Raw genomic sequence first — 72,089 nt, forward strand, 5'->3', positions numbered from 1 at the left:
TTTCCCCCTCTTCCTCTGGAGAGCGAATCGCAGAGATGGCCTCTTCATTGTGGAGAAATTCGTGAGATCCACAGCACTTTTCCATACCTCCCCATCTCCCAGCTCCCACATTCTTTGTGTCCTTTATTTTGGGGATGCTCCCCTAGTCTTGGGGATGTTTTACAAGCAGTTTGCTAATTCAAGGGAAATCAAGAGTCTATTATGCAAACATTCCAACACTTTTATTTTAACTGAGAATTTCCTAGGTCTCTCTAAATGTCCTTCTTGCAGTTAAGGTCTTTTTATTGGTCCACACAGAGGAATTTGGCGAGTCTCTTTGTGCCAAGACATGTATCAGTTTCTAGATGAACGTAGGAAAGAGCAAACTGCCTTTCAGTGTCCTGTGGGTTATCCTTAACTCACACATTTTTAAATCAGGGAGAGAAACCTGAAACTTGGCACAAAGGCCGAATCATTCTAAAATGTTTATAATACGCTTCTATGTTTTAAAAAGAGCGTTTCAGTTAAACATCAGCTTATATTTTAGCCTTAATGCCATTAGACAGAAGGATAATTATTCAATAGATTCAAGAATAAGCTGAGTTGGATCCAGTGTGAAATCCTTGAGGAAAACTGTCTTGGCCTGAGTTAGGCATGTATTTAATCCGGTGTCTCAGATATCACTGAGTCCCACCTCAGAAAAGCATGCTGAAATAAAGCAAAACCCCCATTCAAGGTTTAGCTTTTTCTGGTTCTGCTACCCACAGTCAAATGCGTTTTCGAGACACTCCAGAGAAAACGACAGGATTATAAACTGACCTTTTTATTGTCTAATAATCGAATCAGTTCTAATACTGGAGTTGGAATTTGTGTGCAAATCAAGCACCGGATTACCATCTGGTGCGGTATGTATAAAAGGACAGTATTTTAACAGCTTTGTGACTTGTCCCCGTTTAATGGGCTTCCCTTGGACTCCACGAGGTGATAATATTCTGATGGAGGTCTGAAACAAGCAAACCCCTTTTTTCATACGCAAGCACTTTAGTTGTGGGGTGGCAAAATTACCCTGCAAATAGCTGTGTTAATTTTAGATGCAGAAAACTCCTTGAAGATGTATAAATGGCAATTTGGGCATAAACGTCTAACCAACTTCAGGACGGCCATTTTCCTTCTGGGAGTCGGGGCCAATTTGTATGGTGATTTGCATTAAGCAGACACTGTTAAGACCCTGCCTTAGAACCATATGTGTGACTGTGAGTGATGCATTTCCTGACTCCCAACAGGAGGCAAACATCTGGAGAAGGCAAGGCCACAGCGTGCTCTCCCACAGGTCCTTGCTGGAGCCTCCCAGCCACCACGGGTCTCATTCCTAAGGTATAATCTCTTTTCTTGGTCTGTAGGGACCGGAAGAAGGGGAGGAGTATTGCCAATCCTCCTTGGCTGTTCTCTGAAACAGCAGCATTCCTGCAGCCTGGGAGAACGCACAGAACAAGCCTTTCTACAGAAATGAAGGACATGGAGACGTTTCCATCCCAACTGCACCATTCCTTAAAATCTGGACCACTTGTGTTGGTTTCTAGTGGCTACTACAGTGAATGACTGCATCCACTGGTTTAGGACAATACAAATGCTCTCTTAACAGAACGAGAGCAGTGTTCACAGCCTTCCCAGTGTAAGCCGTTTTAATACAGCGCCTCCCATGATGGCCCACAGCCGTATTATTGTCACTATTTCATAACTATAACTTAGCTGTTATAAACTGTGAATATCTGATACGTGAACAAAGGGGTCATGGCCCACAGGTTGCTAGCTCTGAAATGAAGGCGTCAACAAGGCTGGGATACTTCCAGAAGCACCAGGGGAGTTACCTTTTCTAGCTTCTTCAACCCTTTTGAATTCTTTGGCATTTCATCTTTAATAGCATCAGCAAAGTGTCTTCTAACTTCCTGCTCTCCTCTCTTCTCCCTCCCCTCTAACTCTCCAACCTTCTTCTTTCCCAAGCAGGATGGCAAGCTGTCCACAGGGAGATCTACAGAAGTCAGGAGGTTAAAGCCAGAAAGCATAGAAGCTTATTTTTAACTCCAAAGAATAGAAAAACAAGGTCAGGTCTAGGAACCTCTCCTCCTATGTACTGGCCGTGTGGAAGAGATGAAGGTATAGGGAAACAGTGGGTGGGGCTACAGATATTATGAGTGAAACTGGAAGCAAGGTCACCTGCAAAATGTAAGACAGGAATCATAACTACCACCCAGGTCCCTGGCGTGGCCAACACCTTTGGGTGAGCAGGCTTGGTGAGACGTGGTAAGCTGGATCATTCACGGTTAAGGAAGCCAATGACCTGAGTGTGTGAGCTGAGACCAGAAAGATTATCGCCATGTAGATTATGCTGTGATAAACAGTAAGAAACGTGATGATAGCACACATCACATCACAGAGTGATAGCCGAACTTCGCTGTCATGCGTGGCCACCAACATAACACACTAGTGGTCGGGGATGTCACTTCTCAGCTTGAAGTTGCTCACATCAAATTCAAATGACTTTACCTCCCGCAAAGGCTACCTCCACCAAGCGATCCTGTGAGGCTACAGGGACCTGCTTCCTTCACGCAGACAGAAAGAAGAACGTGCATGAAAACATCATTCATACGTGGTGGTTATTTTATTATCATATATCACTGTTTACACTTTCTTTGGCATTTAAGGACATTATAAATCATACTTTACACAACAATCTATGCATAGCGTATGTCAGCAATAATGAAGCCATGTAAACCTAAAATCTATCCACACTGAAACCAGATAGCTTGTGCATAGTGACAATTGAAAGGCTAATACAATGGCATACTGGCAAGTGTTCGGGTGTGTAGGAACTCCAGTCACACGTCCACACAGCCTTAGGTGTGAATTTCACTGAGACATTAACCCCTCAGTCCAGCTCTGCTTTAAACACTCCTTCTGTTTGGCATTTAGCAATACAGACAAATGCTCATTCAGTTTAATGGGATTTTATTATTCTCAGATGTTTGAGTTATTTTAAATGGGTAAACATACACAATATTGCTTTGACAACTTTCCGTTTTATAAGTGTGTAATTAAATGCCACCATGCTTACAATGTCCAAAGTATTGTTTAACTGACCGTTTGTTAACATGTTGAAGAGACTGACAAAATGGTTTCTATGACAACTTTTAATAAAAAATTTAAACATGAAAATGGAATATTAATCTAGATCACTGGTCTACATCCTTAGTGATAGCCCATGCTTGAAGCAAATTGTGAAATGTTTCAGATGGTTGTTTGTCAATGCTTAATCCTAAGATTCAGAGATTTGGCTGAAAATGCATAGAATTGAGGCATCACTTTTTGCCTGAAGCCATGTTTACATGCATTAATTTTCTAAAGGAAAAAATCAGAGCTCCTGTATTTTAGCGGTTCTCAACCTTCCTAATTCTGTGACCTAATTCAGTTCCTCATGTTGTGGTGACCTCCCCAACCATAAATTTATTTATTTTAATCCATAAATTTATTTTCCTTGCTGCTTCATAACTGTAATCTTGCTCCTGTTATGAATCACAATGCAAGTATCTGTGTTTTCTGATGGTCTTTGGCGATGCCTGTGAAAGAGTTGTCTGACCCCAGAGAGGTCGAGCCCTGGAGACTGGGGACCACTGCTGGATTTTAATAGCACACCTAAGTTTGGGATCTCATCATACTTTTATACAATACGTGAAAAATGGGTCCATGTCCTTATATATTATTATAGCTAAGTAAATGACAAAAACAAGGACAGACATTAGCATTTTTCTTTTCTTTAACCCAACTGACAACAGTTGGGTTATTTGGTAGCAGGATGAATCTGTCATATTGGGAGCAAAGGTTACACCATATAAACAATGCATGGAGGCGAGCAAATTATCTTTATCTCAACACCAGCTCAGAAGCCTCAGTTCATCATTTGATGTCTTAACACGATACACTGAAGAATATGCGTATGAGGTAAGGACTAGTCTTCAATGAAAACTGAAAATATTTTACAGAATATTTGTTCGTTACATTTATACAATGCACCATTTCATTTCATTCATTAAAACACCTTGCACCAAACATGGTATCTTCAACCTTAACACTCCTCAAATATGAGAAAAACTAATACCTTTCACTAGTGTAAGAAGTGAAAATTTATAAAGTCGATATAACAAAAAGGACTGCAGACCCAACATAGCTTTTAAAGACAACTTATAAGTCATGAAATGAGTGCTTTACTTAATTTAACAAAGGAGCTAGACAAATTCCGCTTCCCTTCGGGGCAGCCTAGGGAGTGCGGCTGTCATGAGCATTTCACACGGTGGCATTTTCTTATCTTTACAGAGGTTTCCGTGAAAGCCAACGGTAGCATTCTCAGAATGCCACGCCTCGGAAAACACTGTTAACATGTAAGTGCTACCGTCTCAACATTTACGTAATAATTAAATAAGTTTGGTAACATGTTATTTTCAAATCTTGCAACATAAGGCACAGAGAAACATCAAAAGTCCAGAAGCAAGTATATTACATAATAAATAGTCATCTCTCAGTCATCATTGCCCTTCATCTGAAGAAAGGGCACAAGTAGTGCAGCAAACACATGCCTGAATTAATAAAAAAGGATGGGCTTTAAGAAATGCCGGTAATATTTGTGCGCAGAAAGAATAGTAATTCAAAAAAAGATCAAGAATATTTTGTATAAAATACACACCCTACTGTGTTACAGGTAGACAGAAAAACATGTGAGGCACTTATATTAACAGTGTAGAAGGAAAACATTGAGATTTTTCTTTTGATAAAAGCACCAAACCATTTATTTTAACATCCAAGACAAAAACAGAGGTTAAAAATATAGAAAATCAATCAGTCTTGTAACTCAGTATTTGGTGTACTAACAAGAATCCTGAAGTCCAAAGCTCAAAGTACCCGCTGTTTTTCTGGCTGAAGTCATTGAGCAGAGAAGTCCAACTTTCCAGAACCCTGAAGTTCTCTGCGGTGAGCACTGTGCACCCTGAGGTGTTAAAGCTTTGTAAATGCATGGGGTCTCTTCCTAGACTCCCTCGGAGCTTCCCATTTTATAGGTGACTGATAACGTTTTTTAAACTCCTTTTCTAAACACAGAGATTAAAACCTGCTTTGGAAAAAAGAGTGCTGAAGCCCAATGTGGACTGTTCCAGTATCTTGTTCCTGGGCTTGAAGCTATAGGAATCCACTGGGGGTGACATCAGGGAAAGACCTGGAGTCTGCTGGGTGCTGAAGATGAGGAGCGGGCTGGGTGTGACCGATGCTGTTTAGTTCGGACGGGTAGGTCTCATTTAACACTCCCTGATTCTGAAACTGAGAACAAAAACAGCAGAGCCACTTGTTACAAGCCTCTAAACACCTTAAAAACATATTCTAGACCCTTCCATCTGTGTGTCGTTACACTTACAGCCCTTTTACTGATGCTCGGGGCCTAACCCTTCACCGTTCAAGTCATACAGAGAAATGCTCACACACACTGAGAAAATCAGGTTTCCCCCTTAATCCTATGAGTTAAGATAAAGACAGCACAGAGACTGTAACAATGGTTCGCTTCGTCTGCCTTGGGACCTGAATGGAATCCTGTGACAGGGTACCAGAGGGCTATTCTGTCCTGCCGTCCCTCCAATCAGGGACCCGGAGTCAGCGAGCTGATGATATCCAGAACTTCTCCACTGCATTTCAGAGACCAGGACTCTTGCTCAGTTCTGGGTTTCTAAATGTCTCTTGCTGTTCCTATACTGTTACACTATGGGTATGATTTTAATGACTTCATTTGTAATACATGTTTAATTAGTTTTTCTGCGAGTTACAAAATGGAAAATGCTCGCTTGCTGTGTTGGCTAGTTTTGCATCAGCTTGATACAAGTTAGACACATCAGAAAGGAGGAAACCTCAATTGAGAAAATGACCCCGAAAGATAGGACAGCAGGCCAGCTAGAGCTGAGAATTAGATGTGATTAAGAAGAGATCAGTATGGTTGAGTTGACTCTTCTGGGAAGTGCTTCCTGAGAGCACAGAGAAGCTGTGTTCCAGAGGCAGCCAAGGGTGCACCTTGTGCTGACAGCCAAACCTCGTAGGCTAGGTTCTGGGTCTGAAGGCATGAAGGGGTCATGGGAAGCAGCGGAGGCTTGGCACCATGAAGAGAGTCCACGAAAGGCTACGCTGACAGTGCAGCCCAGCTGCATCAGAGGACCCCAGCACCGTGGAGATGCCAGTAGCATGGGATGGCTTCCAAGGACAGCAGCAGCTATGGAGAGGAACTTGCTGGATCTTAGAGGAAAAACTGCTACGCTGCCAAGGATGGAGCCGGAGAAGTGATCGGGCCCCAGACATTGGGCACTGCGCTATTTATAGAGCTGGAGTTTGGTTTTGCTTTGATGCTGCTGTGGCAGAGCCCTGGCATTTCTCTCTTGAGGTCGGAAGGTATTTAATGTTATTTTGATTTTTATAGGACCCCACAGTTTAATGACTTTGAACTTTTAAAAGAGATTTTAGATTTTTAAAAGACACTGGATATTTTAAAGAAACTGAACTTTTAATGTGTTCAAATTTGTAAAGATCGTGGGACTTTTAAAGTCATTTATGTTTTATATTGTGATGTTGATATTAACATGGCATTTTGGGAATAGATGAGAAAGGTTCTAATCGAAAAGTGATGCTTTGTGTATCAGGCTGACAGAGTTGGTTGTGCTGATGAGTGTGATGTCAACTTGACTCGGTTAAAGTTACTGGAGAGGAGAAAGCCTTGACTGAGAAGATGCCTCCATGAGATCGGGCTGTCGGCAGAAGCCTACAGGGGATTTTCTTAGTGATTGATGTGGGAGGGCCCAGCCCAGTGTGTGGGTGCTATAAGAAAGTAGGCTGAGCAAGCCATGGGAAGCAAGCTGGTAAGAAGTGCCCCTCCATGATCTCTGCATGAGCTCCGGCCTCCAGCTTTCTGCCCTACGTGAGTACGTGCCCCTCCTGTTTTTCATGGTGAGCTGTGATACGGACCTGTGTGTGAGATCAACCATTTTCTCCTCACCGTGTTATTGTTCATGGCATTTCATCCCAGCAAGAGCAACCTTAACTAAGACGCCCGCACTCTTACACCCAAACTAGTCTCCTTTTCAGAACTGCTAAAAAAGGGATGGGCAAATATGAGAGTGGGCAGTCTACAGATGTACTAACATTCTAGAAGAAGCAGTCAGGACTGAGAATCAAGCCGCACTCAACAGCAAACTGGGTAAGGAACTTAATGTTAGTCAAGAGATTCTTAGAAGTGAACCAGTACATTTTCAAACAAACTAACATTCTCTAACAGAAACTTATTAGTGTGAGCATGATATACCCTTGTGTGGCAACGGAGAGCAGCTACTAAATTATGCTAACATCAACCTATTTTTAAGAAAAGTATTCAAAATAATTTATTTGTAATATGTTAAGCAAATTATAATGAAGTTAGTTACGTGAATGTAACTATAGTAAAAGCAGTTCTGAAACTACTTGCGTAGAAGGCTTCTGACAATATGTGTAAATGTAACAGGCAACATGGAGACACTTAGTCCTGACAGGTCTACGCAGCTCTAAGCGCCCTTACCTTGTTTATAAATGCCTGGGAGCCTGGAACTGCGGAGCTGTACTGCATCTGGTCCCCAGGGGTGTGCTGAGTCCCAGGCTGGCACTGGTACATGGACATGGCCCCGGCGTAGTACGCCTGAGGGGTGACCATGGCTGACTGTGGATTGATCCCAGGCCTTTGGTTTTCGGGAACTTGTAAACAAGTGAGAAAATCCTCTAAACTAGTTGTAGTGGGGTGCAGGGACGGTTCAAAACCCTTCCCCGGAAAGTCCAAGGGTGCACAGTCGGAATGCGATGGTAACAGAGTCTGATTACAGGGAGCAAAGTTCTGTGTGTAAGGCATACCGTCCACCTCAGGTTTGTAGCAGAACTCATCCACAGTCGCTGGCAAGTCTGGAAAGACATTATAATGCTTTAATTCCTGCTGAGGACGGCTGAGAGGCACAGGCGGGGCAGAGTTCCAACTTGCAAACATGCCATTGACTTGCATGTGCTTGGCTTTCTGACCCAGCTCTTGCTGGGGGAGTGCCACGGGACCCAGCTGGTGACATAGCTGCTGCTGGGGCTCTATCTGCTCCAGCTGATGCTGGGGCTCCATGGCCTGAGCTTGGTGCTGCTGCTGCTGCTGCTGCAGCTGCTGCTGCTCTAGATGCAGGCGCTCCTGCAGCATACAGCTTAGGTGCTGAGTCGCAGGCTGCTGCTGGCTAGCTGAATTCAGCAAGGTTGACTTGTTTAGAGAATCTTGCACATAGGTCAGGATTTCGTCTGTTATGTCGAAGTCTCTGACGTCAGCCTCACTGGAGAGGTCGGCCCTGAAGAACTCATCACTCTGCATGCGCCGGATGTCGTCAAAGTCGATCCCTAGGTTTCTCATGATGCTGTACAAGTCGTCGTTGTTTTTATGATCTGGAAAGATATCCGGGGGTTCTCCAGAGAGTGCGGGGTTCATGTCCTGAGCATGTCCGATCTGCTCATGTTTAAACACAGACTCACTTCCTATGGCTGCGATGCCGTCTTGCCAGCCACCGCACTCGCTCGTAGAGTCGCTGAGAAAGTGGCTGTCTAGCGGGAGGGTACTCGAAGCAGGACAGAGATAGATGGACTCATCCTGTTGGATCATGGCATTCATAAGGGAGCTGGGGTGGAGGGAATCCTTACTCAGGGTTGACTGCAGAGCCCAGTCTTTCGCATCAGTGCTACTTTTGGTACGTATTGGTAAGGGGTCCATCATGGGAGGGAAAGGGCTGGAGATCTCGTACAATACGGCCTCGCCGGTAGCAAACATGAAGGGCAGCGTCATGTTCCTCTTCTGCAAATGCTCTCTTCCTTCCTCATCCCTAGAAGGGAGCGCAGGAAGGTCTGCAGGCGTTAGTTTTATCATACATGTTTTAAGGAAAATATTTTTAAAAGGAGAAGAAAAATAAGTAAAATGTTCTAGGTAGCACAGGGCACGGACTTTATCTCATGACTGGTGTTATGTAAATATAGCTAAAGCTACACAGGAAAAATAGATAAACACTGAAAAACCACAAATAAAATAATAACCAGGAGACATAAATAGAAAACAAAACAACAGAAAAATCAAAAAATGAAAGGCTTGAGCCTGGAAGAGACTAATGAAGACAGAGGTCCGCTTGTTACATGGGTGTGTGAAGAAGACATCCATGTACTCTTATGGGTAATATAAACATTCACTATGGCATGGGTTGATGACTACCTATGTACAGATGTTAATTCTTCCCCCAAAGAGCTATGCTTTCAAAATCCCAACAGTTTCGCTGTTGTTGCTGTTGTTGGGAATTTACAGTGAATTCTGAAGTGCATGTGGAAACATAAAGAACAAAGAAGAGCCTAGACAATCGTGGATGAGAACAAAATAGACACACAAGCAAAGACATGCCTTCACAGCTCAAAACTGCTAACAACGACAGTACAACTAAGGTGCTGTGGTGACAGAGACAGACAAAGAAGCTGGACCAGCAACTCTAGGAACAGGACTGTAGAGCCCTCTAGCTCCAAGACGTTGTCTCTTTAATAAATTCTATTGGTCAAAGGATTCCTACCTCTGGCTATACCTAGAAAAGCAATTCTCATGTGAGAAAAGTCCTTGCAGTGCAAATACTTCGCCAAACATTCCTCTCTGGAATATGTAAGAAACTCCCAGATTACTGGGTGCACACCATAGCATACTGAGTGCACACCATAGCACACTGGCTACACACCACAGTGTACTGGGTGCACACCACAGCGTTCCCAGGTCACTGGGAGCACACCATAAAGTTTTCAGGTTTTTCTTTTAAATATGTCATGGTCGGGGGCTGGAGAGATGGCTCAGTGGTTAAGAGCATTGCCTGCTCTTCCAAAGGTCCTGAGTTCAATTCCCAGCAACCACATGGTGGCTCACAACCATCTGTAATGGGGTCTGGTGCCCTCTTCTGGCCTGAAGGCATACACACAGACAGAATATTGTATACATAATAAATAATAAATAAATAAAAAAAATATGTCATGGACTTTTCATCTCCCCCTAAATTGGAAGATGCGTAGGATTCTTTTAGCTTTATCTACTAACTCTCAATGAAGTTTGTCACTTCTGTTTTTCCAACATTTCTCACCTTTGCCCTGTTCTTTCTAGATATATTCTTTTACCTTTTAATTTTTAGTTATAGGTTCAATTGCCTTAGATTGTTTATAAATTTTCTGGTAAGATTCATGAAAACACAAAACCATTAGCTTACGTGAGCGGTCTCTGAGTTGCGATGATATAATCCGGTCTTCCATTTCTATAAATCAAGCGTGCATTAGACTGGACCCACCGCCATCGACTGTGTTTTGCCAGAAGCCTGAACACTGTCATGCCGCTTTCTCCAGTCTTAATCACTAAAAGTAGGCATTTAAAACAAAGTTAAGCCCTATATCAGTATAGTACAGAAAACCCCCGCCACAAAGCCCCTCTTCAGGGCTGAAGAAATGGCTCATTGGTTAAGGGCACTTGCTGCTATTGCAGAGAACTTGAATTTGGTCTCCAGCGGCCTCACTGGCGCCCTCTTCTGGCATCTGAGTTCATCTACACCCATGTGCACATACTCCCACACAGCAAACACACAATTTAAACATAAAGCAAAAAATTTAAAAAGCCATGCTGACCTATTTCTTTAACTAGCAATGATGATAATATCTTGAAAACATTTTAACACAGTAAACATTTTGAGAAGCACAGAAACACTTCTCCAGAGCTGTGCTTTCCCATTTCAGGTGAAGCTTAGCATGGGCAAGGGAAAAAGGGTAATGCCAAGAGTAGGCCAGACGGTTTTAGTAAACACACAAGAAGAGCTTCACTTGGGAGAAAAGTAAAGATTACAACTTTTCAGGCTCAGGGAGCAATATGTTCAGTGTTTTCTGACTTTATATTAACATATATGTATGAGTCAATGGTGCCATTAAAGATTTTCTGAGCAAAGCTTCATTGCCAAATAGTTATTTTCATAATCATTATGACGCTATGTTACTGCATGACAGCTGTGAAGGATTTAGGAAGTAAAAGGTAGAGCTGGTTAACCAACATGACAGGATGCCACCCAGGAGGAATCCTAACAGTTCTGTGAGGAAGTTGTCATTCATAACAACTGAAACCCGCCCGTATGAGGGCTGGGGGTGCCTCAGTGGGTAGAGCGCTTGCCACCAAGCCTGACTATTTGAGCTTGGGCCTAGGGATCTACAAAGTGGCAGAGAATGACTCCTACAAGTTGTCCTTGCCCACCTCACGAGCACGCGTGCACGCGCGCGCACACACACACACACACACACACGCGCAAAGAATGACTCCTACAAGTTATCCCTGCTCACCTCATGCACGTGTGCGCGTGCGTACACACACACACACACACAAACACGAAACAGGAAACATTTTAACAAGCTAACACGGTCTAGTACTCACTGCGGATGTGGGAATCTGCGCAGTAGAGCATGTCGGCAGCGTGGACGAACTGATAGCCCGAGCCTCTGGTGCACAGCTCTACCTCCGTGTAGCCCAGGATGAGCTGCCCTCTGTTTCAGAAAAGTATCACGTTGTAAGAGAACCGCCACACGTTCACGGGGTGTTCACTATTTCTACAAACACTGCAGGGGACTTCCAAAGTTTTCTTATTAAAACATAGGAAACATCCCTTTGAATTTTAATCTTTTTTATTTTCTTACTTCTGGCTGTGAAGTCTCAGAGTTAGCCTGTTTTCTTCTTTTGAGTAAGGTCATTAAAATTAGGACGGCCAAAAATGAACGGAGAGAGTCGACGATAAAATAAAACAAATTCTAAAACATGTAGTACTCAGAGTGAGTTCAGAGACAAGGCCTAAGTCACGTCACTGCATGCTCCCATATGAAAGGAGAAAAAAACTAAAATGCTTTGGTATAAATTATTGTTAACTAATTAACTTTGATACTTATTTAATTTCTAAAGCTAAAAAATAAATAATATTTTTATAAAACGTAAAATTAACCAATATCTTAAGAATAATTCTTACAAGTATGGTAAATAATATAAAATAAGATTGTTTGTCAGACTGATAAAATTACCTTATTTTAGTAGGCAATACTGAAACAGAATGATTAATTGCTAATATAGCAGTGAACAATATCACATCCTAAGGCAAACATCCCACACAATACATCAAGCACATGTTTAGTGAAATGGGAGTGAAAGGCTCCCTTACTTGGCATCACAACCAATAGGTGTGAAGTCTAGTTTGTGTTTGGTCCTGAAGATGAAGTTTTTGGTTCGAATTTCCAGGATGGACGGTGGCTGAAGCGGGGTGGCGATTGCGAACAAGGCCAGCTGAGGGGGGAGCAGTGCCCCGTCCTTTCCTTTCTTGTTCTGTCCGTGCAGGTACTTAAGCCTCCCTTGGAAATTCATGGCCTAGGGAAAGTCAGTAAAAGAAACAGAGTGTCACAGTTTCATTTCCAGAGTTGCCATCCTGGCTCTCCTGGGGTTCTCGGGACTGGAGGACAGTTCCTTGCCCCTAGCATCATGGCAGGAGAGCCCTATCCTTTCTGTGCCCCAAACCACCTGGCCATTTCCACCCTCCACGGCTGGCCCTTTGCACACCAGACACTCAATACACATCTTCAAGGAAAGAGTGGCAGTTAAGTCACTGTATTAACTTTCAAACACGTGTGACCTATATGACACAGAATGCCATAATCTTTCCTGAGAAAAACATACAACTTCATTAAAACAGTAAAAGGAACCTTATAAAACTATATAAGGAATGCAGGGATCCAAGATAAAGGGTGATTTTAGGAGACAAATGAAAATTTAAACATGGCTGTGATAAACTTAGCTGATCTCAGAGCCTGTGGGACTCTGATGCGCACCTGATACAGCACAAAGTAGAAGAAACTCTTTGCACACAGAAATCCGACCTAACTCTGCTAGTCGATCTTAGACAGCGGTTCTAGGAAAGACACCTCAATACACAGCTTGAATACCAGGCCAACAAAACAACTGTAAAACATAACACTAACAAAACGCACTGCTTGGTGCGGCTTAAGATGCAGCCCCTCTTGGCCTGTGACTCCCCAGGGTCACCTCTTGCCACAGCACTCCCGTCAGACGTTAACCCTGTAGCCACAAATAGTGGCACTGTATTTGCACTTATCCCAGACAGACACATCATGCTTTTCCTGTATGCACAGCATACAACTCCCAAGTGCCAGGCCTCCTACTGAAGAACGGTCGCTAATTCTTAGACTTAAACATTCTTTCAGAATACTCAAAGTACAGGAGCCATGCTACGACACTGAATATCTACAACTTCAGCTTAAATGATAGGCTTTTACGAGCTGTGGAAGACTCCCAAACCCCGAGATACTCATTTTTGTGTACGTGTGTGTGAGTGCGTGTCTGTGGTGCTGGGTATAACCTTCCATGATTCTCCAGTTTTCTCCCTTCATCTACTGAGTTATAGGTGCAGATCACCACACCAGGCTTTTACATGGGTCCCTGGGGTCCAAATCAGGTCCCCATTCTTGCAAGGCAAACATTTTACCAACTGAGCCGTCTTATTAGCCCTGAAATGTTAATTTCTCCAGGCTATTTCTTTTATCACATTTAGTCACTTCAAGAGCTGGGATTTTAAGATTTTTCCACCATACCAGAAAGCCAGACGAATTGTCCAGCAGACACCGCAGCCGGCATATGAAGCACCGCTCCAGGAAAGACGCGTTCTCTGGAGGAAGCTGGTCCGGGCTGAAGTAGACTGCAGGCGGCTGTGGGAGGCCATGAGCATCTGTGAAAACAAAACAGCAGGCTACTCCCATTTTCTGTAGAAACTGAGGCTTTGCATAGTTTAAACTGGAGCCTGCATTCGGAATTTAAAATACCATTTCAAAATTAATCCAAAATTAAGCCCAAGCTTATTAGCAAATCTGTGCTGTAGAACTTGACATCTGTTGCTTGTACCTCTGAGCCGCTGCTGCCAACTATGTCTGTGTTTCTAGCTGTAGTTTTCTTGTCTTAGCAGCTTCACTGGAAACAATGCTTACGCCAGGAAAAGCCTTTTGATTCTTGCACATGCTACTGTACGTATCTGTGGGTACGTTTTGCTATCAGCGGCTGCACTGTGCAGTTGCTACCCTGTACACTCCTCCCGTCTTTCACAGTGGCGCCACGAGCAATTCTATAAAACACAGCGCTGCTTTGGGCGTGGGCCCTAGCTCAGCTGGCTAAGCGCTTACCATGTAGACACGACATTGAGTTTGATCCCTAGAACCCGTATCAAGAAAAGCCAAGGATGCAGGCTCATGCTTGCAATCCCAGGGTTGGGAGGTGCAGACAGCAGGATCCCTGTGGCTCTCATCAGCCCAGACTTCTTGGGGGATCTCCAAGCCAATGAAAGGTGTTATTTAAAAAAAGTAAGATGGAGGGTGGGCAAAGAATGACACCCAAGGTTGGTGACCTTTGGCCTCAACACATGTACCCACCAGTGGGCACAGACACGTATATATTCACATGGTTGACAGTGCCACTCCTCTGATGTATGGTGTCCTTCATGGCTCTCATCTGCTGAACTTTCCTCAGCTCTCACAGTCCGGCTCTATCTGAGGCCAGAGACTAAACACCACCTGACTCGTGCCCTGTCTTCAGCATGGAGCTCCATGCCCCCCGGACTTCTCAGCCCCCTTCCACAGAATATTCCGAAAGCATCACCGTGGCCTTCTGGTAAACCTCCTTACCATCTGCTGCCTGTGCGGAGTCTGTGCACTGTGTGGGGTTTAGACCCCAGTGCAGCTGGCGCTGGAACTCGGCTCGGTCTTCTGTGTGGATGAGCTCATAGACACTCTGATGGATGACGTCAGACTAAGGAAAAGGAGCGAGAGGAAATAAAGCAGTGATAAGAAATGATCAACTTTAGCAAAGCGGTTTCAAAACACATCAATATCAGTGGGCATGGGATAGCGACGGTGAACTCAACGCAGATGACGGCCTGCGGAATCCCAGTCATTTGCGGTAGGAAAACTAGACCAGCGCTGTAACTGACTGAACGAGTTAGCGGCCATCACTTCCCGACATGAACACTCTGGTTCACAAGGCATCTTTCTGCTCCTCTGATGTGCCATATTAAGGACTGGTCATAGTCCTTGTCCACTTCACACCAGCTGATGCCACGACAGACCAGTGGTTCTCAAGACCATACCGGATATCGACATTACAACTCATAACAGCACCAAACTAAAGTTATGAAGTAGCAACAAGACAATTTTGTGGTTGGGGTCACCACAATAGAGGAACTGTATTAAAGGGCCACAGCACTGAGAAGCCTAAGGACCACTGCTCTAGACCCTCTGACCCGCGAATCCCCTACCGGCATCTTATTCTGCCGTCTCTAACCTCAACGGCATCTCATTTGGATCTCCTTCAGTTTCATGTGTGTTTTCTTTATAGGGACTTTCTTTTCAAAGAGACTTCAGACTCCACAGCAAGAGATAAAGCCTTTATGGTACCCGCCCCATCCCTCCTCCCCATGCCTCTCAGCCTTGACTGCAATGCTGAATTCTTAAGTCTTCGGTAGAATTTGTTTTTCTTTTTTTCTTTTCCCCTGAAACTCAGAGCACATAGCACATTTTCTCCCCATTCCACGCAAACATATACGTGCAGGAAAGTCCCATGTAGCCTCTTTATTTGGGACGATACCCAAAATTATCATTTTACTACTGCAGGTTAAGCACTGAAGTAGAAAGTTTGATCCTTTATCCACTATATCACCTGAATCATTTCCCACGAATATGTCGCAACTTGCCGTTTTCAAAACTGAAATCTTAATCCCACGCATAAAGAATGTACAAAGTACGCATACGAATGAGAGAAGTAAGTGGGAACATAGCGCATGGCTCAGTTACTTTTCCACTTTTGTTTGGTTTGACTTCGAGACAGAGTCTCACTATACAGCATGGATGTTCTGGAACTCACTAGGTAGAGCCGGCTGGGCTTGAACTCACAGAGATCCGCCTGCCTCTGCTCCCAAGTGCTTGGATTTAAAGTCATCCGGATTTCTTTTACTTGAGCTTTTTTAACTGATAGAAACCATGGCATCATTATCAAAACCTTAAGTGATCCATTATGTTTCCAATAGGCTTTCTACAGACAATACACTGCTTAAACCCTGTTTAACAGTGGCCAGGTTCCATCCCTTTGATAATATGCATATATATTTTTCTAAATGTTATATATTACATATATAATAAACTACAGTCCATATACGTGTTAAAACAGTCTGTGGTACGTAGACCAGCAACCTTGTGTGACTGGCAGACATGCAAAGTCATGGGCCACACTATGACCTACTGAAATGGAATATCTGGGAATAGAGCCCAGAGATCGTATCAAGTGTTTCAGGTGACGCCTCTGGCATTACAGTGTGAGAGCCAGATTTGTGAGAGGAGGAGCAAGCATCCAAGTGTGCTCACTTGGGTCTGTTCCCAGATCAGACCAGGTGTTCCAGTCCCTCTCACACACCAACGTCTCACAATTGTACCAGCGCAGGGTCCTGCTGATTTCCTACAGCATCTCACAATTGTACCAGCGCACGGTCCGCTGGCTTTCTACAGTGTCTCACAATTGTACCAGCGCACGGTCCGCTGGCTTTCTACAGAATCTCACAATTGTACCAGCGCACGGTCCGCTGGCTTTCTACAGAAACACACAATAGTACCAGCGCACGGTCCGCTGGCTTTCTACAGTGTCTCACAATTGTACCAGCGCACGGTCCGCTGGTTTTCTACTGCTGCCCACAGCACACCATCCCTTCAAGGATGCCGACACACAGCAGACACTCCCCCTCCCCGGATGTCTTGTCTGCTGCTGACGGCCCTCTACCTTCCCCTGTGTCCTCATCAACCATCTGTGCGCTCTTCATACTTCAGCTCAGCCTCGAGACACTTTCCGGGTTAATGCTCATACTCCAGATGCACCAGAACTAGCAGTATAGGCCGCAATCTTTCACACGGGCCTTCTCATGTGTCTCATTAATTCTGCAACTGTTTTATGCTGTAGCCCATGCGTAAATCTAATGGCAAATTTTCTGTCTGCTTCAAAACCCGATCTGCCTTAAAGTTTCTTTCTCTGCCCCCCTCCTGCCATGCTAAGGATTGAACCCAGCATAGCAGATACTATGTAACACAGACCTTCATCAGCAGGGTCCTGAAAGTTTCATGTATGTGTATATATGATATCATTAATGGATGCAAAAGAAACATAATAACCATGAAACAAAGGAAAGCATCAGTGCTACACATTACCAATACTGAAAAAATGCAACAGCCTAAAACATATTTTAAATTCTGGTAAGAGCACACATTTTAGTCAAGACTTTCTATGTATAAATGGCCAACTTTGAGCTTACATTTTAAAATAGACAAGACAGTATAAGGCTCATTTTCTAACAACAACCATCCTAAATGATGAAAGAGAAGTGTATTTACTTGCTGGAAGCCCAGGTAGTCTTGGATAGTAGAGGAAGCGTAGAAGACCAAGGCGTCTGCTGTGACAACCAGGACAAAGCCATTCAGCGCCTGCAGAAGGAAAGGTGGGAGACCGTCACTGGGAAGTGCCAACTGCTAGGTAACTACCGCTTCTCTTCATCACGAACAGTCTCAAAATGACTCCCCAAACGCAGGCACACATGTGGACTGAGGCAAACCTACCCACGCCTCGGACTTGGCTGAGGGAAACATACTAAATTTAAAGTCCAACCACGTATGCGAATAAGATACCAGGTTTTCTGTTTCCCTTATGCTCCAGATTTCTTCTTTTAAAGGCATTGCATCTAACGTTTGAGGAAATGAATGGCAGAGCACACATTCACTATAATTAATGCCTTTCTTCTTTAGGGAGGACAGCTGTCGGGGGTGAGGGGTGCGGGATGGGATGGGATGACGGGACAGGATGACGGGACGGGATGACGGGACGGGATGACGGGACGGGATGACGGGACGGGATGACGGGATGGGATGACGGGATGGGACGGGATCACGGGACGGGTCTCCTTATTGGATTTCTAAGTGAAGAAACCTAGACAGAAGACAACACGGCTTCCAGCAGAAATGCCTCCAGCACTGATTGAAATTTAGACGCTTTCAAAGACTTATAAAGAATTGAAAACTTCTACTGGAAAGCACAATGCATGTAAAATGTAACACTCAAAAAATTAAATATAATTCTCGGCTATAAAACACATACATTAATTAGCAGCTTAATCGAACTGTATTTTCACATTTAAACGCATTACCTCGTGTGTTCTCCTTATTTCTATTGGCTCTAGCTCCTCCGTGTCCCTCTCTCCCTCAGCCTGTGCCACTACCACATGTATTACTATTATGATTAACCCAATACCCAGCTACAGTTCCCATGAGAGGCACAGGGACTCTCCAAAGGACCACCCACAGAGGCCGCCCTACTGTGCTACCGGAAGGGACTGTGTGACAAGAATTACCTGTAGTAAGAACTCTCCTTCCTGCAGGAGCAGCCCATCTCTGACTTCTGCTCTGCACTGATCCTGGCCTCCATTCCGGTCGGCAGGGGAGGATTTTAACGCCACTGTAGGGGGATAAAAGAGGAAGAAGTAAGGGCACAAACGGCATGTATTAAACATGTCATATTAAAAGACTATAATAAAAACCGTCAAAGAGAGGATATGAAACACCGTGTGCAGGGTCCTGAGAGGTGATACAACCCGACAGAACCACTGTGACTTCAGCTTTTCAGGGTGCACCGTTGTCTCCTGTGGAAACACATGGCTGATGTCCCTGGCCCAGGCAGATGCAAGCCTTAGCTCTTCCACTTACTAACCCTACCAGCTCTCGAGCCTGCGGTAACTAATATGTAAAAGGGCGGTTACAAAGGAAAACGTCCATCCTGCAAAGGTGTGACGCTGTGTCGAAGAGTAACGCTGGTGTACAGGAGGGCACCGCAGAGCAGAGCGACACTCTAATAAACAGTCGCTCTAGTCGGGGTGTTTGCAAGACTTTAAGGACTGCCTTATTAGAAAGAATACTCTCCTAAACACCTGTGTTCCTACCTCCCCTGATCCCTTTCTAACCTGTGGTGTTTAAGTGCTGACTCAGCAGGCCTCGGGAATTGCTTTGTTAGATTTTTAGGTCCCACCGCTCAGGGAAAGCTTTCTTAGAAGCAAAGCATGGCGTGAACCGTTCTCACGTTTGTACTTCCTGGTAAATCATCAGCGTGTGTGTTGCGCCTGGGATTGGAGGCCAAGCTGCCATTTGCCTTTGCAGAAGCTGAAAGATCTCTCTGTGAGAAGAGGCCAGGGGTTGGCCTCTGTGTATAAAAATTCCCAAAGGCCAGAGAACAGACTTCCTCGGGCCAAAAAATAGTGTAAGGTAAAGAGAGCTGACTGTTAATCAAGATGAAAAGGAAATGCCTAAATGCTTCTCACTGAAACATAGAGCAGACCACGGCCTTTTCCTCCTTCTGGCCTGGGCATTAGCAGCTGCTGCGGCTGCTTACTTCAGTGGGAAACTCCACTGCGAAGCCCCGGTTGCCCCCCAATGCCGAAGAGGAATCAGGGCTCCACTACTTTGCCAAGAGTTTCCACGGAATGAACAAGTTAGGAATTTTACCGAGAAAGACCCACCATTGAAAAGATGGGGTCAAAGCCACACCCAAACCCCACATTCCCACGAAATAAGCAGCCCAAAACCGGCAGATACAGTGCCAGACAGAAAGACCTCAAATATCATCTGGAGTCTCTTCACGTTAATTTTGTAGTCAACAGAATTCATGTGGGTGCCAACTAAAGTCACCCGAATCACCCGAGCAGTGAAGAAGGACCCTAAGGGTTTGTCTCGGTAATGTACCACCTGTTGGTGGGCTTGTGTTGAGGTTGGCCACGAAGGTAACCAGACTTAGCCAGTCTTTAAGGACGATGTACAAGCTACAGAAATAAAGAACCAGAAGAGAATGTCAATAGGAATCAGGCATCAGAACAGCTTTTCAAGGCCTTACAGAAAGTGTGGCGAGGCTAAGACTATGAGCAGGCTCTTCGCAAGGCCTAAGTCTTGGAGTTTTATATGTTGGAAGCACAATACTTGATATGTACGGTGAACAGATTCCTGGGAACGGTCACTGGAGGGTTCTACTCCAAACAGAGCAGAGATATTTCTGTTGTTTAGCCCCCAGTGAAGGACTAAAGCCAACACTGCACAAACACGAGTTTAGAGACAGTGTGTACACTCCCTTCCCAAGGTCCCCCGCAAACCCTTCTCTGCTGCTCCAGAAAGCTTAGGTTATGCCCACACTTCCAAGCCAGGCTAAGCTGTTTCAACCTTTCATGACATTTCCCCATGAAGTTTTAGTCTCCTAACTATTGCCTCTTTCTAAACAGCTAGGCTCTATATTAACACTCTTTCTTCTCATGTTCATGTTGCCTAACTTAAGAAATCAAGGGAAGAAAGCAATGCTTCCTACCATTTGAGTGGCTCTAATTACCAAATAATGACGCATGATCTTGGGGATAATCTATGCCCGGCACTATGATGACCCATTTAATTTCCCTAACAACCTTATGAGGGTAATATTGTTTGTTTAAGATGATATGGAACTAAGACACAAGATGAAGAGACTTTCTCGGAGTTCCCAGACTCGAGGCAGTGAAGCCTGGGTGAAAATCCCAGCAGCCTGCTCCCTGTGGGCAGGTGATGGGCGTCCTGCTCCTCCTACAGTTCACACACTCCACTGTGTGCATTAACAGTTCCCAGGCAACACGGCAAACCACATGCCTCTCTCTGAAGACCAATGACAGAATATCGGAATGAGGGGACAGTTTGTAAATCCTCTAGGGTCTCATGTTTTCTAAGATGACCACAGGCTTAGCACGTACATTTACTAGTATGGACATTCCGAGATAACTCCGACAACTTCACTTTGAAACTGACACACGGGGTGGATCCATGAACACACTATCCATGGCTCATGCCCCCCCCCCTGCCCCAAACAAGCAACAGCTCTCTTCCCTGGGAGCATCTAGACCTGAGCCACGAGCCATTTAAAACATGGACAAGCAATGACCACCTACTCCCCTGAGAGACTGTAAAGAGCTCATCAGCCAATTCCCTCCTGAGCTAAAGGGCCGCACCTCTTCAACATGGGAGCTCTTAGGTGACATTAACACCGGGTCCCTAAAGGTTCCTAGGCATATGCAATCACAACAAGGAGTTCTCCAAAATCTATTATTGTGCGAATGGGTGTATTTACATTTCCAAACAGTAAGAAGAAAGTGATTATATTATAATCTATGCCACCATATGTGATCTGCCTTTTTGTTTTAATTTTACAGGGGGTTACGGTTCAAATATTAGCTTGAGTCTCAGAAGAGACTTTGGACTTTTAAATAGTGCTGAGATTGTGAAATACTATGGGGACTTTTGAAGTTGGACTGAATGCATTTTGGATTATGGCATGGCCACAGGCTTATGGGGTTAGGGAGCAGAACGAGAGGGTTTGAATGAGAATGGACCCATAGGTTCATATATCTGAATGCTTAGTTCTCAGTTAGTGGAACTGTTAGGGAAGGATCAGGAGGCATGGCCTTTTGGAGCAGGTGTGCCACTGAAGGTGGGCTTGTAGGTTTCAAAAGCCCACACCAGGTCCTCTTGCTTTCTCTGTCTGCAACTTGTGGACCAGGTGTTAGCGCTCTGCCATGGCTGCCTGCCTTCTGCCATGTTGATCATGGACTCACCCCTGAAACTGTAAGCAATCTCCCAGTTAAATGTCTTCTTTTATAAGTTGTCTTGGTCATGTAGTTTCATCACGTAAATAGTGGCCATAAGACAATGTCTAAATGTAGACCAATTTGAATAAATTACACCCTGAAAATTTCAATATTTAGTAAAAAATGTCATTCAAAATTTAAATGCCAATATTATTCTTCTTAAAAATCAATTGTTAGCTGGGAGTGGCAGTGTACACACCTTTCATCAGCACTCAGGAGGCAGAGGCAGGCAGATCTCTGAGTTTTAGAGGCCAGCCTGGTCTACGGAGTGAATTCCAGGACAGCCAGAGCTACGTAGAGAAACCCTGCTTTATAAAAACTAACCAACTAAGTAACTAAGTAACTAACTAACTAAATACTAATTGCTACCCCCTAATGAGGTTGGTCATCAAGAACCATAGTATCTTTTGTTTGATAACCATGTAAGAGACATGATTCAGGAGAAACACCTTCTGTAAACATTGGTCAATTCCAAGACCTAGGTGCAGCCACCAAAATCCTAGGCTCCAAAACTAAACTCCTACTGATCATAGTCATTGAACTTTGTGAATACCTTTCTGCATCAGATGTAACAGATAGCAGTTTCAAATAAACTATTTCAAACTTCACCCTACCTACACTATGACTAAGCAGCACCAAATACTTAAGAAGTTAATTTCTGAGATGTTCCAACTAATTAGGACTGGATAAACATTAATGTTTACCTAACACTTGGCTGGGCTTTTCAGAGAATAGTAACAGCTTAGTCACGGCTCCCAAGTTTAAGAAGATCAATTCAAGCCGTATTATTTGAGCCTGCAATAAATAGATGTATTTTCTTGGAAAAATATCTATTGTTGTAGTAAAACTTGAGTTTCCTTTTGAGCCAGATTGTATGATTACTCGTTTATATTGTTCTTTCCGCAGGAACCTACACACCCCCTGTTTGCATCCTGTTATTCATTGTGAGCTTCCCTTCACTTCCTTACACTGCTTCCTAATAGAGGGACGGTGAGACCGACTGTGGACAGGCACCCTTGGGGCTGTCGGGAGCGGAGCGCCACATCACCCGGTTTGCTCTGTGCATGTGGGTCCTAGGCTCTGCTCTGACACACTGCGGGCCCACTGATGGTCCAGAGAAGATGGGTGGTCATTTTGGTTTTAACTGATTTTTATCCCCTCAATTTCCATTTAACTCTGTGCTCCTTTATGGAACAGCTCAAGGTACTGCTCAAAGTGAATACACACCATTAACCCTGTCACACACACACACACACACACACACACACACACACACACACACCACTCTATAGTCTTCCTGAAATTGTCTATTTGGGTTTTTACTTTCATAGGCAAAGCAAACAACTTTTAAAAACTAGCTCTGGGCACAGTGGAGGCCAAACTAAGACATGTCACAACTTTTGTAACACATTTGCTCAAATATTGATTCCTTAGTTAAAGTGACCGAACCAGCACAGGGCAGGCATTCTTTAGAAGGTATCTTTTAACAAAATCTCCAGCTACATTTCGTGTACACTGAAGTGTTAAACCAGCAAGATGGTTAAACACTAAGGGTGATGAGGAATAATTCAAACAGGTAATGGACCTGAATGAAACCCCAACTTATGAATGAAGGGCTGAGAAAATACTTTTAATATGCCTGGGACACAACAGCATTGCTAAGAAGGCAGTCTAAACACGCATGTGTGTAAAGATACATACATCTTAAGCATATATATATATCTTAAGGATAGGGACTGTAGTACTTACATGGCGTCATAGTTATTCAGGTAGCTTCGGTGTCTGCCCCTTACTTTTAAACAGGGGACAATGTGTATATTTTCTCACACATATACACACACAGAGACATAAGCATTATTTTTTCTACATGCACACATATCAACATTCCTCATTACAAAGGCACAAGAAATTGAATGACTCATGCCAACATTCCTTTCTCAGAGTCGAGAGAGGTCCCTGGCCTGCACATAAAACTGTCTAAGGACAGAGGCGCCGCCCACGTCAGGGAGGAGCGAAGGGCGTCTGGTGTGGCAGAGCACGGTGTGTGAGCAAACACCAAGGGTCAGAATACAGGGCCGCGGCCCAAGCTCAGGTTAAGCAGCAGTGGCTCCAAAGCGTTCCCAGCATTCTTCCCTCTCTCACTGAACCTGCAGATGAGGTGACTCCCAGCAAGCCCCAGAACCCTCTGTCTCTGTCCCCACCATGCTAGGGGTGTAGGCAATTCCTAGCTTCTAGGTGGGCACTGGAAATCTGAACTCAGATCTTCATGTCTGCACAGCAAATCCTCTCTTATCCACTAAGTCATTGCCCAGCCCCAATCACGGTGTTCAAGTATCTTGTGATTTCTTTGTAAAAATGAAACCTGAGCATAACCCCTAAATATATGACGTTCAAAGGATGATACGGCCTACCATTCAAATGGCTATATCTGTCTGGTGAATGAGACAGGAGGGCTAATTTGACCATAGTTACAAATTTAGCTCTGTCACTTAACTATTGTTTAGGACACAAACCATTTTCACCCATCAATATTAAGAGAAGCATACTTAACGTTAGTATTTTACAAGCCATTGCTGGGAGGGTCAACCCTGATGTCTTACCATCAAAGAAGCTCTTGGCCCTTAGGTAGCTGACACTGAGCCGGAGGACGGAGAGTTTGTCGAGCTTATTAATAACATCTTGTGGGAAGGGCAGCAGGCTGGCCAGGCGGTCCAACTCTGTGTTCAGTCGGTCTCTGTGTCGCTTAGAAGGATTGGATTTGATTCCTTCAGCGGGGACGGGCTTTACTCTGAAAAAGAGTCACAAGAGCCTTTAGAACACACACCAAAAATGTCAAGTTACATTCCAACATCTCCTCAGACAGCGCTCTAACAGAACGAACTTTAAAGATCGACTTCAAGCTTGCATGGGTCTTGCCCACATCTCCCTTTGATAGCTTAGTAACAGGGAACGGGGACACCCTTCACTGGTGTGTCATTAAAAGCTCACCGACTCATCATGGAAAAAAGTTAAATATGTCTTACAAAAGCACTTACTCACTTCACATATATGCAGTGTAGTAGCCGCCAGTGAGCAAGGCTACTAGGCTTTATTTTCCCCTTGAAAACAATCGTTAGCCATGGCCAAAGCAAGGGGAAGTTCTTTACTGCGGTGTGCTGAAATCACACTTCTGCTCTCGTCCAGGGACGCAGCCCGCCGTTGCTTCTGAGGATGGCAGAGAAGCCAGAAGCAGAAGGACCAGCGGCCTCCTGTACACATCCCACTCCAAACGGCTTCCCCCATCCTTCTGGAACCTGAAGATGCTCCACTATCTATGTAATATGGTCCTTAAATACAGACAGGAATAAATCTGAATTCAGGTATTCATATTTGCTGCATGTCAAATGCTAGAGGCAATTGCTACTCTCATCCTGGGCTAAGCCTACATAATGATTAGGTTTTATGGTTTGCATCTCAATTAAAAGGCCGAGGAGACCCTGACCATGTAGAATGATGTTCCTTTGAGAGAAAAACAAAACAAAATACAAACAAACAAACAAACAAAAAAGATATAGGTTGGAGATGAACCTAGGTTTACAGAAAGGTCTTATCCGAGATTTCAAAGTGAAAATCAACAACTTAAAGTCAGTTGATAGACCAGTAGACACCCATGAGGAATCAGAGATGACATCAAATGACAGGTGGGAAGATGTGCCCGCCACCAAGGCTGCAAGTTCCAGGATCCACATCGAGGAAAAAGATAATGGACTCTCCTATGCTGTCCTGATATCCACAAGCATGTCATGGTCTGACTGCGCATTCACGCATGCACACACACACACACACACACACACACACATAGACTCAGACACAGACTCACACACAGACTCAAACACACACACTTATATACACTCACATACACACACAGACTCATATTCGTACTCAAAGACACACACACTTATATACACTCACACTCACATACTCACACACAAACACACACACATTTTAAAAAGAAATTAAATGAAATTGGAAAAGCAAGTAAAATTTTAGATCACATCTCTACACTTGGCATAAGCTCCGCACGGCGAAGCCGCTGACGACATAACAATGAGGTCACAGGGTCGTGCAGAGCAGAAACTGACTGGGTAGCGTGGCACTAATTCGACTGAAAAGCATCTTTAGGCAATTTATATCTTCAATGATACAAACAGAGAAAAAATATTTCAAATAGAAAATGGATGAAAATTCAGAATTTTAGCATGCTTTTATATTTCTCTAGAAAATAACTTCTTCAACAACATGGCTTTCTATATTAGAATTCATACTATTTCTGTAAAAAAAGAGTAAAGAGGTATAGAGATTAAAAATCAATACTTTCTTTAAGGCATTCTTATTAAACAGAAATTGGGAACTGTTTCCCTTTTTATTTCTCCCAGTAATGTGCATATAATAAAACTTAAGTCACAGCTAATAATCATATTTCTCAATTAACCAATCCAGTTCAGTCTTCATTTATAATGTGTATCTACCTCATTCTGAAAGTCTCTCTGGTGGGTAATTACAAATATGTCCTATCCTGGACTGTCCATAAAGATGTTATTGCACTATATCAAAAACTGTTGTGGGAGCTCCATAAAATGACGAGCTGCTTTAGAAGAGACATTCCCATATAAATGACATCTGACCCGGACCCTGGGTAAGGACGGAGCGGGGTCTGAAGCAAGGAGGTGAGAAGGAGGAAAATGTGCGAGGGGGAGACGGCAGAGACCACATTGCTTCAAGAAACACCGAATGCCTGCCCTGTACGGACGCAGAGCCCTTAGATGAGAAACTGGCACACAAACCCTTTCATTCTTGTGTTGTCTCGGGGGACAGGGAACTAAACCAGTGCCCGCACACACAGTGTGTACGTCTGTTGTGAAGCAGCCTACAGCAAGGTTAAGGAAGGATTGGTGGAGGTGCCGACGCGGAAGGACGGGGGAAGTCTGTCTGAGGTTTCGGTACTGACGTGTACAAGACAAAGGAGGGCCTGGTGCGGCTGAAAACGGAGGAGGAAGAAGCAAGTCTCCTCAGAGCCATGGCAGATAACTGGATCCTGGCAACTGAACCTATCGTAAGCTCTCAGCTCGGGTCTACCCTACGAGTTCTGTGTTTTGCCAAGCTGCCCTTGGTCATAGAGAATACGGACAGCAGGACAGGGCTCGCTCGAGTCCCAATTCTGTCATGAGAAACTTTTTTCTAAAACACAGATCCAAAGGAGCTTCTCTGATATAACTTTTAGTTAGCCCTGGGCTCCCTGGCTAACAGAGAACCCTTCGTGACTGTTCTGCCTTGTACCTACCACTTTGGCTTTGCTTTATCTGGCCAAAGTCTTCTTACACCATTGTACTCCAGGGCTAAGAAGTCCCTTCCAGCTATCAACATGTACTTTGGTGCCTTCATGCAACTCCTTGATCTGACTCACTCCCTTCAAGTCTACAATGAAGCCTTTTAAAAAGCCTTTTTATGACCTGCCTTGCAACAGATTGCTACCCTGTCCCATGTCTCCTGAATCTTACCCCAAATCATCACACAACCTTGCTAAGGGATGAACCATACAAATAACTGCACGTGAAAGTCTTTACTTGATCTGGCCATCCACGCGAGATGGCTTTGCAATAACAGCCAGGAAACAATTGGGAGAATCATATACACAGACACGAGATCCCTAAAACGACACAGAGAAGTAACAATGATCGAGAGCCACAGGCCATGTAGTGCTTCTTGGGACGGCTCCTTGCAGGATTTAACCCTGCACTAGATTCTGAGACTGTTACTTTCCACAAGTCAAAAGCATCCACCATTTAATGCATTGCCATGGACCTTATGCAATGGTTAGCATGGGACCAAATTCACAAAACTGTGAAATAAAGTTGGACTTCAATCAAGCAGTAAAGAACCTGCAAGCTTGGATTAAGGAGAAATGGAGTTCAGATTCCTGAAAGAAAGACTTTAGGATGCTGATGGGGCAAAGGCACAATTCATGATTTGTTTAAAGATTAACCTCAAGACTCCTGTTCCCACCTGTCGATCACAGGCTCCAGCTGGAAGCAGGCAGGCAAGCTTGTTTGAGAAGTCCAGCTCACTGTAGCGGGTGCTGAGCTTTAATGGCAGGCTGTCTACAGTCTCCAAGGACCCACCAGGCTAATCTACATCTGCTCAGCTCATCATTTGTACCCAGTATTTGAAGCAACGTGGGGGAAAAGGGAACAATTCGAGTCAATCATAAGTTCGTGTTATTGTAGGTGCTTGGCAATGCAAACATATGGTTTCAGCCATCCCAGACAATTACAGTCATGTCTTCTAACAACAGACACCATTGTATCGCCCAAGCTCACTCTCTTAGCTTTTTTCTCTGCAACGTATAATCTATTCCCACGCCTTCAGTATTTGCATATCTCTAAGTCTCCTCCTGTGCTTGAATGCCCTCATTCATACCTCATGGAACCTGGGCTCCCCTTCTTATTATCTTGTGGGATGCTACTCTCTACCCAAGACATCTGAAGGAGTTCCTAACAAAGCCCTCTACTACACCAGCTACACGCAGCTCTTTCTTTCTCTCACTAGCATGATTATGATAAAGGTCAGACAATAACAAATACTGCTCATAACACCAAGAGATCCACAACAGCTGGGCACAAGTCCTCTTCAACCATTGAGCTGTGCAATTACAGCAGAAGTATTTCCATAAGAGAGCCTTTAGGCAAAAATATTACTTAGAAAACTACTATCAAACAAGCATTTGGCTTTAGAGTTTGTAATGTTTATTGATTTCCACAGTCAAGCATTTACATATTGGTCATGACTGATGCTCAAATTCCTACTTCCTTCACCTTTCTTGAAGGTTGTACTCAGTTTATCCTCCCACACAGACCAAGATTCGCTATGCTGTTACTTCTATGCCCTTAGGACAGAACCCCATACTCTCTTTTTGATTGGGTTTTAAGGCCTCCTCCCTGAGAGGGAGTCCATAGCTGACACAAGGTGTCATAGTGAACACAAGGGCCTGTGGCTAGATGAGCTATGAGGCCTAGGGGAAAACCTACTACCATTATTCTGTTAAATGGACACAGCAATAAAATGACTCCTAATGATTACTGCCACACCCAGAGATTAGGGCACTGCACAGCTCTCCTGACAGAAGCTCCTTGTTTCGCTGGCTAGCCATCGGCAGGCACCCACAACTGGCAAACATGTACAAGATAAAGAAAAAGAGGATAAAATGTGTGCTCAACCCTAATTCAGAGGTTTATACCACACCCTCCCCCACAATGCCCAGGGATCTACATGGAAGAAGGGGAACAAATATCCTGAGAGCCAAAGAGGGTGGGTGACATCAGGGCAGAGGACATATCAACCCCACAGGGCCTGTAACAACACACAAGGCCTGCAAATGTTCCAGCCAGCCACAACCCAGCAGGAAGGAGAGCAGGTTAGCCTGAAGCTCCCACATCCAGCTGAGAAGCGATTGTTACCTGATTGCTGCTTGGAAAGAAAAAGCAAATTTTCTACCATGGAGGGACACACACCCAGGAGTTGCTGACCCCCCCCCAAAAATAGAGTTTTTAAGGTCTATATAGAATGGTGATGAGGGAACTTGGGTGGGTAGGGAGGTGGGAGGAACTGGGGGGAGTTGGGGAGGGGATGAATATGGTCAAAATACATCGTATCAAATTCTCAGAGAAAAACATAGTTTTAAAATGTGGAAAGAAAGTGAAGAAGACACCTGACTCTGGCCCTCCTGGGCACACGTGTATGTGCACACACACACACACACACACACACACACACACACACAAACGGTAGAGGAATAACGTCAGAATGAAGAGAACACTCTCAACCCTCAACCCCATGCGTTCTTCCATCTGTTCCCCAGCTCCAATGTACGGTGTTCTCTGAATGAGAATTTCACATGTGAACTATTATAAACTATGGGCTTAATTTAAAATGAAAGGGGCGCTACACGGCATAAATAAGAATCTCATCGCCAGGCTGGTCCGGCTTGATGTTTTATTTTCCTATATGAGACCAAAGGCATCCACAGACCTTCTACCTGGAAGTCACACTGAGTCAGAATTCTCTTGCCACTGTCCCGTTCCTGCTTTCTAGTTCTGATGGATTCTTTACTTTGCGGATGGCTTTAGTTAAGGAGAGATTTATGTAAACCGCAGGAGCTCACACAAGAAACACATACCGAGAAAAAGAAAAAAAGGAAAATGAAATACGTCCTAGGAATGGTGAGTCTGCAGGTGACCCCGAGCATAGGAGGGATGTTGTCTCTTCCTCTTTCTTAAGCATGTGCACAGTCTTGGTATTGCCCCCCTGAGCACACATAACAGATCCGACAGAGCACAGTCATCAAGGTAAGGCCAGGATAGTATTAAGTGCTGATCAACCGGTAACTTGGTAAACTTCAAGCACTTGCTATGTGGGAGGCTCCGGTCCCCGCAAAGACAACTGTGAGAGGAGCAGACAGACTTTACAGCAAGGCAAGCAAGCGGAGAAGTGGGTCGGTTAGCAGGGATGCTCAAGAGTCCATAACAATGCAGGCCTCTAAACCAGGTGTTAAATCTAAGCAAGACATTCGGGAGTCATGATGGCAGGATACAACACTTTCCGCAACTACCATTCTCTTTCATAAACAAAGACAAGGGGGGGTGGCAAAGGCAGAAATTCTGTGTCTCATAAACCTAAGACAATGCCTACTTATGGAAAAGAATATGATGGTGGGAGATGGTAAGAATTATGGATGGATACCAGGAAAATGCAATCACAGGACATTACTTATCTCAGCAACAGAGAATTTTTACACAGTCAAAAACATGAAGCATACATAATCCAAAACTCGGAGGCTAGGGAGAGGTGAGAAAAACGCCAGAGAAATGGGATGCTAAAGTCCTTAAGGGAGGCATCAAGGACAACACCCAGCGCACTGAATGCCAGGCACCGCTGCATGTGTGTTACTGACTTTAAATGTGTATGCATGTTAGACAGATCTAGTTCACAACAAGAGAAAGAACACAGTAAGAAACTGAAAAGTCAGTTAATACAGGAAGGAGACAATCCAAAACCCACACCCACCCACACCCTATACTGATCCCACCACTGCACACGAGCCCAGTTCCAACACACAAGCTCAACCACCTCCACCATTTGCCTGTCAAACTGGTAATATTTTTAAGTGAAATACGCAGATAGAGGCATGTTTCATAGACAACCAATGGGGATGTAATTCACAAGAAATCCTATAATAACGTTTGTCATTATATCTGAGTGTAACACTTGGTTCAACCTTAGAAGTAGATGCCCACCTTTGTGACCCCAATTTCTACCTGGAGAGGTTTGTCTTATGGAAATCACACAGTTGTACAGAAATTTACAAATGTCCAGGGTGCTCTCTAAAACACCAGTTAAATTACTGAAATGTTAGAAATGACTGGATGTCCCCTAGAAAGAAAAATACGGAAGCTACTCAATAGAACACCACACAGCTATTAAGAATGCTTCACAGGGAGACATGTGTCACCATGCAGGAAGCTGGGGAAAGGTCTAGGAAGAAAGGACAAGAACACAAAACAGGAGCTGAGCAAGAACAGATCAAGACCTCAGACGGCAAGTGGGGTTTCTCTGCCTCGGTGTTTACAATAACATGCGGTAGGTAAGGAGCAATCCCCAGGACAGAGGCTGTCACGCCCACCGATTAACCTGTTCACTTAGGCCGTCCTGCCTATTGGTAAGAACATCACGTTTTGGAGCCAAAAACTAGAGATTCAATACCCAAAGCCTGGTTTTTCACATACTCCATGAACCAACTTTGAATGAGAGATAATAACATCATCCCATAGTTCCACTGTGAAAGTGAAACTGAAGTGGAGGGAAATCCTGTGTTCATTGCTCCTATCAGCACGTAGTAAGAAAAAAAACCCAGCATTTTTCTGTTACTTTACACTGCTAAGCCAAATGAATTAAGTTCAGGGGTTTGAAAAGCAGGAGAGGGGCGTGGAGATTTGCACAGTGCCCACCTCTACGTCACAGTGTTAACTAACAGAGGACACCACCTGTACTGAGCACACTGGCCGGGAAGGGAAGAGATGGCCACGTCTGTAAGGGCCACCCCAGGCCTGCCACGCACAGCTAGGAGGACGGAGATAGACATCAGGCCTTCGCTCAGGTCTCAGGCAGACTTCCGCTTTACCAGACCTTCTGTTTTCTAGTTCAGTTGTAAGACAGCAGGAGACTGTCCTGACATTCTTAAACAACTAGAGCGGGAAAGGGAGCGAGAAGGGACTTGGGGCGGGGTGGGGAGTGGAGACAGCCTGGGATGAGTTGCAGGAGGGGAAAAAAATTAACACAGACAAACAAACAACAACAAACCTGTGACCTGATTACCAGCAGTGAGAAACTAGGCCTCATCCAATAGTCTGGATCTGAGGTTTCTTCTGCTCTGTTTGATGTGAGCCCTCGCGTTTGGACCCACGCACAGGTTAGTTAACGTGAGGCGTATCTATCTGCAGCCTCAACACAGACGCTCTCTCAATAATGCTATCTGACAGAAAGCAATGAAGGAAAAGATGAAGTGTCCAGAAGGACCTAGAATTCTAGGTGCTCTCTACAAGAGAACACCATACCACAGCTCTGTGGAAAACTCAGCATTATGTAACCTAACAAAACTTTTAGTGAGGTTTGTTGTACAGGTGAGGCTCGCAGGGTTTTAACAGAATGAAGGGAACATTAATAAGGTGAAAAGCTTCTTGCACTGGTTTCCTCAGCAGCGCATGTGACTCCTGAACGCCATTGTCCCCACAGCCACGAGGGCCGGCTTGCTGGCCACCAGGACTGTCTCATCTTCAAATGCAGATGTTACTGAACATCTGTTGTTTGCTAACACGCTTTACTAACTTTCTAGGAACATGATCAGCTGAAATAGCAGAAAAACCATTTCTGTCTTTCAAAAGCATCAACAATGCATTTAAAGTTAGCGGCAGAGTAATCATCGGGCGGTAGGTTTTCCAGCCCTCTTCACGCGATGAAATGTTCTTTCCCAAGGAGAATAAGCAAGAACAGGATAAGTGAAAACATTTGCTCACTTTCTGGGGCAAACTTACTAAGTGTGGGGCAACTAGCTAAAAAATGTAGCAGAAGATTCTACTCCTGGAGGCTGTCTTTGAAATTCTGTCCTTGAAGATGAGGATAAAGACTGCTTCAGAGTCTTTAATTTCCTAACTTTCATCGCACCAAAGAGGAAGGAAACAGCTATTCACAGTCAACTGTATACAGGACACTGGTCTGGGATGAAACTCAGTTCCTACTAAAGATGACTGCCATGGTGAGACCAGCCACTAGAGGGCGCTAATTCTGACTCCCTATCCTGACTTGAATGTGCTTCAGGTTCAAATCATGTTGCCTATTTAAGTCCAAATTCTCAGAGAACTGTATATATTTAAGTGGGCATTTTGTTAAAACCGTAAAATAATGGTGCATATGCTCTTGGAGTAAAATAAAATGGCTATCCCGTAAAGGGTCTATGTTAAACAAAATGAGAAAGCATGGTCAACCCAAAGATGTGACTTTCCTGAACTTGCGGTATTTGGGGCCTCCCTGCACACAACCTCTTCTTTTAACTCTAGGATTCATATTAAAATTTAATCACCTAATTTTTAAGAGTGAACTTAGATTCGGTGCCTTATAAAGTTAGCTATTTTCCACTCAGGGGAAAAACGTGAGAACTTTCACTAGGTGATCTATGTGCCAACACTGAGCTCTTGTGCAGAGCAGGCTGGTGACCTTTAAAACACTTGAAAGGTTACAGCCGACCCACAGTGTTCAGTCAAGATCTGATGAGCTGCAGCTAGGAACCAAACAAAACCAAACACAAGTCAGCGGGGACAAGAGTTTAGTTATAAGAAATTATCAAACGCAAGTATATTACAGAAGTGAGGGAGTAATAAAAATACTGAGACAACATAATAAAAGCTGTGTCTTAAAGGGAAGTGTTGTAATGTTAAAAAGGAAGCTCGCTCTATTAACTAGAAACAAAAAAAAACCATTAAGCATTATAACGAATGAAAACTGAGCCCCTGAACTTTCAGAGAAAGCATGTTTTGTCCTTAGGTGACACCGTGGAAACAGGTGACTTAAATACTCGCACGGAGCTTCAGATCTCTTTGCCCATGGACATAAAATCTGAGGTACACCCATTTCACCTCACGCTGAGTTAGTATTGCTAGTCATGAAAACAGAGAACAGGCACTCGAAAGCCTCTCAGACTTTAGCCATCGGGAACAAAGTCAGACAGAGCAAACACGTTTTAATAAAGAAAACCGGTCTACAAAACAGCAAACAGCAGAGGCCCAGGAGCCAGGGTCCTCAGAACGGCCCGGCAGGAAACCGCTGAGTCGGCAGTATTTGAGGCCGATAAGCTGTACTGCAAAACTTCCAAATTCTGGTCGGACTACTTACACACAAACATCTTCTCTCAATGCTAATTTAAAAGTCGAGACATGAGGAACTAGGACAGCTGAAATTCTTAAAGGAGATTAAAATTCACAAATAACCAAACTTTTAAGCGAGTAACCAGTTGTAAGTGTAGTATAAATCTTAAAATGTTATTTTTCTAGTTTGTTAGTATGATAGCTAAGTCAAATTTTAAGCAAAATGCACACTACTGATTGTCTGAAAGTGTCCCTAAAACTATTTATTAAAAAAAACAACAACAACTGGGCAATGGTAACTTGTAATAATTATGAATGAATGCATCAATACCGTCAACTCTTACATGGAAACCTGTCTCAAGTATAGATATCTTTCTCTGGGGAAAAGGATTTAAAAACATTTCCCATCTCACGCAGAAGACTGCAATCACCCTGTTTAAACTGGGAAATGAATTAATTACAGGTAGATACTGAGAATAATTTATAAGTCCAGTTCTTTTTCGTCTTCCTTTTTTTTTTGATCTTATAGGCCCTAAAACTACTCCAAAAGGAAGTGCACAGCTTCGCCAAAGGGTGGCTAAGAAGGCCACCAAGCCACGGGGGCACCTGTCCACTGCACACTCCAACCTGCTACCGACTCTGCTCCTGTACTGAGCCCTGCAAACCTGCTGCCTTGCAAGTAAACGAGACAGCGGAACAGAAAGCTAGCTGCTGCGAACAGAAAGGAATGCCTTCAGAGGCCAAGACCCCCTCTTTCAAGCCTGCACGTGTTTAGTTAGCGCTTCCCAGCGCCTCACCTCCGCGAGCTGCCAGCCGAGGACCCTACACGTCCTCTAAAGCTCACCAAGGTGGCGATCTGGAGTGGAGGAGGATTTCAGGACAGGCTTAGCAAATAGCTAAATAATCCAGAGCGGCACTAGGTAGGTCAGAGCTGTCAACGAATCGGGGCCAGCCAAGGTCGCCGAGCTGCGAGAGTGCGGTGCCCGGGGAGGGGGATGGACTTTTAAATGCATCGACCGGACCCGGTTCCCGGTCGGCAGCCCGCGTGGAGACCTCCCGCCCCCGCCGAGCGCCCGGGCCCGCCGTCACTCACGTTTTCTGCACCGGCTTGCGCCGCTTGCGGCTGGCATAGGTGATGTTGGCGCCGCTGCTCATGGTGCCCGCGCCCTGCCCGCTCCACCTGCGTCCCGGAGGCGGCGCCCGGCCCGCGCTGCGCCCAGGTGAGCCGCCACCGCCGAGGGCGGGACCGACTGCGACGCGCAGGTGCGGGCGACGACGGAGGGGACGCGGGGCAGCCGGGGTGGCCGCGGAGGAGGAGCCCGCACGCTCGCCCGCTCGCCCGCCCGCCGCGCCCCGTGTCGGAGCCCCGGAGGCGCCGCGGTACCCTGGGGCTTCCCGGCTCCCGCCGTGTGCCGCCGCTCAGGGGCCGGCTCCGCTGCCACCTCCCCTCCGAGTCCGTCCGTCCGCCCGTCCGTCCGCGCGCTCGCCCCGGGCCGAGCCTCTCCCGAGCACGCGCCGGGCACCGAGCGTCGAGGGGACCGCACACACGCGCTGCCGCCCGCCGCCGACCGGCTCCTCCGCAGCCGCGACCCCGCGCAGCCCGGCCACGCCCCTTGGCCACGCCCCACCTTCTCGGCCCCGCCCCTCGCGGCTCCCAGGGGGGCTCCACCCCTCTTCCCAGCGCGTGATGACGCAGCACGTAGTGACTCCCTGTCTTAGCCCTCTTCCAGAGGTTCTGGGGCTGGGGCGGTGTTCACCCTGTACCTGTTTTCCAGCCTAGGAGGGGTGTGAGGCCAGATTATGCCCAGGCAAATTCCTTGCAGCCAGACATCAAGATGGACTAGGCAAAGAGCTTAGCTCCTCCTAGAGTTGAGTCACCTCATTTTTGGCAAACAATTACAGCGAGCTGGGAGATCAAATACTGCAGCTAGGGAGAGGGGAAGGCTTCAGAAATGCCCTACAAAGCCGAGGCCTCTAGGCTAAGCACTTTACAGTTCTTCCCTCCCACTTTTACTGTAGCTCCACAGTCAACCATAAAATACTTTTCCTCTTTTCCTCGAAAGAAGCCTAGGAGTGTTGAGGCATTGCAGGCTGGGTACTGAGTCTGGTGTGGTCAGAGTGGAGCTTTTGTCGGTAGTCTGGTAGAGCCGGGGAGAAAAACTGGAATGGATATTTGGGAATTCTAGGAGCAAATCACAAAGCCTTGATGAAGAACTTGGGTTTCAGTCTTGAGGCAATGGAAGGCTTTTAAAGGTTTCTTTTGGAAGTTGATGTTCCCGCTGCCTTGGGAAAGTCACTGTGGGAAACAGTGAGAACTCTGTGGCTGGAGAGCGGAATGGATGAAGAAAGAGTCCTTGGGAAACCGATGATGTGATCCAGGTGCAAGTCCAACGACAACACTGGGGACGGGGAAGAAGATAGGGCTGAGGGGAGAGAGCGGGTAGCCTCAAGAGGGCAGAGGCAGAGAAGTGCATTTTGGGAGTCGGGGGTGATAGTGGCGATGATTTTGATTTGTTTTATACATTTGGAAGAGATATTAGAAGAAAGGATACATGACAGCAAAGGAAAAGGATATATCCAGAAAACTAAGAGCCCCAAATGATGGCGAGGTCGTGGAGAAAGAGGAACCCTTAATTACTGTGGGTGGTTGTGTAAACTGGTCCGGCCACTGTGGAACTCTGTATGGAGTTTCTCGACAAGTTAAAGACAGAGCTACCTTATGACCAGCTGTACTACTTCTGTGTGCACACCTGAAGGACTCTCGGTCATGACAGCTTAAGAAGTGGACCTAGGTTACTTGCACATCAAGACGTGGAGTTTTAGTGGACCATAAAGGAACATGAAATCACGCCATTTGCAGGGAAATGAATGGAATTTGGAATTGCTATGTGAAGCACGGTAGACGCAGAAGGACAAATACCTCGTGTTCTCTCTCTTGTAGGTCCTAGAGTTCGATTTGTATACATGAGACTAGGAAGGAGAACGTGAGAAAGGAAAAGGAAAGGAAAAAGAGAAAATAAGAGGATAAGAAAATACAATGACTTGAAACAGAGCGGGGGCTCCTGGGGAACAGGAGGGGCAGCAGGCATGAGGCAAGGAGTTGGGGGAGGCAATAGAATCAGAGTTTGAAGATGCACACATTTGGTTAAGCCCGTTGATTTGTATGCTAATATTAGGAACAAACTTAAAAGTTAAAAATAATAACTTTCTCAGCTATGTTTCTGGCTGAGTACTAACGGCAGGCAATACCAGAGAGAAATTATCACCTGGCTTCATACGTCCTAGGTTTGGAATCTAGCTAAGGCATCTGAGGAAAGATGTTGAGTGTACCAGCTCAAGAAGGACAAGCTGGAGCCGTGTTTTAGAGGCCATTAGTTGGTGGACAAAGAAGAGAACAGGGCGATGCCATGTGGGCCTGCGAAAGAACTGCAGGACCGACCACTGAAAACTCCAGAGCCCCACATGGGAGAGCTGGGTCCACTGGTGGAGGCGAAGGTGAAAATAGCCCTCTAATGTCAACTACTCGGAAGCCTGAGACAAGAGAACCAAGATTCAGAGGCTAGTCTGAACTAAATTGGGAGGCCCGTTATTAATTATTAATTAAAAATAATATGGGGTTGGTTTTGTGGGGGATAATGGGTGCTACGTCTTCAGAAAAGAGGAGCAGAAGTTGACTCTATAAGAAAAACAAAGGGCAATGAGGAATGGTAGATATTAGTAGGAGATCCCGGAACGTGCCAAAGCAGAAACAAGGTCAGGGCTGCAATGGACATGCTAAGAGCCAAAGCAATGCTTCAGGGACTTTGTTTTTCAAAGTCTCCATAGCTTCTCATGGGGAACCAGGGCCTTTGTGGCTCACACTTGTACTCCCAGCACTTGGGGTGATGAGGCAGGACAGTGGCTAGAAGTTCAAGGCCAGTCTAAGCAACAGAGTATGCTTTTTATCTTAAAGGGGAGAGGGCAAAAAAAAAAAAAAAAAAAAGAAATGCAGAATTTCTGAGTGCTCCGGTATCCATACTGAGCCAGACTCTGACTTAATAAGGTCTTGCGGGTGATCCAGCTCTTTGAGATTCAGTGCTGTATAGTAGGTGGAGGGAGGGGGGACATACTAATGAGGCAGAGTCCACTGATAAAGGTCACAGTGAAAATACAATAGGCAGGGAAGTTTAGCCTGAGTTGTAGAGGAATGGGTATGCCCTGTGGTTGGTAGTTTTTGTTTTAATTTAATTTTAGAAAAGCATGCTTTAAAAGTGATCTGGGAAATGGCAACAGGAAGTTGGGCATCAACACTGTGTCCCTCATACATATCCCTCCCAAATAATCCAGAAAGAGAAAGAAAGAAGGAAGGAAGGAAGGAAGGAAGGAAGGAAGGAAGGAAAGAAAGAAAGAAAGAAAGAAAGGAAGGAAGGAAGGAAGGAAGGAAGAAAGACTACTTCTGGAGAAGACTATTCACATTGATCAACAAATCAAGGGCAAAAACCAAAATCTTTTCTTCCATTCCTTCATCCACGTAGATGGATCACACAGTCATTCTATGCCAACATGCTTTAACTGGAAAAGAATAATTTCCACTTTGCATAGCAACCTAACGTGTAAAACACACACAAAACAGTCCATGGACTATATCAGTCATCGCTCCTCTACAGGAAGAGGTTGTACTAGACTCTTAGTGGGTTTTTCATTTGTTTTTAAAGTCATTTTTTAAATGGTGGTTAGTCCTATCTTACTTTCTGTGTTTGACTAAAGCATTATACAGGAGTCATATCGTGCTATGTTCTCATATTCAGTCTTAGGTAATAAATTTTTGTATAGCCAAGATTAACAGTCTAATGTTCACAATCAAATTTCAGGAATTCATTTCATTTCAGTAATGACAGTATAAAGTTCCCTTAATAATCAGTGTGCTGATAAAGCCAGTCTTTCCTGTGAGGTAGTAAAAACAACAACATAACACAGCTGATACTTTCTAGCCAACAATGCTTCCAAGTACCACTGCAGAACATGGCTCTCAAATTGTCATGTGTGGTCCCTCACAAAGGTACTTTGTTTTCTGTCATCTAGAAACATGTTTTTTCTTTTTACTTGCAATAATTTGTGATAATTTACACCCAACTACTTTATCAAGTATGATAATAGCACATTTTAGGAGTATTATAAATATAGTTCTTCTATAAGGAAGGAAAATTACTAAAATAATCTAAACCAATTCTGTCGCAATGCTTGTATCCATTCATGTTGCTAATATATTTAATTTCTGCAAGAAATCAGACACTGTGTAATACACTAGTGATAACGGATTCCCTAATAGACCCTACCTTGTCATAGAAGAAAGAACAGCTAATCAAGTGGTCTGCACATAAGTGTGTAGCTGCATTCCTGATGCATGCTCTCGGGAATACTATGGGATGTGTCACAAGTGGGCTTGATTTATTAGGGGCAGTCCTCTGAAGCAGCCGAACCGAGTCTCACAGTAGGAACCGGCGCTTTGCAAGTGTAGAGGGGAGGCTGTTTCAGGCAGAGGGTGTTTGGAACACTCGCTTTTTTCCTCCTCTTCAGTTCTCTATCTCTTTACCGCCTGCTACACTTGTCTATTTCTCAGGTGACACACCTTAGGTTTTTCCTTTGTTTGTTTTGCTCTTTATGGATTGTAGTCTATGACTTCCATACTGTGTACTGAGCTGACCGAAATGACAATTCAGAGAGGAACTGTTATTGTTAAAAAATAAAGTTTAGAAAACCCTGACATTGTTCTGCTCTTCACTTAAGAAGCCAGGAACTTCAGGCCCAGGGAGACAAGTTTAGATTCTAGGGCTTGTCAACTCTGCAGTTCAAATATAGCTTATCTCTCTCCAGTCTGATTTAATTCATTTCTTAAACATAGTCAGCAGAAACACTGCTTCTTTGGGGTGCAGAACTGAAGACTCTAGTTATGAGTCGCAGTTATTTCTAGATGCTTGATTTCTCCTTTACTGGTGTGGGTGTTCTCCCACAATGCCAGAGTCAGAAGGAACAAAGACTTAACAGAGGTGGAAGGATTCTGTAAACAAGGGTGAGACTGACAAGGGTAATTGGGGTTGTCCTTGACAAAGAACCTACAATAAAATGTAAGCATTATTTGTTAGCAGTCAAAGTTACTTTCTTTTACCTAGGGGTAATCAAGAGGTTTATTCACATTTATGTATCTGTCTCTCTATCTATATCTATCTATCTGTCTGTCCGTCTGTCTAGCTGTGTGGGAGAGGGCACTGCTGTATATGAGAACATTGTGTCATGGCACACATGTGTAGGTCAGAGGACAACTTGTGGGCCATACTTTTTTTCCCCTCTACATGAGTTCTGAGAATTGAACTCAGGAAGTCAGGCGGGGTCTTGAGTTACTTTACCCACCAGCGACCCTGCTGGTAAATGTTACTTTACCAACATTCTTATGTTTAAATGCTAATGCTTTATTTTCAGGGCCTCTTATTTAATATATGTGAAATTCAACCATGAGGAAGTTGATGAGAAAGCTTTATATTTCACACAATAAGGTTCATGTCCTATTTAGTAAACATTTTGTAATATATATGTGTAAAGATAAATTTGTGTAAAGATATTCAACTTCAGAGATAAATATATTTGAGGTAGGAATAACAATCTGTGCTTTCTGCATGTTAAGCCAAAAATATAAAACAAGGTGAAAAGAAGATAAATTTATTCTAAAAAGAGAAAATGATATTAGCTTTTGAAATGTTACAGAAAGATAAATGATAATGAAACTGAATCTAAAGGTCTTTAACGTTGTAAAATAAGTTTGCCAACCTGGAAAGACTAACGTGTTCTTATGCATAACAAGCGACAGGGTAATGTATTCTTGAGAAATATTTACCTTGCATTCAATCAGTCTTGTAGACAGTGATCCCTAATCCGTTTTGCATATTATTCTAACATGAAAGAGTCAAAGAACATATGTGTAGTTGGCCATGTAATTCAGAATAGGTTAAACCCAAATTATTCATATATGTATCCAGATGCCCTAAAACGAACACTGACAGTATTTCATCCAAATACTTTGTCTTTAGTCCATAACTACTGGCCTTTTTTCCTTTATGAAGTTTCCCTGTTAAGAAGACTTTATAACACGTATGTAGTCAGGACTTACACTTACATATTAGAATAAGAGTTTTGGTACCCATCTTAGGAAAAGTGCTATCCAAAGACGGCGTTATAAGGCATCAAAAGAAAAAAAAATCTGTCGTTACCTGATTAATCTAGTTGCATATTTAATGGCAAGGAAAGCCAGAGCAGAATGTTCTGGAAAGCAGCACGTTCACAACCCTTCTCTTAATCAGGCTGTGAGAATGTCCCCTGTGAAGCTCTGCATTTGAGCTCAGTGACTTCCCTGCCTACACACAGATGGAATTCCCGGGTGCATAGAGGAGGCCCAATAGAAATGAGTTAAGGGGTTCAGTTTATTCTACTTCATAGACAACGCTGACATCCTGTCCACCTCTGCTTTGAGTTGGATCCTTTTGATTATGCTGAAGAAGTCACACAGGGCTAAGCTCGTCTCTGGAGACAGCTTATTTTGTATGCACGAAGTCCCGGGTTCATCCTCTACTACACAGAGAATAAATACATGAGCAAATGAACAGATTTACACTGAGCAAACTTTCCACAGGGAACAGCATACAAATCAAACAGGTGACAACGCATTGGTGATCAAAAAGCATACTAAAAAAGTTAAATCAATTTTTTTTGGTAATATGAACTTTTTAAACCTAGAAATCAAGGTTTTTGAGAACTGACTTTAAAACATTCAAATGTCATTTTCCCATAGGGTTTACTGATATAAGGATATTTTGCTAGTCTCTTATTTATGACAAATATTCAAGAGATTTCTTTAAAAGCACATCGCCATTGGGAGGAAAAGTCAATATGCACTCTATAAAATCCCCACTTTGAAGCCCAACTGGCAGGCTTTGATTTTAGAAGCTGTAAAGGTGAAAACAATGGCTCTCTTGGGCTTCCCTTGAATTCAGAGCAGAAGGCTCACTTCAGCGAAAATGGCGTTAGCGGGGAACCACAGGACAAGTGGAAGCCAGTATCAGGCAGCACAGTGCCTCAACCCTTAATATTCCCTCACTGAATCTGCGTGTGGGGGTGGCGTATAGAGGGTGAAGTTCTGATAGAATTTCCTCTAATTACTTGTAAACATATCCCACACCATATCTCAATAAAGGAAATATAAAACAGCTCATACTTTGAGACGTTTATTCAATGTACCAGCTCTTTCAAAGTTGGCTGTGATTTACAGGCACCGTCACTCTTAAGAAATCAAATGTCACAGCAGCATGAAAAGGTCCATAATGGCTGCCGCCCCAGAGCTGTTTCCTTGTGTTTTCAAAGTCTCCTAAAGAAAGAAAAATCCACTCCTGTCGAAAGTGAACTATGAGACACCTTTCCACTAGACGCTGCTGTTATACCTAACGTGTCAAGTCGCCAAGTGGCAGTTTGTTTAAAGGTTTTGGGAAAACTCCAATTTACAAATCACTTAATCAACTCAAGACTAAGTTACGTTGATGACGATCATTTCATCTTTAACGACACATATTTCTAAAAATTGAGTATTCCTTTGTCTATGTGTCTATAGCACAAAACAAGTAGATATACCCTGGGCAACAACTTTCGGCCAGTCATGTTGTTTATTTTTACAGAGGAAACTGATCCATTTTAACTAACTCGAGTGACTGAATTCTTATATAAATTTCATCATCTCTTGAATTTTAACCTAATATTTCACTTAGGTCTAAACAGAATTTCCCCAATTACCTATGAACATGGCCTCTATGAAATATTAATAAAGGAAACAACCTTAGATATAACAAACTAACAAAAACAGTTTGATCATAAATATAAACAGAAGCATACTATAAATTTAAATTTTCTTTTCAGGTATAAATCAGGACATTTTGTATTTACATCTTTGAGCACACACACACACACACACACACACACACACACATGCATATATCTCCAAAGTCATTTTAAGACATATTTGAAAAAAATTATAATGTAATTGAAAATGAATGAGAGGGCAGATTTTTGATAACTGCTTCAAGTTCTTCGCGACTAACAGGTCTATTTAGATCTTTCACCTGGTCTTGGTTTAGCTTTGGTATATGGTACTTATCTAAAAAGATGTCCATTTCTTTTGTATTTTCCAGTTTTGTGGCATACAGGCTCCTGTAGTAAGATCTAATGATTCTCTGAATTTCCTCTGTGTCTGTGGTTATGTCCCCCTTTTCATTTCTGATCTTATTTATTTGCGTGTTCTCCCTCTGTTGTTTAATTAGTTTGGATAGGGGTTTGTCTATCTTGTTGATTTTCTCCAAGAACCAACTTTTTGTTTCATTGATTCTTTGGACTGTTTTCTGTGTTTCTATTTTGTTGATTTCTGCCCCCGAGACATTTAAGGTCCACTCAATTTTTCCATCTTATCCATATGTTTTATTTGCAGATTACATAATATTCAACATTAAGTTATACATCTAAGAGAATTTGATTTTGAAATCTTACATACTATTTCTATTATGCATGATTAAAATTTAAGAGAATTTAATACCTCAATTCTTTCCTTTTTCTGTGTGTGGTCGTCAGACAGCACGAATTAAAATAAAGAAAAAAAGCGACCAATACTGCCATTTGGTAGCTTGCAAGGGCACCAAGAAAGGCACCAACACAGCTTGCAGTAATGTGCTTTCCCCCTTGAATAAGGAGGCTTGTGTGGCGCTGACATTAAAAGGATTAAACAGCAAGCCTGCTGAGAAAATGCTCGGAGGTATTAAACCCTAGCAGTGTTGGTTTAACTGTAAGTACTGTAGAATGAGATTAAGTCCAAGTTTGGAAGGAAAACTAGCTTTGACAGGAGACTAAAAGGTAACAGTTTTCGCAGATGCCCGAATTAATGCTTCAGTGAAAAATATAATTAGCACACGATTTGAAAATATGTCTCCCCTGGCAAGTGTCTCTAGAGCAATCAGGACTGCAGGCTGATGGGCTGGAAAGAGCGCCGGGCAAAGGGCCAGAATCTTGGACTTCAAGCTTGTTGCTGTAGCATTTCCCAAAACTTTGATCCCGATGATGGATATGGCCAGTTGTAACCATTCTTGCTTCTTTATAAAGTGCATTTTTGCACCGCAGGGACCAAAGGGCCGAAAATGGAATTCCCCGGCTTCCCGCGCCATGGAAGTTTCAGAAAGCAGATTAGATTCAGTTAGAGGCCAAAGTCGCCTTCCTGCCACTGGCTTTGCTTTGTGCGAAGTGGCCTTGTGGGAGAAAGGCTCATCCATGATAGGGTCCTGCCTCTGAATTATAGATGCCCTGGTCTGACAGCCTGTTGAGTGACAGCTGAGGTGGTCCCTGGTCCTTTCGTTGTAATTGCAGTGGCAAATTTGACGATGGTTTTATAGGAAATTCTGCATTTGCCACCTTCCTCGTAGAGGCAGAAACAGTAGTCACCCTGCGAATCACTTGTAGGATATTCTGGAAACATTTCTCCATGCCCAGCTTCGAGCGGCTATCTCTAGCCTTTCCAATTATTTTGTAATCTTTTAATTCCTTGTAAATAGTCTCTGTCTACTTAAAATGCCCAGAGATTATCCTGCCTCCCATTGAGTTCTAATTGTTAGAGAGGTAAATCGTATTCTTTTACAAGGTCTTTAAAAGGACCAAACAGGAATACACTTTTGAAAAAATATCCATACCTGCCAACTAGCAGCTGTCAAATGACCTCATTGTATTCTGTTTTTATTATTAATTTTAGCAACATAACATATGTATATCTCATGAAATATTCTTTCTCTTGGGCACATAATTCAAAACAAATTATTGCCTATCTCTACGTATCCAGATACCACAAAGCTTCAGTTTGCCATGTGTTTGCACAACATATTTTTTACGGCTGGAATGGAGAGATTACTTCAGTTACATTCCTCTGTTTCTGGACCACTTTTCTCTGATAGCGGCATCAAAAACCTGGGGCTAACGCTGTGTGTGGGAGGGAGCTGACACCTGCCTCCGTGTGTGGGGACGCTGAGAAGGAGCAGAAACACCACTTTATTCTGTATTCTCCATCTCTGCATCTTCTAAAGGAACCAAACCATCCTTTTTTTCCCACCATCAGTTTATGTGTAGCTCTGTTTGTTGCTGTGCCGCGGAATCAAGAGACTTTGGGCTCTCACCCCAGATCTCCAGAGGTCTTTCTGTCTTGTTGTTGTGAACTAAAATTAAAACTGAAAAGAAAAACAAAAAAACAGATTGTGTCTCTCAGGAGATTGTCAGTTAAAACGTTGGAAACAATTTAATGTTTTTGGCTTTCTCATGATGAGTGTAGTGGATGTTCTTTGAAGTGATGGCCTTGAAGCTTATTTATGTATTTATGCCTCAGAAATCCCATAACCTGAGGATCAGAATTCCCTGAAGCAGCCATGACTCACTGAGTCATCTCTGAGTACTGTGTCAGTTTGTCACAAAACAAACTCCGTACCGTGTTTGCTTTGGGGCAAGGGCACTTAAACATTTAGTGCGGCGTGTGCAATTTTCAGGAATGCAGAACCATAAACAGTCACACACACACGTGTTATAGTATAGGGTGTCTTTGCAATGTGCTGTAGTACTGTTTGGAATTAAATTGTTGCGGCATAATATTGTCTTCAGGATGCTATAGGGTGGTGTGATTCGGTTCTCATCACTCAAAGCTTTTTTATTTTGCTGCACGTGAAAGCTACATTGAATAACGATATGAAATTCTGGCATAGGTACTACAGTTACATCTGATTTTCAGGTGATATGGTGACCAACACATTTATGGGGATTCAGTAATGTGTGTGTGTGTGTGTGTGTGTGTGTGTGTGAGAGAGAGAGAGAGAGAGAGAGAGAGAGAGAAGCGTCTTTTGCTTACTTTAATGTTTCAAAGTCCATCCATGTCTTAGCATGTAGCAGTACTTCATTCTTTAACACAAATAACAGATGTGAGAAAGGCAAATAATAATATCTAGCTGTATTCATATCATTTCAGTCACAAAGAAACTGGGAGTATTAATACCTGGTCCCAGATCTCCAGCTAAGACAGAGTCCAGAGAACTTTGCAGTATTGTCTAGCGTGAAGCAAGTACATCAGGTAAGTTATCCGTGTGCCTGCTTTCCTTCTTTGACAGAGGACATGCCACCACACAGTCCTACACCGTTAGGCTGAAGCACCGGAGAGTATTTCCAGTGCATTTGAACTACTAGTGTGGCCCACTGCAAAGCCACCAAGAGTATTCTGCATCTACTTTAATAAAACAAGGCAAGACATTTTTCACCACAAACATATATTCTAAATCTTAAGATTAATTTTTTTCTCTGCTTATTTTAGGATCTGGGACTCTAGAGGGAAACGTGACATTTCCATGACACGGGGACGAGTTGGTTCCAGCTTTGTAGCTGCCTCGTGTTGCGTTTGGCTGTGGTCAAGGATCATTGGCGTCCTCTCTTTAAATGCATTTGCACACGTGCTGTGACAGTCTGTGAGGCACTGCTGGCCCACTGCTTCGTTGGGGAGAATCTGTTCAATGTTTGTCTGTGTGACTCGCCTGGCTCAGAAGTTTTGAGTCAGAAGTGAAACACGTAGCTAAGGCAAAGAGAATTTTAAGAAGTGAAACCTGAAACAATAAAACCATTCATAACACAAAATTACTTATGCTATTATTGTAAGTGACACTTACAGGGTATTTACTACATGTCAACTATGAAATACTTCATAAAAATTCGACTGGTCTAAGAGATTTTCGACGCAGCGGTCACTGCAGCTGCAACTGTACCTATGTGACTTGGCTGGCGATCTCCCAGCCAAGTGGGATTCTGCTGACCTGTGAATACCACACTCTTCCACAGAACTGGGCACTTCCCTTACCGCCAGGCTTCTCCAGCTTCTTGGTAATTGCTGTTTCCCACAGTAGGGAGCACCATCTGCATCTGCTGTGGATAGAATTGCCTTCTCTGCAGTAATCCAACAACCCAGAGACGTGTAGGAAGAGCAGTTCACCAATCTCTGTTGAATGGATTAATCTCTAAAGAAGCAATACACTTAAGAAGCAGCGAGACTTAAAGATGGTGCAGACGAACAGTCTGTGAACATTCTTCTTCCAGGCTTCCACAGGGATCCCTGCTCCCCGACACCATCACCCAAGCCTGGCTTTTGAAAGAGGCGCAGCTAGGAAGTGCACAGACTGAGAGACAAAGCCAGGCTCTGCACAGAGAAGCCATGCTCCATAATATACTATAGGAAGCACTGTAACTCTTTAGTAAAGGCTCGAGATTCGAGATTCTGGATTCATTCTTCTGAGCAAGGGCATTCTTGAACACACTGCCCTTGGGGCAGGCTGATTTTCTCCATCTCCTTTATTCCTCAGGGCTTTGTTGCCAACCCAAATAAGAACAAATAAAGGAAACAGAGCAGCTGATTTAGGATTTACTGATCCCACCCTTCGCCCTCCCCTCTACCCTTCCACTCTTCTGTAACAGCACCCCACCTTGGGTTCACCATGCTTAATTTGTTAGAGCGAAGTCAGGGAAGAGGAGTGGTCTACTCTGTGGAGATGCTCAATAAGCTCGGGAAAGGTCATACAGTTAGCTTGTGAAAACCGACTCAGGCCTTTCTGAATGGACTGGTCACCAGGTGAAGGTCTGTCTGGAAGATTAAGCTATGGAGGGTGATGTGGGTGGAGCCATGGGGAAAATTAGGTGCTGACAAGAAGCACAGAGGATTTGTGGCTGTGGATATAGCTCAGAAGGTGAGCCCTGAGTGTGTGCAAGGCTCTGTGTTCAGAGTGGGGAGCAGGACAAAAGGGGAGAGGGAGAAGGAGAGGAGGAAATAATTAAACTTTTATGAAGAGCATACATAATAATTAATGCAATACCACAGTTTTACAAATATATATCCTTAGCTAGAAATAATGTTTGCTACATCTTTAAAGCATGAAATGTAGAAACTTATTGGATATTTTCATGGTAGGGTAGGAATAAGCTCAATTTACTCAACACAATAGGTGTTTTTCTGCTTCTGTGCATGAGTGTGTGTTATATTTGTGTATGTGTTCATCTGTGTGTGTTGGGGTGCACAGGTATGGGTGTGCATGCCCATGGAGTCCAAAATTTGATGTTGGGTAACTTCTTCAATCACCCTCTGCCTTTTAAAAATTATTTTATTTTTAATTGCTGGTATGTGTGTCTATATGTGTGTATGTATTCATGAATCCAGGTGCCTACAAAGGCCAGAGGAAGGTATCAGATCCCCTAGAGCTGGAGTGACAGGTGGCTGTCACCTGCCTGATGTGGGTTCTGGGGGCTGAACTTGGGTTGGCTGCAATGACAATATATAATTTATAACTGCCGAGCCATCTCTCCAGCTTGATCCGCCTTAATTTTTGAGATGTGTTTTCCTTTTGAACCTTAAAATCACGGCTAATGGCACACTAACTGGCCAGTGCACTTCAGGGAGCCTCTTGTCTCTACCCCCTACACTTAATGAATTACACGTACCCCGTTTTTATACAGGGTTTGAGATCCAGATTCCAGTCCCCAGGATTGAGTGGCAAACACTTTACTGACTGAGCCACCCCCCCCACACACACACACCAGTCCTAGCTTTAAGAATAGACAACAACGTGAAGAAAACAGCAGAAATCCTACAGGGTTCACAAGAGCTCAGGAAGAAAGACCATGAGGTGAAGACTCACTGCCATGAACATCATCATGGAAGCGATCACTAGAAATAAATTTACCAAGAGAGACAAGCAAAGACACCTGCAGGGGAGGGGTGTGGGAGGGGAGAGGGAGGAGAGGTGAAATAGAGACGTCTTCTGTAGGAGCCTCTCTTATTCTAAATTCCCAACCAAAAGATGGGAGTTTCACAACGGCAATAATTAAACTCTCGGACAACAAAGGAATCAAGAGGAGATAATTAAGAAAAAGCTTTGAATTAATCTAGAAGAAAGGGCCCCAAGCACAGCGGCGTTTGGCTGATGGAAAGCAGCCAGAAGCTGATTAAGCAAGGGGAGGGGAGGTTAAGGGAGGAGGGGAGGTTAAGGGAGGAGGTGAGCACACATTACTTTATAAAAGATGTGGGGCATAAAAAGTAGGAAAGAAATATAATTGTGGGAAATGTCAAGGGCATTAGGTTAACACATAAAAAAGCAATGCCATGATAAAGAAGAATCTAATCTCCCCACATTCTGAACTCCTCCCTCATGGCAGGGTAGAGCCTTGGGAAGCTCATTAACCCCGAGAGGGCACTGGGGTATTGTCTAAATCACCGCAGCTCCTGTGGCTGACAAAGCCTAGGAGCTATCATTCCCAGCACAAGGCAGAGGATTTCCTGCCATAGTCCAGAGACTCCTTCAGAGATCAGGACACCATTCAAGACAGAGTGAGGACCCGCGTTCCTAGAGAAGTACGCATTTACAAGTAACTGTCAAATTCACACACAAATTGCCAGGCTGATCATCACTGGGTTATTTTATACTATCTGGATGGTTTACTTGTTTCATTTGTAAAACAAATATTTTTAGATTATGTTTGATAAATTTTATTAGAATATATATATATATATATATATATATATATATATATATAGTTGATGATCTCTAAGGACAAGAGGACATAGTTAGCCTTCAGTCATGGTCTCTGGTTTCCCTTTATGTGGTAAATACCTGTGCAGGTAGAAAAGGCAAGTGTGACCCAAGATGCCACAGAAAAGACAAGAACAAAATGAGACAATGGTGTCTTCTTTTTCTCAAATTTCCTTCAGACTCCTCCATTAAAGGTTTATGTTTTGTTTTATTTTTCAGGTATATTTTGGTATCATTTTCATGTGACCCTAGGAGTTTCTGCATAAAGTAGTTTCCTGCTTTAAGATTATGAAATTCACAATAAGAGAAGGAAAATATTGACAAGCTTTTTCTGGGATTTTCAGATGCTAAATCTCACATGGTTCTTCAGTTGTAAAGGTATAGAACTATCTACCATGTAGCTATTGGCACTTTAAATGTCATACAGATCTTTGTATATCTTTAGAGCTCTTGTAAATGCGATCATTAACAATATAAGATATGTAATATTAATAAAAGTTCTCACAATAATGATGTTTCCCTTAACCTTATTAATTTTTGAAACTAGGATGTTTACTATGGAAGTGGAATTTTCCTCCATAGTATCTGTAGACTTCTTAGAAGGTGTAGAGGATTCTGTTGTCCTCTCTCACCCTAAATTATGTAGACATTTAATAATCCAGATTCAGTAATTAATTGTGGGAGCCTAATGCACGGAATGCTTCAGTTCAATGAAGCTCAGCTCTGCTGAGTGTATATGACTGAAGGATTTTACAGAGATTAATAAAGTTACACTGGCCATTTACAGAACTAAACATCTACAGGGAAGAGGAGTGGCCATAGGTGTGACTACCAGGCACTAATTCCTATTATTTTCATTGGACTCTGACAGTAACTTCATAAAGTAATACATCTTACCTTCCTGTTTTAAAGAGTATGAAATCAAGAGGAAGGAGATCGATAGCATAGGTCAGTGTTAATGACAGAGGAACTACAAATCTAAATTTCCCATCAAAATTTATAAATACAGCTGGAAGTCTATAGCTCAGAGGTAGAGCACTTGTCTTGTATACACAAGGCACTGGATTTTGTCCTCAGCATCACACGCAGAAATAATAACAAACAAACAATTAAAACACCAAACTCTTTATCTAGGGAGGCGGTAAAATGCAAGCAATGCCTGAGCCTCTGCAGTTAGAACGGGTTCGCTGTGGGCGTAGAGGGAAGTGGCGAGAACGCCACAGCAGGAAACAAGGCTTAACATACACCAAGAGCCTCTAGGAGAGAAAGCCAGTTATCTCCAATGGGAAGTAAGAATATCAACCATGCCCGAGAGCAGCTGGCCCACACAGAAGGAATGCCATGGTTTTCAGTGTACCTTTTTAGTTTTGTTTTGGTATTTTTTTGTCTTAGTGGGTTTTGTTTGTTTTTATTTGGGGGTGGGGTGTTTAAAAGAGAGAAAATACATGAGGTTGGGTGGGTTGGGAGGCAAGGAGGACCTTGAAGGAGATAGGGGATTGGAAAGAATGTGATACAAATACATTTTCTGAAAAAAAAAATAAAAACCTTAAATAAGAAAGTTGGTATTGTAATCTACATATTAGATTTCTAATGGGTACCTGAAATCGTAACTGTAAGGACCTTATAGTTGCTGTATCCCATATAGTTGCTATGTATATGTGTATATGTGTGGTAAGGTTTAAGCTAAATTAGGCATGGGAAGAGAATGATAATAATGGCCAATATCAAAACAGAACAGCTATAAGGAAATGCTCTAACTGAGTTATGTGAATACAGTCTCTCTTGCAAACAGAACACACTGCAGCCACTGCCTTATCATGATATGAGGCGATACAAATGCCCGTCTGATGACATGCAGGGAGGTGAGTGGCGCCGGCATTGTGTTGTGGCATTAGCCCAAGTAAGGGCCACCTGGACACAATCACATTCTTTCCTTCCTAAAAACCTTCCTAACTTTTCTTTTTATCAGAATGGGACATAAAATCAGCCTGTTGGTGTGGTTAAATTTTATGGTGTATAATTTACTGGCTACCTGTGAAACAGAAGGAAGGTCAGCACATGCAGACATGTGGAAGACGCCAGAAGAGGAAGAGGCTCCTGAGTCCTCCATCCCTTGCCTGAGGAGGAGCCATTGCAGTGCTACTCCATGGTAGAGTCCCTTACTCTCTCCTAACTCTGTGTGTATCCTGGTCCTGGAATTGGGACCACTCTGCAATGCTTCCATACTGATGATCATACTTCATGCATGCATTGGAGAAGTGTTGCTGCAGGTTAGCTGGTAACCCCGACCCCAGAGCCACTAGAATTTCATATGCACTCACGCTGCATGCACCTGAACAACAGACGTCATAACCCGTGCACCCTAGACCCCAGAGAATGTTCCGTTCTGAACACAGAATGTTCTGTGTCCTTGTGCACTCTAGGTATCTATTTCTAAGATCCCTGTGCTACTACCACAGCAGGCTGTCTGTCCCTCGGATGATGATGCTTTCTGGAATCTGATAGTTTGTGTAGACCTGGTCTCTCTGTCGTCTCTTCTCTACAGACTACATGTTTCATTGAGACTATTCATGAAGTAGAGTGAACAACCAATAAAAACGTTGATTCAATAACTAAAAATCTCCCCAAAAAGATGGCTTCAATTGGAAATTCCAATAAGCATTAAAAAAAGATTTAGTGGTCATTCTTTATAAACTTCAATTAAAAATCAAAGAGGAAAGAACACTTCCCATCATGGCTTTTAAAGCCATTAAACATAGATACTGTGAGAAAGGAAAATTATAGTATATTGTTCTTCACCATGGATGGAAAAGTCCTCAGAAAAAATGCCAGCAAACTTAGTTCAATAGCGTGATGAAAAGATCAGACTCCACAATCAAATGAAGTTTATTCCTGGGGCTATACAGATGATTTTATATATGCAAATTAATAAATTTATTATGACCCTGGTTATGGGCAGGGGTCACCAACTAAATCACAAAACCTTCAACCCACACTTGCCCTGCTTGCAAGATGTGCTGGGGCAATGGTGGCTCAGAGCTTGTAAGAGTGGCCAAGAAATAACAGGTCTAACTTGAGGCCCAAGCCATGGAGGGAGTACACGTCCCAAAGTGGCTGAATGGCCAGGAACTAAAAGGTACAAAATTCAGAGGCCCACAGTAAAACCAAACATGCTGACCAAAAAAGACAAAACGTAGCAAAACCAGTTAATGTAGTGATTCCTAACAATAATCAACTATATTCATAGAGAGTAGTGCCTCACCCAGTCAACCTCAGAACCAGGGAGTCTTCCTCCAGCAACTGATGGGAGCAACACTGAGACCCACAACTGTAGACAGAAGTTTGCTGTCTATACACAACAAAGCATTAGGCAGAACTTGGGTAATCATGCAGAAGAAGGGTAAGAAGAACTGTAGGAGCCAACGGGGTCTAGGACACCAGGTAAACATGGCCCACTGAATCAACTAAGCAGGACTGGTAGGGGCTCGCAGAGAGGGAAACGTTACTTGTGGAGCTGGCATGGATCTGCACAAGGTCCTCTGCTTCTGTGCTGTGATTGCTTAGCTTGCTATTTTTTGTGGGACTCCTAACACTGAGGATGAGGGCATTGCTGACTCTTTTGCCCACTCTTGGGACCTTTTCCTCCTACTGAGTTGCCTTGTCCAGCCTTGATATGAGTGACGATTTGTGTCTCGTCTTATTGATCTTGCTATGCAGTCACTATGATATGACATCATTATGATATGTATCACTGGGGAAGCCTGCTCTTTTCTGAAGGGAAATGGAGTAGTGGGTGTGAGTGAGAAGGGAGGAGGGGGCACTGAGAGGAGTGGAGGGAGGGAAAGCTTGGTCTGGATGTGTTATATGAGAGAAGAATACATTGAAGATAAATTATAGATTCAGTGTGTCACATTAAGAAAATGACAATGGTATGATAATCTCTGCAAATACAGTAAAAGTATTTGTAACATTTAACAGTCTCTCATGCTAAAAACCTTCAGTGTATCAGATACAGAACTAGAATATACCAACCCAGCAAAGCTGTATAGAAGATCACAGTTGATGACATTCTTAATGGTGGAAACATGTAAGAACTTGCCCTAAACTCAGACTAGGAAAGACATGCTTGCTCTCACCGCATCTACCCTGTGTAATGCATCCTTCTTACCAATGAACTCCTCTGCTGGGTAAATGAGGACTGTGCTCAGCTCTGGTGAAGATATAGAGGGGTAAAGCTGGACTTGGAGCCTGGCCCTCACCTCGTATGACTAGGACTGTGTTCTCCGTCATAAGTGGATTCCCAGATGCCTTAGTTAGGATTTCTATTGCTGGCACAAAGCACTGCAATGAAATTCAGCTTGGAGAAAAAAGGGCTAATTTCTGCTTAGGATTCTTGGATCACATTTCAGTAGGAACTGAAGTCAGGGCAGGAACTCAGGGTAAGAACCTGGAGGCAGGGTGTGAGCACAGGAAACAGTGGATCAGTGTTTACTGGCTTGCTCCTCATGGCTTCCTCAGCCCACTCTTTTATACAGTTTAGGACTACCTGACCAGAATTGGCAATGCCCACAGTGAGCTGGGTCCTCCCATACCAATCATTAATCAAGAAAATGCTCCATAGATTATACCTACAGGCAATTTGATGAAAGCATGTTTTTCAATTGTGTGTTTCCTTCCCAAAAAACAAGCTTGTGTCAAGTTGGCCAAAAAAACACCCATGACACAGCACATCACTCTTGGCATGAAAAGTAAGAAATGTCTCAGGTAGGGCAGGCACCTTTTGAGCCTACAAGAATCTGAAATAACACAAGCTCCAGCACTGAAGAAGAGTTCTGGTCATTATCACCTTGTTTAGTGATGATGGGGACCTCTAATCTTTCCAGGAACAGACCAGAACAAAAACCCAAGCAGTAAAGGGAGAACTTTAATGAGCATGTGAGCTGAACCACAGAGCTGATGTGGGTTCAGAAAAGCATCGGGAAGCTTGGCTCTTCAATTCTCAAAACCCAGAAGATCTCAGGATCCTCTCCCTCGGCAAATAGAAGCTTTCCACATTGTATATACCCTTCTAAGATTTTCTTTTCTTGATTGTTCTAAAAGCATTCTCTGTCCTTATTTTCTTACTGAGGAGGAAAAATGTGTCTTTAATCTTTGACAAGGTATGTCTTCTATATACTTCTCATCAAAATACTGCTGAATGATGTCTTAAATTCATGGTGTATTCATGTGGTTTAATCCAAAGTCTTAAAAGCTCCTAAGGACAGGAGGCCCCATGAGTAGCATGGGATAAAATTCAGACTGAACTGTATGGATTTCTTCCCATCTTAGTTGCTGTGACCATCACTAGCCCATCCACCCATCCTAAATTGACTGTCAGTCCTCTCCTTCTACCCTACACTTGCAGCTGTATTTGATTTTCCTTGAAATCAAAAGGCTGGTAAGGGTCAAACTTGCTCAGTCATTCCTAATCTGCCGTCCTGTTTGCTGGATCGTGTTGTGAGAACAAGCATCAAATACACTGAAGCTCAATAACAGTGGAGAGCCTGAGGGAAGAAACTCAGAGAAAGGACCCAAAGGTTCCCGGGAGACAGCTCTCACCTGAGTTCCTTCATGTCAGTGTCCGCTCAATAGGGTTTCCTGAGACAACAAAGTCATTTCCTGGGGCACATGCTGGAAATACCAATGGGACAGGAATAGATTCATCTAGAAATGTGAGATTAAACTCATGAACAAGTTATTGATACAAATTTCATAAAAAGGATGGGAATGGAAAGGTTGAGCAAAGGAAATGACTCGTCAAGATTTCGCGAGTTTGGGTTTCTGATGTATGAATCCGCACAGAACCTTCTCCCACCCACACTCTCTTTCTAATGATGCACGAACTAATGCCAGGGCTGGTTATCACTCACCAAGATTAGAACGTCTAGACTGAGCTGATATTCTGAGGGTTCTTGGCAGGTTGACTCATTTAGGTATGAAACCACACAACATCGTGGATCCCAAGGTATTTCTGGTATTTCTCGACATTTACAGTCTCAGAACTGAGCAACCACAGAATGATAAGTTGCTGATCATGGTGATTTGATAAAGCAGATGCACAGAAATTAAAGCGAGCTCTGTCTACTTGACATTCTAGTGTCCTTTCCCACCGGCATGACTAGTATTAATACTCAACGCTGGGTCTGCTATTTATGACTAATCTAACCATGGGGATGGATTTTTTTGGTCTGTCCTTCTCAACAATGTGCAGTATTTAATCCCAGTTGTAACACTTTTCCTTTGGTGGATGTATCCAGATGGCAAATGTTTTACAAACAGCTACAGTAGAATCAACTACAAAAAGAAATTGAGAGAAAACAATAAAACAGTCTTTGGCAGTTCCAAAGTCAATAGATAATATAATCAAGCCTACCAGAAAGTCAAAGTTAATTTTAATATTGTAGATAACACTGAGCAGTGCTCCACAGGAGGGGGTGAGTATGGTTTGAACTAATGGTAGAACCAGCATCCTGGAATGTAAATATTTGTATTAAAATCAGCATTGTAAACTCAAGGGTTCATATGGAAAATAAACACAAGGAAGCTCAAAGGGAGGCATTTGAATGCTAGGGAAATTCACTGAAAACTTCCATGAACTCACATTTAAAAAAACTAATATAATTATTTAATAATTAAAAGTAAACATGTTTTTAGGACATTGGAAAACTAAGGAATGTAGCTTCAGCTACCCAGAAAGAGGACGTGAACTTGGAAACTTAACGGAAAGTCAGGGCATTGGGAGTTCAGAATCAGTAACACAGATATTTGGAGGAAAACTTCACAAATGAGAGGAATCTAATCTGGATTTTTCCTGTTGGATGAAGAGTGCCGTTCAGAGAGACTAGGTATAGTTGACATAACTCCTTGACAAACGGAACGAGCGTGTATTTGGGGCATTTCCGTGAGAGGGGCTGTTTGGGAATCTCAGGAGCACGGAGAGTTTCAAAGTGGCAGCAGGACGGTTACAGAGGCAGCACAGACACGTCTTGAAAGCCAGACCTAGTCAAGAGGATTTTCTGAATTCCTTAATTTCCCTCTTTAAAACTTTAGAAACTGGCCTACCAAGACTGAGATCACAGAATTTTGTGAAAAACACCACCTAGTCAAAAAAGGTGGAAAATGTGGCCTTTCAGTCTCTGGGGTTAGCTGGGCATGGACTACCTGTGTATGTAAATACAAAAGAGGAAGAGGGTATCGTCCCGCCCTCATGAAACTTTCAGCAGAGAGAAGACTTCTAATCAGCTTGGGCTGAAGTGCCAGAGAGCAGGGTCTTGTGTCTGTCTAGGAGTGAGACATCAGGACCCCTCAGTGTGGTGGTCTGTAGATCAGACAGAGAGAAGTGTGGTAGTCTGTAGATCAGACAGAGAGAAGTGTGGCTTTTCCCTACGATCTGTGCTTCATCTGCCAGGCATGGCACCTGCGTGTCCTGGAGTACACTGAGCCAGACCGGGGGGGGGGGGGGGGGGGGGGGGGGGGGGGGGGGGGGGGGGGGGGGGGGGGGGGGGGGGGGGGGGGAAGCTGAGGGTCAGGCTGAGGTCTGAGCCAAGGATCTCAGTGTGCAGACTTCAGATTTGCGCGGGAGCGGCTGTGAGAGTGGTGGGCAGGCTGAGTTAGTGTGCAGACGACTACGCTCTGACCAAACCTATGCGACCCAGACCAGGTTTCACCAGCTCACAGCTCCTCAGACGACACCTGAACATCCTGGGAGGCCTGGAGGCTCCCAAACACTGCCAGGTGATGTACGATGTCAGCTGCTTTAGGACTGACACCAACGAGCCTGTCTTTTCTGTATTTCTCCATAGTATCAAATACACTACAGGCCTCCAAATTATGCAAGTTATTTAGGGAAAGAATAAATAAGAGAGTTTCCTGAATAATGCTCTTTTTCTCAGAGAGTAACAGAGTAAATTTACTTTGGGGATGACATAAATTTGACTGTGCCCCCACACTTAAACTTTATCAGTAGACATCTTTCATGAAGACCCGAGTCACTTCTGAATCTCAGGGAGAGTGTGCATACACGTACCACACAATTGCTCTTTCCTACTTTACTGAAGCTTTCTGTCATTTTCCTAGGGGCCAATATTGTCTTTGCCCATTTCCTTACAAATAATCTCCTGGGTCCCATCTATTCACAGTCCTACAATTCAAGCCCAATTTTGTACTATGCACTGACTCTCTGGCTTGTGTTTTAATAGCAGGAAAGTGTGTGCTATACATTGTGGAAAAACTATATTCCTTTACAGATAGTTGCTGTTACAATAAACTTCTTTACTTTGGGTTTCACATTTGATGATTGTTCTTCCTCTATAGTGCACTCAGGCGCACAGAGCTGATGCAATATTAACTATCTATGTCTTACAGGGACTCTCAGTAAAAGGATATTGCTTAATGTTCTATAGACAGCAACTATTGGTTAGGAAATTGAATTGCTGTGCTTGTAATGAGGACATAAGGGGCAAACAAAAGAAATTGGAAGATGTATTTGTTTTAAAATAAGAAACAAAAGGCTGGAAGTTAATATCCAAGCAATAAGAAATCACCCATCTTTAGCAAAGACATTGACAAAGAAACGCATATGAAGCCAGACACCTTGAAGTTGCCAGGTCTAATGTTGCCTTTCTCTGCCTACTTTCTTTTCTCAGGTGGATGGGACATTGAAGGGAGGAATCGCTTTTAAGGTGCTTAAAAGAGAGAGAAGAAGGGGGCTGGAGAGATGGCTCAGAGGTTAAGAGCACTGCCTGCTCTTCCAAAGGTCCTGAGTTCAATTCCCAGCAACCACATGGTGGCTCACAACCATCTGTAATGAGGTCTGGTGCCCTCTTTTGGCCTGCAGGCATACACACAGAAAGAATATTGTATACATAATAAATAATAAATAAGTATTAAAAAAAAGAGAGAGAAGAAGCTAGGACTGTTGACAGCGCTATTGGAGGACATGAGTCGGGTTACCTACGGCCCTGCGCACAGCAGTCCACAAACACTTGGAATTCCAGCTCCAAGGGCACCTGTCTACACATGTGATCATATCCACTTACACATGGATAAAAGAAATATTTTATTAAAATTACAATCTTGATGGTGAAGGAAAATTGGTTTTAATGAATTTTTAAAGGGAATTGTTTTGTAACTGACATTGAGTGATAACTGTAACGAGGAAGAAAACAAGATCCTGTCCCCCAGACGGGAGACCGGATAGAACAGGGCCAGAATGAGCACTCGGAAGTGGGAACAAAAAGACAGAGGTTGACTTTGGCTTCACAGCAGCAATTAAAAAAAAAAAGCATGGCTGGGCAATGGTGGTGAACGCCTTTAATCCCAGCACTCCAGAGGCAGAAGCAAGAGGATCTCCATGAGCCTGGTCTACAAGAGCTAGTTCCAGGGCAGGCTCCAGAGACACAGAGAAACCCTGTCTCGAAAAAACAAAAATAAATACATTAAATTTTAAAAAATAAAAAAATAGCACGTGAGTTGCATTTTGCCAGATGGACAAGTCTTGGGAAATATTTGGAGTAGAGAGAAACATGCATACAGTGTTTTTTTTCCTTGGGAAATTATTTCTGCCTCTCTGTTTTATGAGTGATACGGACTATAAATTCAGTCCTCTTAACTGCAATATCAATGTAGCAGGATGTAAACACACACAGATGGCAAGACATGCAGCGAAGATGAAGCCCCACTGTGCAGTGTCCTAGCCCCCCAGGCCTTCTCCCTAGTGAGTCACGGTCATTTCTCCCATTGTTTACACGCTTGTCACAAGATTCTGCATTGTTAGCTCAGGTTTCTCTCAACACCCAAGCAGTCGATCTTTTAGGGTTTTTCCCCCAAGAAAGTCCCATAATCCCTTTCCACTTGACTCAAATCTGAACTGCTCTTATTTCTTCCCTTATATCTTTTGTTTTTTTCTGACCTTATGCTCCAATTCAGTAACAGTGAGTTGTAAATAAGCTAAAAAAGAGAAAATACTCATATCTGGAAAATACACCTTCCCTATGAATATGGTCTTTATAATTAACCAACTGAAATATCCTTTTTATGCTTCTATTTATTGGCTCTTGGTTTTACATTAATTCAAAATAAGACCTTCGAATTTCAGTCTGCATTCTTTCTGGAAGCTCCAGATTGTGGTAATTGATTTATATGTTTTTTTTTTCTGTGCACTAACCATTTTGCATTTCAATGAGACGCTGATAAGAAATAATTTGATAAATATGATCTATGCAGGAACTGTGTCTATCTGTGTGTTCACAGTAAATTGAAGCATCACTGAATGCTAAGAGACATTGGTAGAAATCTTAGGGGCCAATCTATCTCCCAGTAAAATATTTTTATGCTAGAATTTTAAATAGCAGAGCTTCATATTTGAAGGATAAGTCTGCTTAGCAGGAATCGGACCAAACGCAATCAGGAGACATGGGAATTGGCGGTGATAGCGCACAGTCTCTCACGGTTCAATGAGCCCTTTCCCCAGAGGCTGGGTAATGAATACATGGACGTAACCAACACACCAGATGTGTTCACCTGTGCACACAAATGGCTTGGCACCAGGGCTGTTATTCACATCTTCATTTAAAAGTTTGCTTTCTTTAAAGTTCTGTTTTTCTAAAGTAATAGGTATGGGTTTAAGGGATAAAATTAGGAGGGCATACCAATGGCGTTCTTGTGAACATCAGAAGACAACTTGTGGGATGGAGTTCTCACTGCCACGTGGGCCCTGGGAATTGAAATTAGGTCAACAGGCTTGGCAGGAGGTATCCACCCTCTCAGCCCTCTTGATGGCCCAACAGATATGTTTTTTATCATGTATAATGTGTTGTGTCTGAAGCATGCACACATCATAGAAATAATTCAATATAGCTCATTACCAAATGCATTTTCTTACTTAGATTTTTTTTTTGACAGGCTTTGAGGAAAAGTTTTAAAACACGAGTTTCAATGGGTTGAACAGTGAGCATCAGTGAAATGTTTGGGTTCAGGCATTAAGAGTCTGTCCTCAACCCCAATTCTTGAGAGGCAGAAAAAGTTATTTTTGTGAGTTTAAGGCCAGCCTGACTGGTCTACACAAGGAGTTCCAGGATACATAGTGAGGCCCTGCATGAAAAACAAGCAAATAAAACAAACTCAAAAAATATACTCCCAATGCCTCCCTAGGCCGGGTATGGTGGTTACCCTCAAATTCCAAAGAGGAGCATGAGTTGGAGGCCAATCTGGGCTAAAGGGTAGTACCCTTTCTCATAAAGAAAAGAAAACAGAAATAAAAAAATAAATGAGGGGGGGAGGGAGGGAGAGAGAAAAGAGAGAGAGATAAGAGGAGAGAGAGAAAGAGAGAGAGAGAGAGAGAGAGAGAGAGAGAGAGAGAGAGAGAGAGAGAGAGATCTCATTACATAGCCTGTGTTGGCCCCGAAAAGGTAAAGTTAGGTTTGTCAACAACGCAAGAGAGATTACTAGCCAGATACCATGATTGCACACTACTCTATCTCCTTTTGTTTTGCGTTTGTGTTTTGAAAGCTGCCTTTAGGCTCTCTGCTGGTTGTGAACAGTGGAAGCATTCAGTCTGGAATACTGAAAAAGATTCTCACCAAATAAGCACAGCAGTTTAATTCAAAACTAGCTGAAGGGCAGATTGCTGCAAAAGAGAAAAGGAGCCGCTCAGCCGCTGTCGTCTAAAATGAGGAAATGACTGTAGGCAGGAGCAAGCCAAGAGTCCTCTTCAACCCCAGAAGCTCCCTGATTGGCAGTGAGGACGCTCTTGTTTATCTTGCTTGTTAGAGAACTATTCATCTTCACATGATTGCGGCATGAGAGGCCCGGGGAAATATCACCAATCCTGCTTTATTCTACACAGCTCATGTCAACGACCATCGCTTCCTTGGTTTTTTTTCATATAGAGCTTAACCTGTGCTGCACCTCTCCATTTGAAACCGATTATCTCTTTAACCTAATAATACCAATGAGATAAGTATATCATAATTTCATAATAAAGTCAAAAAGAAAAATATATAAATGTCTTTTACAGAATGGCAAGTATGTAAAGAGGGAACATTAGCATGTTAATACTTTTACTCTGATAAAGTACTTACTTAATTCAATCTTTTATATCACTTTGCTTTGTAATTTGCTAAATTATTGCTTCTTCTATGGCCCCAACATGGTTAAATCCCATTTTCTCTCTTCGCCTGGCTGCCTCAGTGCGTCGTCCCCCACACTGGTCTTCCGTCTATGCAATGTGCCAAACACGGATTTTTAGAACAAAACCAGATATGTCTCTCTGCTTCTCACAATTTTCCTGGTTTTGCATAACATCCCTGAAGTGGCCTAGAAGGCCAGTGTGACTGGGCTCACAGCCACCTTGTTACTGAGCTGCCTCTCGGTGTCCCCTCCAAACTCTGCTTTGGCTTCTCTTCTGTCAGCACCCAATCTCGGCGGCATTTCTGGGTCTGTCCAAACCTCTCTTTGTCGGGGACATCTAGGTGATAAGAGCCTCATCTTCTTCTTATCTACAGATCAGTCTACCCACCTTTTAGAAACCAGAAAGTGAAGCTTCGCCAAATAAAAGAAGTGATTTACAGAAAATCTCTCCATCAGGTGAATGAACACACACTTCCTAATACCTGATTAGTAATGTCCTTTTAATCAGTCAGTCCCTGCCTTTCCATTTATTTTTTTGTGTAAGTACTTGGAAAAAAAAGCACCAAAGAAGAACCAAACATATTTATATAAATAATAGTCTTGTTAAGTTCTCATTGTCATATGCCTATTCAAATCTGATGAAGTTTACAAATGTACAGATGTAGGTAAAGTATACAGACCGCCCCCTCCCCCCCCCAGCTCCAAATGTCCTCGAGCTTTCTGTTTACAGCCCAGCTTTCCCGCCGCGCCTCCTCCCATTCCCTTTCCATCTGATCAATTCTCCACCAAACTAGTTTTCTTACTTTTGAGATTTCCATATAAATCTAGTCCTGCGGTGTATAACTTTTTACCTCTTACCACTTAGTAAAGTATGGGATTCAACCAAGGTGTTGCTCGTTTATTGCTTTCTTTAGTAACCGGCATTCCACTGCATGCCTGAGGTGCTTCTGCCTTACCACTCTTCCACTGGAGGACTCACTGGCTCATTCCATCTTGAGAAATTGTGCAAAGAATTGTGATAGCTATTCATACCGAGGATTATATATGTGCATGGGATTGCAGCTGTCTGCAGTAAATCTCTCATGGTGGAACTGATGAATCCTGTGGAAATGCATTCTGACTTGTTAAGAAACCTTCAAGCCGTGTTCCAAAGAGGCAGCTCCAGTCCTGTGCCCCCATCAGCAGGCCACAGTGGCGCCACTTCTCCACCTGGACTTTATTTTGATCAGTAATATTTGCCTTGGCCACTCTAATATGGAGCAATGGCAACACATGTTTTGATCTTTCTTTCCTTATGGCTAGTGATGTTGAAATTCTTTTCAGGTGTTTCTTTGCTTTCCAAATACCTTCTTTGATAATGCATCTGGTGTCGTATAAATTCTGTGAGAATTTCTGGCAGTGTGTTTTGACAATATTAACCTCCACCAGCTCCTCCCAGATCCACCCCCACTTTCCTGCCTACCCAATTTAGTGTACTATTTTTTTTAAACTGTTGAGTCCCACTTGTGCTGCCCCCATATAGTCTTGAATATTTGGCCTTCCACTGGAGCACGGCCAGTCTACTAATGGATGCACTTCTAAAGAAAGCTAACCCTTTGTCTCTTCACAGCTCTCAACTGCTAATGTCTTCTCTGCTAGAGCTGGAGATCTGTGGCTACCTTCCCACTCCATGCTGTCTTTTGCCTGGCTTGAGCTCATGCAGGTCTTGTGCAAGCTCTCATAACCACTACTTATTCTTATGTGCAACTGCTTTACTGTATGCAAAAAAATTTTATAGTCAACCAACACCTCTGGCTCTTGCAATCTTTCTGTTCCCTCTTTCATAATGATCCCAGAGTCCTGAAAATGAGGGGCTATGATATAGATATCCTATTTTGAACTGAGAATTCCATAACCCCTTATTCTTGGCATCTTGACCAATTTTGAGTCTGTGTGTTAATCACCATCTACTGCAAATAGAAGTTTATTTGATCTGAGTTGAGAGATGCAGTCATAGATGCTGGTTCGCTAATGGTTCCAGAGTCATGTCATAATGGGGACAGTGCTTGGGATTACTTTGTTGCCATTGGTGGTGTGTTCATAACAACGGGCACCTCATACCATGCGTATGACCCTGGGTGTGGACACTGACGATCATAATCCAGTTTTCTGTCTTTAAGTGTGGCATCTTTTTAAAACCCTCTCCAAATGAAGTAGTCATCTACCTTAATTCCATTTTTAGTCCTAGAATATTTACCCTCTTTTTATTTCATTTTGTGTATGTAATAAGCCAAATATAACTTTAGGGTCTATAAAAAACTTTATTCATGATTAACTGACTTAAAACTGCAACACGTCATATTAATGTTCCCAGACTTCGCTGGTTCTGAGAATTGGTCATTAAAACAATTGGGACTAGAGATGGAAAATAAAAATAAATGTCATATTTCTACTCATGTATCTTTGTATAGGTTTCATTGCTAGAAATGGCATGTTTTTGTTAGAAGCCCTTTTCACAGATGATAGAGAGTATAGTGGTTAAAAAGCCCCGTTATTGAAGCTAAATGCTCTGGCTCCCAGATCATTTAACTATAATTCTGTTCATGTGTACAAGTTGCTTAACTGCACTGATCTTCAGTTTTCCTATCTATATGGAATGTTTAATATTTGTGCTTTAATATCCATACATATATGTGCGTGGAATGAGGAAGAGAGAAGGGAGAGGAGAGCAACGATGGGAAAAAGAAAAGATTAGGATGGATGAGTAGGGGAGAAGAAGAAAAGGGGAGAGGAGAGGAGCAGAAGCAAGCTTGACGATCTGGGAGAATCTTAGTTGTCCTACTTACCACCTGGACGTCCTTCAGATAACTCCCCCTCCCGGTGCCTGTGTACAACAAAACTCATAATTGTAGTGTTCATCCCTCATAAATCTGTCATTCAATAATGCAGGTAAAGGAATGAGCACATGCAATGACTATTACAATTTTATGACAGCCACTGATACGTTTTCAAAAGTATATATGGACATAGTTTTGTCATAGGACACAGAATTCAAGTTGGGGCTGAACTGGATAGCTTTCCTAGAGAAAGCTAGAAGCCAACAGTCATCAATAGTCTTAATGTTAAATCCAACAACTGCAATAATGATTTTCCAGATAGGCTATAACCTCTATCATAACAGTGGCATGACTGCTGGGGTAACCAACCTCTTTATGATTGGACTTAAGACCTACTCCATAGGAGGGAACTCATGCCTGGTACAATAACCTGGTCAACTCTCTATGTATCTGGGGAAGTTATAGGTCCTACGTGAGAGCCTAATACTGTTTTGCTAAATGATTATGTTGTCAAATGGCCTCCTAAATACTTGTGTTTCTAGCTGTAGATTGTTGCTGTTGTTCCTTGAAGGAGATTCTTTTTGCAGCTGTCAATGGTTGTTATACAGAAACACATCCATGGTCAGAAGAATGTCAGAGTGCTCATGCCTAAAATGAATATTTAACATCCCCTCCAAGGCTCAGCAAACACAATGGAAGAGGGGACATAATAATTTTAAGAGCCAGAGGGTTGGAAGATGGTCAGTCAAAGGGTATTTCCTGGATGCAACTCTTTCACTCATGACGTCATAGCAGCTGTCACTACCTGCCAGCTGGGGTCACCCACACAAGGCCTGCACAAGACTGGGACCATCACGAATGGTCTATCATGAATGGCAGAGAGGCCCTTGAGGCCTCTATCCCCCCTGAGGGATTAATGTCGTTAATGATGACAGAAACAAAGAGGGCCATTTTCTTCAGTGCTGTAACCACTGGTAAGTTACCTATGCTACCGTACATACATTCCTTACTCTTCAACTATGTATTGGCTATTGATAGATTCTGAAAAAACTATGGAAACTTCAGTTGTATCATCACAAGACTACAACAGTTAGTTCCAAATTCATGTTTGGACTGAAAACCAAAACAGACAAACATGTTCATGAGAAAGTGATTTGTGGGGGATGGACACAGAGTCAAGGTAGGCAGGACATGGGAGAGGATGGGAGACGAGAGCGCTCAGTGGGCAGAAGCACAGGTTTGAAGCTGTCAGAGAACAAGTTTAAATGGCAATAAAGTGGTCAGAAGATAGCACAAAATAAACATATATTCAACATTGTTTCATGAATATAAACTTCAAGTATATTAAACAATGATCATTGAAGCTATTCCCTTTATGGAGCAAGTTTTTATGTCAGGGGTCACAGTGGTCTAGTTTCCGATGGATTGCTGCTTAGACAACTATGTCTTAAATGTGTTGGCTTTGTTTAGAGAATGGTTTAGTGGTTAAGAGCACTCCTTGTTCTTGCAGAGACCCGAGCTTGACTTCCAGCACCTGTATGACAGTTCTCTATAATCCCAGCTCCAGGGAATCCAGTACCCTCTTCTGATGTGCATGGACTGCAGACAGACATGTGATGCTTATGCACACAGGTGGGCCCAACACCCACACACATAAAATATAAAATGTAAAAAACAAAAAAAACCTACATTGGATTTTAATTTCTATAAGTCCCTAACTTTTTCTTCATAATACATCAATAAAAATAATTACAACATCACCAAAAGTGAATAGCCTACTTGAGCATGGCTGGAGGATGTGATGGAGCTGCTCGTGGTTTTCTTTCACCCTGAAGTCACTTAGAGATTAAGTAAAACATGTTCTTTGATGTTTAAAGAAGAAATGGTTTGATTTTGGCATCCAGTCATTGTCCTGGCTTAATTTAAGAGATTAAGTAGAAATTTTAAGAAACTTCTTTAGTTTACTAAAACTGTTTGATTTCATTAATTAAAAACTGAGAGATTTCTATTTTAATGTAAACTCTTATAGCTCTCGGTTTTTAAATTTTCATGAATCTGGTTTCATCCTTTTACATATGATGTGTCTGGCTTCTAGTTGAAGAATTTCTCTTTAAATGAAGGTCCAGTCCTGACACCGTGCAGACAGGAGCACAGGGACGATGGTTGAGCTGCAAGTTAAGCATTAGCTAGTGAAAACTAACATGATCCTAGTCACCTCCTCTTCTCAGGGTCAAAACAGTCTTTATTGGCATGAGTGTGTGTGTTTTCTATTGTTTGACCAACTCTATAACCCAGGCAAGCTTGGAATACTTGCCAGTCCTTCTGATTTAGTCTCCCTGAGTACGGGAGTTATTAACTTCAGCCACCACACCTGGCTACAAAACAGCCTTCCTTATTCAAGGACGGTGTCACATCAATGGCTCCTGTGTCATATTTGCTGTTCCATTTCTTACCCAATGTCCAATGATTCATGAGTTTTCAGTGCAAAATATCCAGAACAATTAGTTTTGTAGCCAGGTTAAAGAGTGGGTCTCCAATTCAGATAAAAACATGACTTCTGTACCTTCACAGACTTTTGAACTCCTTACATCTTGCCAAATTTAGTTAATTTTTCCTTGAACTGTAAACACTGCTTATCTTAGAATGAAAGGAAGAAGTAATCCAAACATTTTAAGGCAAGCAAAAGTATTCCGTGTAATGTTTGGTCAGATATATGTTGCTGGGGAACACTGTTTCTCTGTATGAGTTCATTTGTTCTGTGCATCTTACTTTCTGGTGGTATCATTTGGGGGTCTGACAGGTTTTTTTTTTCTTAAATGGTGAGAAGTTCATGGTGTCAACACATTGGAACAAAAGCCAAGTATCTGTAGCAATAAGTATGAGAAGTGGAGAAAAAGGAAGTCTGTATACTGTGAGATAGTTTCTAGTTCCTCAGAATCCGTTGAGCTGAAAGGTGATCCTCGTATCATTTAAAAAGTGAAATGTCTGCAGAAATGAGAGTTGTGTCAGACACGTTAGTTGGTTGCACTGCGGCATTCTGAGATGCAGAGGTAGAAGAGAGGATATGAGCATGCACAAAACGTCTGTTAGAAGTAGCACACCCTGCCAAACGTGTGTCCCACAGTTGAACTTCACACCATCTGACCAACTCTTCCTTTCCCAGGCACTGAAAAATATTTCCTATCTGTCCGATTAGCTTCCTCACCAAGTCAGTGATGCGCACACGAGAAGGATTACAGGAGGTCCGATCAACACAGTGGCATGGCTTGCTCTCGGAATGAGCACAGCCAGAAGCAGTGTTGTTTCTAGAGTCTATGCTTTATTTATAATAAATTATATTATATATTATATGTTATATTTATATTATTTATAATAAATAATATTATATATTAAAATATAATCTTAAATATAGATTTAGAATTAACCCCATTGAGAATTTAGGGGAATAAAACAGGAGAGGAGAATGGATAATACTGTGTTGACGAATAGGAAGTTTCCACACTTTGAAAGTGTCTGCTCTTTGCTAAACAGTCTATAGATTTGGTATAATATTAATTTTGATGTCTTAAGGACACACAAAGCTTGAAATTCATAAAGGACTGTGACTATATAAAAATAAAACCCAGCAAAATAAAACCAAGAAGTGACCTTATCTATTGCATATTAAATGTATTTTCAAATCATACAAGTAAAAAACATGCACTGGGGCAGGAACTGAGAACTGTACCAATGGAAATGAATTACAGAACTAAACTGAATCATATATGATCTTTCATATAATATAAGCATGGCAGTTAATCAAATTCTAGGCACAAGTTTGGGGGAGAATTACCTGTTTGTTTGAAAAACAATTATTACATTATTCATAAAATAAATTTTGGATGATTATAATCTAAATGTAAATTTGAAGAAAGAGATATTGAGAAGGACACTAAAATATGTTCATGGATTGATAAAGTTAATATTTGAAAATAAATAAAATTTGAAAGTTAAAATTGATAAAGTTAATATTTGTAAACCTATTTACACGTGAATGCAGTCCCAAGTAAAATCCCTATCTCATTCATCTCACACACACCAAAACTATTCTAAAATTCATATGTAATCATGAAAAGTTCAAGATAGTCAAATCAATTTTGAGGAAGGAAAATAATATTGGAGGGATTGTCATTCTAGATTTCAAAATATGTTGCAGAACCATAGTAATAAAAACAGTATGATACATGTAGGCAAATGGGAAATTTTGAAGACCCAAACATGTAACTATAACTACTTGATTTTTGACAAATGCCAAGATAGATAGATAGATAGATAGACAGACGGACGGATAGACAGATAGACGGATAGATAAGAGATAAAACAGTATCTTGGTATTCAGAAAACTAAATGTCCACAAACAGAAGAAAGAAATTAGACTTGTATCTGTCACATTACATAAAAACTACCTCCAAATGGATCCAAGACCTAAGCATGAGACCTGAAACAATGAAACTGCTAGGTTCATAAAACATAGGCAGTGCCCTATATGATGTCGATGTAGGAAAGGCCTTTTCGGGTGGAACTCCATTTGCCCAAGAATTAAGGTCAACAATTGACAAGTAGGACTTCATATACCGAAAAAACTTCTGCCTGATGAAGGCAACAATCAAGTGAAAAGGAATCTCACAGAGGAGGAGAGAATCGGCCAGCCACGCACGACAGAGGATTAATATGCAGAAAAGATAAAGAAATCAGAATAAAAAGTAAGCAAACAACATCAAAACTCAACAACACATTCAAAAAAAATAACTTATAGATTTGAAGAGTTCTCAAAGGAGATTATAAACATGGCTAAGAAACATCTCAAAAATGCCCATCATCCTTAGAATTAGAGGAATGCAAATCAAAATAACTTTTATATTTTACCTTAACCCTTTCAGGATGACTAAGATTAAAATGAAACAAAACAAAATGAAACATAAAAACAACTGACAGCAAGTTCTGTAGAGGGTGTGGGGCTAAGGCGGATCCTCGTTTACGGTTGAGGTTGCAAACTGAGACTTCCACTCTGGAAACTGGTGTGGAGAACTTTCAAGAAGCTAAAGCTAATTCACCTTTAATCTCCCTCTGCGACGGTACTGCATAGTTGAGGACAGATGGACCGTGTTCTCAGATCCAGTGCAGGGGTCAAAAGGAAAATGACATGGACAAGGAACAGTTGGGGATTTGGTCCCATGTAGGCAGGTTTTACCACTTGTATAAAAGAGGAAAACCAAACATTATATATATTTTATAACTATTTATTTTTACAAGTGCACAGAAGAAAGTTTAGAAGAATCTGCATTATTGGGATGGCAATTGCCACATCTGAAAGGCTATCAGAACGGATGGTAATGGCTAAAACTGCATTGACCTTATTCACAGTGCATAAACTTTTAACTTTTTTTAATTTATTTATTTCTTTATTAATTAATTAAAGATTTCTGTCTCTTCCCCACCGCCGCCTCCCCTTTCCCTCCCCCTCCCCCAATCAAGTCCCAAACTACAGGAGATATATGGATAGTGAGAAAATAAATATTATTGGAAAATTGATCAATTTATTTTATAACTTCCACTAAGGAATCAACAAATATGAAAAAGGTAACAGGATTAACAATGAAACAGCTCTCTGATAGAGAGCTATAAAAAGGACATTGGACTAATTCAGTTGAAATCTCACAGGATCGAGGCTATTTAAATTTATTCTATAATTGAATAAAATTAACTATTTCTACATACCAAAGAAAAGTATTTCATCTAGAAATATTTAATGACATGAGCATAACTTAGATTACAAATGAAAATGTTAAAATCCTAATATTTCTGCTTTATTAGTTAAAGCAAGCTCTTCATTCACACGGTGTTTTTTGCTTAAACATACAATTGTCATCCAACCTATAGGTCATATTATCTTAAATGTATTAATGTATCAATAAGTTTTAGGAATTTCTTTCCTCAAAAGTAGCCAAAAGTCAAATATGTGGGATTCAAAAGCAACCTAATTTCGAGGTCTGTAGAAACATGGTCAGAAAATACTGTTTCTGAAAGGAAACACATAGGGCATTTTGTGTAGTTCAAAAACTACGTGGTATCTTTAATCTGTGGTTGATTGTTTAATGTTCATTTTAATTCTACTAAGAATTCTTTTTTCCCTCCAATTTTTTCAGTAGGGTGATAATAAAAAGTGACTTGGAGTTAATATTTTACATTTTGGGCAGCCTTCTAACCCACTGCCTATTGGAGAGCCATTGGAGAGGATGGCTTAAGAGCCCTGACGACCGTTCCATTGACTGATCGATCACGCCTGGTCTATAGCTACTGACCCATCCTGAAAATGAACAACTGGAAACATTCGTTATGCCATCATTCATAATACTGAAAATCAACAAAAATTTCAATAGCATGATACTTTTAGTTATAGTTTGAGTAATACATTTGATGACAGATTATTTGTGTTATTTGCAGCAAAATGCTTTAAGGATGTATTGGTGAAGCGAGCTACCTTCATTAGTGAAAACGTAAAGTAGAGAACTTTAATGGCCATGACGAATGTGCATGCACACATAGAGGATACACACATGTGATATGTGTCCTTATATCTCCATATACCTTTGACAGAGAATTCTCCCCCGTGACTCCTGTGATAGAGGTGCTGTACTTCAGGGCTTCCTGGCTCCACCGTAGTGGTTTGGGGACCTGCTTAGGGGAGGCACCTCTCCCTGAACTCTCACGAACTGAGAACTGTGGGAGGTACCTCTCCGTCTGTCAAGCACGAACCGAGAACCCTGGGACAACCAAGAACAACTGTATCATCCCCATCTCTTGTTCTTCATCCATGGTTCCCAAATGAGCATTTGGACGGAGAGAGACAGAACTCTCTAGGGCAGAGGTAGCAGCTGCTCAGTCACTCTCAGTGTCTCAGCTCATCCCAGTGCTGACAAGTGCATGGGCTCTCAGTCCCTGGAAGCTGGGTACCACACTGCCCAGTAGAAGGCACCTGAAACTCTTCTTTTGCTAACCGAGAGGGTACTAAGCCCGACATGGGAAAGTAGGTCAAGAGGAAAGGAGGATTATGCGGCTATGCTTCTGAATGCCCTGAATGAGCAGGGTGTTCTCTGTCAT

At 42.8% G+C, this 72,089-nt stretch overlaps 1 protein-coding gene and 1 long non-coding RNA gene across 2 annotated transcripts; one reads left to right on the plus strand and one right to left on the minus strand.

Moving 5' to 3' along the window:
* Nucleotides 1-2,623: 2,623 nt before the first annotated feature.
* Ahr (aryl hydrocarbon receptor) lies at nt 2,624-35,921 on the minus strand. The gene is made up of 11 exons (XM_050158672.1): nt 35,409-35,921; nt 24,467-24,654; nt 18,573-18,676; nt 17,563-17,652; nt 14,818-14,941; nt 13,738-13,871; nt 12,297-12,499; nt 11,525-11,634; nt 10,326-10,467; nt 7,607-8,924; nt 2,624-5,340 (listed from the first exon to the last, which is right to left on the minus strand). The coding sequence occupies exons 1-11, from the start codon at nt 35,468-35,470 to the stop codon at nt 5,203-5,205; spliced, it is 2,613 nt and encodes an 870-aa protein (XP_050014629.1). The 5' UTR covers nt 35,471-35,921; the 3' UTR covers nt 2,624-5,202.
* LOC126511516 (uncharacterized) lies at nt 35,402-49,858 on the plus strand. The gene is made up of 3 exons (XR_007594710.1): nt 35,402-35,535; nt 46,374-46,475; nt 46,713-49,858. It is a non-coding gene; the product is annotated as an uncharacterized lncRNA (long non-coding RNA).
* Nucleotides 49,859-72,089: the final 22,231 nt, after the last annotated feature.

The sequence above is a fragment of the Alexandromys fortis genome, unplaced genomic scaffold (genome assembly GCF_014885135.2).
Source record: "Alexandromys fortis isolate MF-2015 unplaced genomic scaffold, M_Fortis_MF-2015_v1.1 scaffold_101, whole genome shotgun sequence".
In the NCBI taxonomy this organism is placed as follows: domain Eukaryota; kingdom Metazoa; phylum Chordata; class Mammalia; order Rodentia; family Cricetidae; genus Alexandromys; species Alexandromys fortis.

Bases quoted from the DNA above. Each gene is read 5' to 3' on its own strand.
- Ahr (XM_050158672.1), bottom strand. From the start codon at position 35,470: ATGAGCAGCGGCGCCAACATCACCTATGCCAGCCGCAAGCGGCGCAAG. The intron at 17,653-18,572 runs GTAATTCTTGTC...TTCCTTCTGCAG, and splicing joins AAGGAGAGTTCTTACTACAG to GCGCTGAATGGCTTTGTCCT. The intron at 5,341-7,606 runs GTAAGGGCGCTT...TTTTGTTCTCAG, and splicing joins CCCAGGCATTTATAAACAAG to TTTCAGAATCAGGGAGTGTT.